The following is a 72,089-nucleotide window of genomic DNA, read 5'->3' as shown; positions in this document are numbered from 1 at the left end:
TGTCTATATGTAAACCCCTGCAATATCCAGTTATTATGAATAGAATAACTATATATGTATGTCTGATTTTAGCTTGGCTTATACCTGCTTTTGAAGCCTTGATGTTAGGTGTGTTGTATTCTAATGTCAAACTCTGTAGCTTTACTCTGACAGGAATTTTTTGTAATAATTCAGTTCACAAGCTTCAGTGTGTGCCGTCAGTAGCAATATCTATATATGGTGTGGTCATGTTGATAAACATTGCCCTTCTACCTTTGCTTTTCATACTTTTTTCATACATCAAGATTCTTAAAATATCTTACCAAAGGTGTAGAGAAGTGAGAAAAAAAGCTGTAAAGACATGTTTACCCCACTTGCTGGTTTTAATTCACTTTTCTTGTTTTATTTCCTTTGATATAATTATAGTTCGACTGGAAACAGACTTATCAAAAACTCTCCGTTTGATATTGACCTTTGAGTTGATTTTATTTCATCCTCTTTTAAATCCAATTATATATGGACTCAAAATGAATGAAATTTCTAAACATCTCAAGATATTATTGTGTCTAGTTAAATAACACTGAAATCACTGCACTATTATTTATGGCATTTATGTAAGTGTTCAAGTCTATTCTCTTAGTGCTGACATATGTAATGGTCATAAAGCAAAGATATTTAACTTTTTAGACTGATGCTGGTAATATTTAAAGTCTAAACATGCTTGGATTTCAGGTTTTTCCTTCATTTCCCTTTATCACAGATTATTAATCGCTGTTATGAAAATGATTTAGTAAAAAGAGTCAAATTCTGCTGGCCTTTTGTGTGTGTTTGTGTGTGTGTACTGGTTTTTACTTTGTGGGGACCAAAATCTGTAATTTACTACAGCAAATCAATATATCTATCACATGCCAATTACATCTATACATATATATGTATACATACAGACACACACACACACACACACACCCACACACACACAAAATCTGGACTTCCCGGGTACCACTAGAGGGAGCCCAAGTACCACCACTGGTACACTTACCACAGTTTGCGAATCACTGGGTTAGGGTAAGTTGCGAAAGAAAGCAATATGTCAATGAGATGTCTCCACGAGGACAGCAAACCGGACTGTTGGGTGTGAGTGTATAAAGGAAATGACTTTCTTGATATACAACAGGTTCATTCTCTGATTTAATGTAAATGTGAGTGATAGAAAAAAGTCGAAATTGGATAAAATGACAAGTTATTGTACAATGTATAGTAATCTTTTGTTCATTTATATGTGTGTAAAACATATGGTGAGCAAGAACTGGATAACTAGGGTGAATGAACAGAAACTGGGATACATTTTAACAGTTCATATTGGTTTCAATTCAATGTTTTTTATACAAATCCCAACGACCGTTGCCTGAGTGTGAAGACAGAAACCCAACAATCATATGAGCCGCTATAAGCGAGCACTTTGGCAACAGTGGGAAGGAAAAACTCCCTTTTAACATGAAGAAACCTCCAGCAAAACTAGGCTCAGAGAGGTGCGGCCACCTGTTGCAACCAGTGGGGGTGAGATGAGGAAGATAGGTCAAAAGCCATGCTGAAGAGAGCCAGAGATTAATAAGACGTAATGATTCAATGCAGAGAGATCTATCTATCTACACACAGTGAGTGAAAAAAATGACTGAACAAGAAATACTCAATGCATCATCCTCCAGCTGCCTACACCTATTCCAGCATAACCAAGGGACAATTCAGGGTCACCTGATCCATCCCCAACTATATGCTTTAGCAAAAAGAAAAGTTTTAAGACTAATCTTAAAAGTTGGGATAATGTCTGTCCCCAAAATCCAAACTGGAAGCTGGTTCCATAGAAGAGGAGCCTGAAAACAGAAGGCTCTGCCTCCCATTCTACTTTATAATACTCTGGGAAAAAGAAGCCTGCAGTGCAAGAGCAAAGTGCTCTAATGGGGTGATATGGTACTATAAAGTCATTAAAACATGATGGGAACTGATTATTCAAGACCTTGTATATGAGGAGTAGGATTTTGAATTCAATTCTGGAATTAACGGGAAGCCAGTGAAGGGAAGGCAGTATAAGGGTGCGTTCACACCGAACGCGATAGACACGACTAAAAAGCGCCAGAAGCCCCAAGCTGGTCACGTTCACATTCGCACCTCGAAGCGCGTCCAACGCAAACTGGTCGCACTTAAAAATATGCAATTTTCACACGCGTGAAGCGGAAATTATTCTTATTACGGAGACGTGGCTTCACCCGCTGATTCCCGACGCTGCAGTCGAGTTAGCGGGCCGCACGCTACACCGGCATGACAGAAACAGCAACTCAGGTAAAAGCAGAGGAGGGGGGCTATGTGTTTACGTGCATAACGAGTGGTGTTGTAACAGCAGGATCATTCACACACACTGTTCTCCTGATTTGGAGGTTCTGGCAGTCTCGTGCAGACCTTTTTACATCCCGAGGGAGTTTACAGTAGTTATTGTGATAGCTGTTTATATACCGCCGGATGCTAACGTTAGCACGGCTCTCAGCCTCTTGCTCAACACCATAAACAAACAACAGCTTGCCCACCCCGATTGGGTTTTTATTGTCGCCGGCGACTTTAACAAAGCGTGCCTAAAGACTGTGCTTCCTAAATTTGTCCAGTTCGTGGACTTTGCTACGAGAGGAGAACACACTTTGGACCATGTCTATTCAAACATCAGGCATGCTTTCAGAGCGACACCCCTCCCCCACCTGGCTGGATCTGACCACCTCTGCATGTCCCTCACCCCCACCTACACCCCCCTGCTGAGAAAAACAAAGCCCCAGACAAAGACAATAAAAACCTGGCCTGAAGGAGCCCTTTCTCAACTGCAGGACTGCTTCTCAACAACTGTATGGGATTTATTCTCCAGCCACAACCTCCAGGAGTACACGGACACTGTACTCTCGTACATCAGGAACTGTGTTGACAATGTCACCGTCAACAAAAGGGTCAGGGTGTTTCCAAATCAAAAACCCTGGATGAATAGCGAAGTGCAATCCCTCCTAAAAAGCCGCAACACTGCCTTCAAGTCAGGGGACAGGGCTGCGTATAGGGCGGCCAGGGCAGACCTGAGTAGAGGCATCAGGAAAGCTAAGGCTGCCTATAGGAGGAGGATTGAAGATCACTTTGCTGACAACGACCCCAGAAAAATGTGGCAGGGGATCAATCACATTACCAACTACAGAAGCAATAACCAGGCAACATCTAGGACTGATGCCTCACTGGCTGAGGATCTAAACCGTTTCTTCGCCCGCTTTGAGACGACCAAGCCCTCAGCTGCCACACCACTTCCACCCGCCCCCAGCACTGGCACACTAACACTTAGGGAGCACCAAGTGAGGTGTGTTCTAAGGTCAGTGAATCCCAGGAAGGCGGCAGGTCCTGATGGAATACATGGAAAGGTTCTCAGAGCATGTGCTGACGAACTGACTGGAGTCTTCACTAAAATCTTCAACCTTTCCTTGTCATCAAACACCGTCCCGCCCTGCCTCAAAACCTCCACCATCATCCCCATCGCCAAGAAGACAGCTGTGGCCAGCCCAAATGACTACAGGCCTGTTGCACTTACGCCTGTAGTGATGAAGTGCTTTGAGAGACTGGTCTGTCAGCACATCAGGGCCGGTCTGCCTCCCACTCTGGACCCCCACCAATTTGCCTACAGGACAAATCGTTCCACCGAGGACGCAATCACCATAGCGCTCCACACTGCGCTGAGTCACCTGGAGCACCGAGGAAGCTATGTGAGAATGCTCTTTCTGGACTTCAGCTCAGCATTCAATCACATCATCCCGGAGATCCTGGTCCAGAAACTGTCTCACCTGGGACTCTCCACCCCCATCTGCCTCTGGATCAAGGACTTCCTGACAAATAGACCACAGTCTGTCAGACTCGGCCCCCACCGGTCCAGCACCATCACACTCAGCACCGGGTCTCCACAAGGATGTGTTTTGAGTCCCCTCCTGTTTACGCTCTACACATCCGACTGCTCCCCTACCCATCTCTCAAACACCATCATAAAGTTCGCGGATGACACCACAGTGGTTGGACTCATCTCAAGGGGGGATGAGTCGGACTACAGAGATGAGGTCAACAGACTGACTGAGTGGTGTTCAGTTAACAACCTCCAACTGAACACCACGAAAACTAAAGAACTTATCTTGGACTTCAGGAAGGGCAGAGCAGACCCGGCCCCACTTTACATTCACGGGAGCTGTGTGGAGAGGGTACACTCCATGAGGTTTCTGGGCGTGCAGATATCTGATGACCTCTCCTGGACTGCAAATACTACAGCGGTGGTTAAAAAGGCCCAGCAGCGTCTCCACTTTCTGAGAGTGCTCAGGAGGAACAACCTGGAGGAGAGGCTGCTGGTGACATTTTACAGAGCCACCATAGAGAGCATCCTAACGTACGGCATAACAACATGGTATGCAGGGTGCTCAGCTGCAGACAGGAAAGTACTGCAGAGGGTCATCAACACAGCCCAGAAGATCACTGGCTGCTCTCTGCCCAGCCTGGAGGTCACTGCAAACTCTCGGTACCTCAGCAGAGCTGGCAATATCATCAAGGACCACTCTCACCCCAGCAACCAACTGTTTGAACTATTACCGTCAGGCCGACGGTACAGGTCACATAAAACCAGGACAAACAGATTCAGGGATAGCTTCTTTCCCAGAGCTATCACCGTAGTAAATAAGCACAAAAACAATTGAACCTATTCCATACCGTCACTGTCATTATATTATGCTGCTATTCATACTGTCATTATATTAATGCTGCTATCCTGTATATATTGTACATACTATTGTTTGAGTACTTACGATTGTTTTTTTTGTACTTTTTATATTTTACATTTATATTTATTATTGAAACTTGCACCAAGGGAGTGGCACTCCAATTTCGTTGTACTCTGTACAATGACAATAAAGGCTATTCTATTCTATTCTATTCTAAATGTGGGAGGAAGTAGTGCCAGATGGTATATTTGCAAGATGGCAGCTGTTGATCTAGTGTTTGAAGAGAGAGTCTCCCTTCTCTATTAACTGTAGAGAGCAGAGCAGCGGCGTAAAGGACGTCCTCGCCGTACCTGGGACCATCAGGTCCTCCAGAAGCGTGAGCAGTTTGGTGAGTTTCACCATTTGCTTCAGGAGCTCTGTCTGGATGATGGCCGCTTTCAGCGGTACCACTGTCTTACCCTTGCCCAATTTGAGGAGCTGCTGTCCCGCGTCAGTCCAAGCATCACCCGCCTGGACACCAACTACAGGTGCTCAATCCCACCTGCAGAGTGCCTGTCCATATGCCTGGTAAAAGTGTTTAATACAGTAGTCCTTTATTGATACCTATGCTAATATATGTTAAACTATCAGTTTATACACTGATAACATGGATATGGTGTGCTATCTGTGAATGTCGTCGGTGTTTACTGTTAGCAAACTGTGGTATGGAGATGACTGTTTATAATATTTCTAGTGATACTCGAAAGGTCCTGATGGTGAGGGAGAAGTTCATGGCCCACTTCTCGGCATAGGGAGCAGTGTCTTGGCAGCCAAAAGAATATCCTATTTGACGTCCCAGTGACTTCCCCAGAACGGCTCTTTTAAGAGCAACCCACAAACCTCTAAAGTGCATTCCTGCCTTTTTAAAATTTACTTAATAAATGGAGCTTGCCTCCAAAATAAACTAACCTCTCTTTATTGTCTTAAATAATTGGTCTTCACTATGTTCCTATATAGTTGTATATTTTTTCATTAGTATACTATGAAAAAAATGTGTCAAGTTGTGTGTTAATATTTTGCTGTGTAGTAGAACTGATACAATAGTTATTAAAAAAGAATTATTTGAAATAATATTAGAATAGAATAGAATTCAACTTTATTGTCATTGCACATGTTACAGGTACAAGGCAACGAAATGCAGTTTGCATCCATCCAGAAGTGCTTTAGCCATGATATAGATATATTACAAATATATATTAGCAAAAATATAGATATGTAAGTATATTACAGAAATGGGTCTATTATGGTATGTTATAATGTACACGGTATGAAGGTATGTTATGAATATGCTATAACTATAAGTATGTACAGGCTGTAGTGAGTACAAGTAGAGCAGGGTGATATGAAAGACATTCATTCATTCATTCATTCATTCATTCATTCATATGGCCAAAAAAATATATCACGATATATATTTGAAAATTTGCGATATTGATATAACTGACAATATAATTTCTGCGAGACAAAATACAACTCCACAACTTTACTAGCACAAAAAAAAAACCCATCCATTTATTTTCAGTTAAATAAGCAGCTGTTTTTTATGTGCATTAAAACCATATAAACATTTAACAGTGCAAATTTCTTGCTGAAAGTTTAACCAAAAGGCATTTCCAGTAGAAATGGGCTGACATATCCTCAGCATAACCATGTATGTAATATCCACTGAAGTTCAAAAGAGGCGCTTTGCAACCTTAAACTGCAGTGTGCCAAATAAAAAAGTCAAATACATATTTTTCGGACCATAAGGTACACGGGATTATAAGGCACATTAGGCGAAACAAAGCAGTCAGATAAATCAAACTTTATTCAACTCATTCTTCTTGCTTCCTCCACTTCTGTACCATTGATTCATTAATGTTGTATTCTATCACAGCTGCTCCATTCCCATGTTGTTGCAGTATATTAATGACTAACCTCGTACTGTGGATGGATTATCTCAGTTGTTCTCCTGACTGAAGTTGGTCCGTTTACAGCATCCTGCCATGCAATTGCATGTGTCTCTAACCGTCAGGAAGCTTCATGTTAACTTTTATCGAGTGGAAAAATGTTAGCGTTCATCCTCCAGCTTCGCTGTTTATATTATGCTAACATAGCTGTGTCGCTAGCGATACGTAGCACATCATTATATACCAGTTAGCCCAACTTCAGTAACCATACAAACGTCTGCTGCTGTTTATTTTCCTGTCTTCATTTATGTTGGAAGTGATAGGAAAGCTAATGTTTGAATTTTTTCAGAATTCTCTCAGTCAGAACATGGTATATCATGCTTAGGTAACTGGCGAAACTAACGAGCTACCTTCCGCTAATTTCCTGCTAGCTTCTAACTCCGTTAAATGTAATAAATTCTGTTTTCATGGATGCCTGTATGTTAAACTTCATAGTTACACCTGGTAAAGCAGCAATGCTGATCGAAAGAATTTAGACAGTTTTTAACTGTCAGTGATGCTGCAGTGATCGTTTAACTTTGGGACCTGAAAGGACGGGGTTTAGAACCCCGATTACACCCAGATTAACGAGCACCTTAGTCCGACAAATACGGCAATAACGATGCATGTTCTACAAAAAAATTTACTTTTCTGTGTATCTGACGGACAAACACCACACAAGTGAAGTTGCACCATTTTTAAAAAATAGTTCTGGTTCATCTGTTTCACTCAAAAATCCACTTTCCCCCTTCTCATTCTCCGTTGCCTCTTTTGGCTTTTTCGGCCATGTGCATATGAAAACTAAGGGACTGCGCATGCGCGTTTTTGTCATGGCTGGGTCTGTGACCCAGCATTTTGAGTTCATTATATATTGTGTATTGTCATTTATTATTTGGGTTAAGCTCATCCACCTCTCTTAAACCCCTAAGTTGTTCAGCCTTAGTTCTGTTTAGTGGATCTCCTCATTTCCCCTTCCCCTGGATCTTAGTCTCATTTGCCCTTTGTGTTCCACGTCTCGTGTTGTCAAGCCCATGTTGTCTGGTCTGTCTCATCATGTTTCCTGTTTTATTTTGAAAGAGTCCTCTGTTCTTTGTTCATTGCATTTAGTTTTCACTTCCCCTGTCCTGTCATTAGGTTATGTGTGTCAGCTGTGTCCTCATATGTCTCCACTTCCTCTGATCACCTCATTTAGTCCTCAGTCTTGCTGTGTTCAGTGTCGCGTCGTCTGTGTTATCTCCCCTACCCCTTGTCACAGTTTCCCAATGATAGTAAGTCATAGTTTTTATGTTGTTTAGTCATAGTCTAAATCTCAGTAGAGTCATAGTTTCCCAGTTTATGTTCAGGTTTTCCCTCAGTTACTTTGTTGTTGTTGTTTTTTCCATGAGTTTTCGGCCCTAAATAAAGGCTCGCTTTTTGTCAAGTCCAGTTTTGTGTCCTCGCCTCTGTCTCCTCTTGGGTCCTCTACTCACTCCACATGGTCTACCCCGGCAGTCCGTGAAAGTTTTACCCATATCCTATCGCGATATTTCATTTTCTTATTGTTGCCTAACATTGTATCGGTATTACCGTGAACGGTATAATATGGCCTAGCCCTAAGTACAAGCTAAGTACAGGCTATGAACAGGATATAAATATGAAAAAACTATACACAAATATGAAATTTAAAAAAAAACTATACAGAAATATGAGATATACAGCTATACAGAAATGTGAACTGTGCAAGTTATAAGCAGTTGTAGAATTAAAAATTATCGTATTATACAGAATGATTATTTATACAGAATTATACAGTAGTGCAGTTAAGATGAGTGAGATATGTGGATAATTTCTACAAAGGCTATATAAAGTGCTAGTGGTTGAGAGTGGTGGTTCAGTCCATGTTATTATTGTGTGTATGAGGGTACAGTTGTCCATTGTGTGTGTAGGTGGTTGTGGGTGTGTGTATGTCCAGTCCATGTGTTTAATGTGGGCCTGATGTCAGGAGGCAGAGTTCAGGAGTCTGACAGCTGTGGGGAAGAAGCTGTTTCGGTACCTGGTGGTCTTAGTCCGGAGGCTCCTGTAGCGCCTCCCAGAGGGCAGGAGGGTGAAGAGTCCTTGTGATGGGTGACTGGGGTCTCTGATGATTTTCCCAGCCCTTTTCAGACACCACTTCCTGTAGATGTCCTTTATGGCAGGAAGTGGTGCTCTGGCGATGCGCTGGGCAGTTTTCACTACCCTCTGCAACGCCTTCCGGTCCGAGGCAGAGCAGTTCCCGTACCAGACTGTTATACAGTTGGTCAGGATGCTTTCGATGGTGCAGCGATAGAAGTTCTCCAGGATGTCTGAGGACAGGTGGTTCTTCCTCAGAGTCCTCAAGAAGAAGAGGCGCTGGTGAGCCTTCTTGACCAGCTTGGAGCAGTTAGTCGTCCAGATGAGATCCTCGGTGATGTGGACTCCCAGGAACTTGAAGCTGCTCACACGCTCCACAGCCATCCCCTTAATGTAGATGGGTGGATGTGGGTCAGCATTCCTCCTGTAGTCCACGATGAGCTCCTTGGTCTTCTCAGTGTTAAGCAGCAGGTTGCTTGTGTCGCATCATTCAGCCAGATGATCCACCTCCTCCCTGTAGGCGGCCTCATCGTTGTCACTGATGAGGCCAATCACCGTGGTGTCATCTGCAAACTTAATGATGGTGTTAGAACCATCGGCAGGTCTCCAGTCATGGGTGAAGAGGGAGTAGAGGAAAAGGCTCATCACACAGCCTTGTGGTACACCGGTGTTCATTGTGATTGTAGATGAGCAGTGGTTATCCAGCTGGACATGTTGGGGGTGGTTGGTCAGGAAGTCCAGTAACCATTTGCACATGAGGAAACTGATGCCCATATATGTTAACAATAACATATATTCCTATATGACAACATGCATAAATTAACTGCCAACATTAATTCATTGTAAACATACCTTCTGACTGGGACTCCCCTGCTGCCAGAAACCCCATGACCACAAAGAACTTCCATCTCATCCCGATCCTGCTGCAGACCCGCTCCTCTTCTTCTTCTCCATCCTCTTCTACTTGGAGTATGTGTCCCTGAGGCTCTTCCACTTTCTCCTGCAGATGTCCTCTGAATAAGTACATAATCTCGTTAGCAGAAAGGTATTTGTACATCAGTAGGAAAATAGCAGGACAGTAGGCGGCTTGCTAGCTTTTGTGCAGCTTCCACGGGTCAGTTAAAAATTTCAAAAGAGAAATGAATGAACTTACCAGGTTGCCCGATCTCTTCACACATCTTCCTCCAAGCTAGGCCTTTTTTATTCCTGTCTCGGTAGAGAAAACAGCTGGTGTCGTACAGCTCCGGGTGGTTTGCTACGGCGTTGATGAGCCTTTCCTCCATATTGAATGAAGAATAAGTGGCTTTGGCTGGACCTGCCCCTTTGAACTACGGTCAGAGCATCATGTCACCAGGCTCCTAATTGGTTGTCGTGGCACGGCTTGAAGCTGGATACGCGCAAATGCACAAAATGCAGCACACAAACTGCCGCATGTATTTTTATTCGTGCTTCAAACGTGTCAGTCACGCTACTCGCGCGACTCATGCGTTTTCACGATGCAAATCTGATTCTGAATTTTCGCGGGACCCCCAGTCACGCTTCATGGCGTTCCTCCATTGACTTTACATGTAAACCTGATGCTCTGGTCGCGTCTATTGCGTTCGGTGTGAACACACCGTAAGAGAAATATGCACTCTATTTCTAGTCCATGTCAGTACTCAGATTGGATAAGTGTAGTCGGATTATAACAACAGGAGGGAAGGTAGTCAGAACTGAGGGGATCGAACTACCAAAAGCCAACATTGCAAGCATCAAGGACAGCCACAAGTACCTGGGGATCACGCAGACAAATGGGAACCACAAAGAGGTCACTCGGAAAGCTGCAACCACTAAGTACCTGCAGAGGTTCAGGCACATCCTGAGAAGTCATATGAATGATAAGAACAAGATCTGGGCTATAAACACCTACACCCTGCCTGTGATCAGGTATCCTGCTGGCATAAAAGGCTGGCAAAAGCCAGTGACATCAAGACAAGAAGGCTCCTGACCATGCATTATCATAGTCCAGGATGAGACAACATACATTCACGAATACATCAGGGAAATGCCCCGACAGACTGTGTGCTTAGTGAATACCTCAGGCAGCAGAAACCCAAGTGTTAGAATGAAGTTACCTGAAGTGCCTAAATTCTATGCTTTATATTAACTAAAGTGTTATATAGTCATATAACTTGATAAAATGTAGAGGGTCACGGCAACAGTGGTTTCTATGTTAATCGGGGCACTCGGGGAAATGATCTGATACCAATACAACATCCGAGATCTCTGTCCGGAAACCCAGAGAGATATGTCCATTCACATATGGAAAACAGAAAAAGAAAATGTTTCCTTTTCAAGAGGTTTCTTTAGCCTTTTTTCATACACTCGAACTTTTTGCGTATATAGTAAGCCTATACTAGTTCAATGATTTAAAAACAATGCATGGGCAAATTCAATGAATTGCACAGTGATATAAACATCAGATCAGATGTTTATAGGTCAGATTTCCTGAAGTTGTTTACATGTTAGTGGAGAACCTAATGAGTCCCATAGAGGATGGAAGATTTCTAATAAAACAAAGCCATATAGTCAGTCACTTACCTTCTTAGTGTAGTGCTGAAAATATATTATTCCAATACAGTAACAGTTGCATTTTCATTTGTTATTCTTGAATACCATTTATGTAATATAGTTCCATACTCAGTAACGTTTTTGTTTTTGTCAATGGATGTTGAATTAAATCTAACATTGGTAACTTTTGGTGGGTTTGCAGAATTGCACAAATACAGGTATCTTTATTTTGTAGTTATATCCACGTTATATATTCTGATTCTCTGCTTTAATTCCACTATAGTTTTCCTTATTTGGACTCACAAAAACCTTCATGAGCCAATGTATATTTTTATTGCAGCTTTGTTAATCAACTCTGTTCTTTACAGCATGATTATCTATCCAAAGCTCTTATCTGATGTTTTGTCTGAAAAACAGACTATATCATATCCACTCTGTCTTTTCCAAGGATTTTTATATTACACCTCAGGTGGGTCAGAGTTTTTACTGTTGGCAGCAATGGCATATGACAGGTATGTGTCTATATGTAAACCCCTGCAATATCCAGTTATTATGAATAGAATAACTATTTATGTATGTCTGATTTTAGCTTGGCTTATACCTGCTTTTGAAACCTCAGTGCTGGGTGTGTTGTATTCGAATGTCAAACTCTGTAGCTTTACCCTGACAGGAATTTTTTGTAACAATTCACTTTACAAGCTTCAGTGTGTGCCCTCGGTCGCAATATCTATATATGGTATGGTCACGTTGATAAACATTGCCCTTCTACCTTTGCTTTTCATACTTTTTACATACATCAGGATTATTAGAATATCATATCATTGTTGTAGAGAAGTGAGGAAAAAGGCTGTAAAGACATGTTTACCCCACCTGCTGGTGTTAATCAACTTTTCCTGTTTTATTTTCCTTGATATAATTATAGTTCGACTGGATTCTGATCTATCAAAAACTATTCGTTTGACATTGACGTTTCAGTCAATTTTATTCCATCCTCTTTTAAATCCAATCATATATGGACTCAAAATGAATGAAATTTTCAAACATATCAAAATATTGTTGTCAAGTTTAATAACACTGGTATTACTGCCCTATTATCAAATGTATGGCATATAATTTTAAATTGTAATGCAAACTAGATAATGGAGTACCTTTTCTCTGATTTTACATACTAGACAGAGGAAAAGAGATCAAATTTATAGAAATGTCATGACATTTATGTAAATGTTCATTTCTGTTCTTCTATTAATGACAACAAAATGGTCATAAAAAACAAGACGAACAATTTCTTAAACTGTTTCTGGTAATGTTTAAATTCTAAACATCTCATATGCCTGCATTTCACATTTTCCCTTCTTTATTGTCATAGATTAGTATTTACTATTGTATATTCACATAAAAATAATTTAGTAGAATGAATCAATTAGTAGAAGTCTCTCTTTGATGCTGACAAGCATATGAATATTCATCACAGTGTCTTCTGTTTTAATAATAATAATAATGGATTGGATTTATATAGCGCTTTTCAAGGCACCCAAAGCGTATTACAATTCCACTATTCATTCACTCTCACATTCACACACTGGTGGAGGCAGCTACAGTTGTAGCCACAGCTGCCCTGGGGCAGACTGACAGAAGCGAGGCTGCCATATCGCGCCACCGGCCCCTCTGGCCAACACCAGTAGGGTAAAGTGTCTTGCCCAAGGACACAACGACCAGGACAGAGAGCCCAGGGATCGAACCGGCAACCTATCCTTACAGTTGCGCTTCCCAACCCCCTGAGCCACGGTCGCCCTTAAATATTTTTTACTGTTTTCTCAGTTATATATATTTAAGGGCGACCATATATATATTATATACACTCAACAAAAATATAAACGCAACACCTTTGTTACTGCTCCCATTCCCCATGGGATGGACGTAGAGACCTAAAATTCATTCCAGATACACAATATAACCATCCCTCCCAAACAGTTGTCACAAATCAGTCCAAATGTGTGGTAGTGGGCACATCTGCTATATTGAGATAATCCATCCCACCTCACAGGTGTGCCACATCAGGATGCTGATCTGACATCATGAGTAGTGCACAGGTGTACCTCAGACTGCCCACAACAAAAGGCCACCCTGGAATGTGCAGTTTTGTCTCACAGCAAAATGCCACAGATGCCACAAGCAATGAGGGAGCGTGCAATTGGCATGCTGACAGCAGGAATGTCAACCAGATCTGTCGCCCGTGCATTGAATGTTCATTTCTCAACCATAAGCCGTCTCCACAGGCGTTTCAGAGAATATGGCAGCACATCCAACCGGCCTCACAACCGCAGACCTCGTGTAACCACACCAGCCATATAACTGTTTTCTCAGTTATATATATTTATGCAGCTAAATAAGGTAATTAAAATTAGCATGACCAATTGTAAAATCACCTCCATCAACTACATGAAGTTTACAATACTTAAAAAAAATAGGTTTTTTTAAATGAAAATTCTTTTGAACTTTCCATAACTCATTATTTATAAATGTAATATAGTTAAAAACCTTAACAAAGCATAAATGGACTAGTACTTTTATAGCACCCTTCTATGCAGTCAAAGCACTTTCCACAAGAAGTCTTATTCACAAAATAACATATTGTGAATATATAACATATTCATACAGCACTTTTACCATGACGAAGTGCTTTTTAAAAAATTTCTTATGGTTAAAATCTATTGTCAACAAGCATGTTACTGCTAGGAATTTTTTACCCATACCTTAAAAAAATTTCACTTGATGACTGCAAATCTGCAAAACCATTTTCATCTGAGCATGTCCTGTTTTTTGATTGTGATGTTCAAATTATTGGACAAGTATGACTGGACAGAAATTGTCATGCATTTTCAGCAATTAAGAAATTAAGTTTGTGACGTGACCCTTCGCCAGCATAGTTTCTAGCTCTGCTCACATAGTCACAGTTTTTCACGCATCCTGTCATACAAGTTAGTTATTTTGAGGCCTATCCTACTATGGACACTTCATTAACCAGAGACTCATGGAAAAAGGAGATTGTTCATTCTCCCTTAAAGAAGTTTAAAGAATCCTCCGTTACTAAGGATGACCTCAACAAGGTTATTGCTAATGGCTTAAAGCTAGCACTTCAATAACAACAAAAGTCCCTCAATGCAATAGTTGCCTCGGCAGTCAGAGAAGCTATGGACTCTGTCTCAGTCCCTGCTTTACACGACTTATGCACAGAGCTTCAAAAGACCAATGAAGTGGTAAATGATGTTAGCGGCAAACTCGAGAGAGTGGCTACAGTGGCTAAGTGTACTCAAGACCGAGTGGATTCAGTGCAAGCAGCTGCACGAGAGGACAGACGATTGACTATCAATCTAAAGAAACAACTTGACCAACTCGCTACAAAGCTCACAGATCTGGAGCACAGGGGTCGCAGGAATAACGTCGGACTTGTTGGCTTACCAGAAATGACAGAGGGCTGTTGGCTACATCAAGGCTAATCTCCCTAAAGCTGGGCATACACTGTGCGATTTTTGGCTCATTTTGAGACGATTTTTCAGTCGTGCAACCATTTTGGTGATCGGCCCGAGTTTCGCCTTCATCATGTGTTGTGCATCGTATAGTATACGTGGGGTAACGAGAAGCGATTAACACCTCACGACCAGCTCCCGATCATCAGTCGTTTGGTCGTAAGAAAATCAAACCTGTTTGAAATCCTGTTGGCCGTTGTGAGGGTGTCAACGCAGCCTCTCACACTGCGCACGTGCAAACACAGTAATGAAAGTGAAAAGATGGGGCAGCACAGCAGTGCAGCGTGTGAGCTGGACACAAGTGATGGAGGCACAACTTGTAGAACTTTGGCAAGCTCATCCGAGCCTTTTCAGTGTGGCCTCACAATATCATCATGACCACAACAACTGTGAATATAGTTGGATGGACATTGCTACTCAATCACAGCTGCCTGATCAACGTTTTTCATTAGCAATTTAGCAAAGTTGATGGTGGTGGTGTGCGTGTCTATTGAGTGAAAGACAGAGAGGGAGGGACAGCACAAGAGCCAAAACAGTTCAGGGGGCCGGCCGTGCGGACAGCAACGTCGGCGACGGGCAAACAGTTCTTGGGGCCGACCGTGCACACGGCAATGGGGGCGGCGCAGACAAAACAAATCAGGAAGCCGGCCACGCGGAAGGCAGTGGTGGAAACAGAGCAGGTCCGGAGGTCAGCTGCGATGCCAGCGGCGGCAACGAACTGTCTCAGGAGGCTGGCCACGATACCAGTGACGGCAACAAACTGTCTCAGGAGGCTGGCCTCGACGGCCATGACGCTCAGCTAGAGACCAGGAAAGCGGCCGGCAGAGGTGAAGCGGAACAGGACGAGCTGGAACTGATGACGGTGTGGCATCCGCAGGACCAGACGAGGCAGGACCAGACGCTGAAGCTGGATCAGGCAAAGGCGAGGCTGTAGCTGGACCAGGCAAAGGTGAGGCTGAAGCTGGACCAGGCGAAGGCGAGGCTGAAGCTGGACCAGGAAAGGCGAGGCTGGATGAAGACACAGAGGCTGGACCTGACGGCAGCGGGACGACGGCTGCGGAACCTGACGGCAGCGGGATGGCTGCGGAATCTGACGATGGTGATGCTGCAGACGGTGATGCTGCACTTGACGGTAATGTTGCAGTTGACGGTGATGCTGCAGTTGACGGTGATGCTGCAGGCGGAGATGTGGATGCTGCCGGTGACGGTGTAGAAGTCGCAGGGGATGATTCAGCAGGTGACGGCTGAACAAACTTCCCCGGACCCTCCAGCTGACGCAAGGATGTGCTTGCTGGGTCCTCCAGGACCCCCAGCAGACAAGGCATGAGGCTGGACGGGCTTCTCGGGTCCTCCAGCAGACGTGGCATGAGGCTAGACAGACTCCTCGGGCCCTCCAGCAGACGACACTTGAGGCTGGACGGGCTCCTCTGGCCCCCCAGCAGACAAGGCATGAAGCTGGACGGGCTTCTCGGGCCCTCCAGCAGACGACACTTGAGGCTGGAAGGGCTTCTCAGGCCCTCCAGTGGAGACAGACACTGACTGCTGACTGAACTGAGGGCAGCTGGGCTGCATACTGAACTGAGGGCAGCTGGGCTGCTGACTGAACTAATAACTGTACTGCTAACTGTGTTACAGACCCCACATTGAATTGTGGTGAAGGTGTGGATGGGGGGATATGGTCAGGAAAAACTGTTTCAGGGAAGTTTATTGCTTTACCGTAAGGAACCGATGCAGACGAAAAGGCTCCCCTAACATAGTCATTCCCTAAACTCGTAGTGCTAAACTCAGTAACTCCAGGTTTAGAAACAATAGCGTGAACACAGTCATTAACCCTGAATGCGGGCTCAGCAAAGGCAGTCTTTGGAACAGTGGCGATGGGTGCGACGGAAAAATCATTGTTATCTTCAGAAGACACACAAAAAATAGCTCCAGAAAACACAGTCACAGAACCTGACGCAGCAAAAAAAGTGTCCCTTTCACTCACCACAGCCGGCTGCTTATATGTCCCATGTAACGCGGTTAAAGGACCAGGGCACCTGACTGCAGCTTCATAGACAATGAGCTATCAGAATTAGTTTCGACTATGGAGCCTGAGTGTGTGAATAAAGCACAGGAAACCAAAGTAGAGCTCAAAATATATATATTTTTGAGAAATGTATAGACAGATGTACAAAAAGCTAAAAAAATATGCATATATATCACAAACAAAAATAATGTTGACAATACAAAACAGCTTATTAGGTTCCAAAAGGAGGTGGGATGAGGTGTGATCCAGTATGAGATTTAGTTTAGTTCCATGGACCTGTGATAGGTCATGTGTCAACAGTTTAATTCAGTCCATAGGTTTACGATTCCTACTGCAACGTAGCGGTGGTCGGGTGGCTCGCCATCCCGCGCTGATCAGGGCTGATCGCGGGAGAAAAAAAAAACCTGACCTAAACAAGGTCAAAAACATAAATTATCACAGAAGAAAATGAAACAGCATTCCACTGCCGTGACAAAATACATAAATCCATAAATAACAAAGACAAGTAATTAATGCCATGTTTCATACAACAATCAATAAACAATCATCTCTTATAATGAATTTCATTCAAAATACTATTATAGAAAAACATTCTCATGGGTCCCATCAAAGTATATCAGCAATAAAGCTAATAAACATTATCCAAAGTTAATCAAATATATTTACAAAACTCATTTAATCACAGGTGTTGCGCAACAGATTCAATAATCTCAGTGGAATTTAACTCAATGCAAAATCTCATAGGCCGTTTTGGCATTTCATCAGAAAAGTAACAAAAAACATCCAAAACGGACAAAACTACAAAATTCAAATCACTCGTTCAACTCTAGATACGTTAAGTCAACATTCGGCCATAATGGAATAAACAAAAGCAACAATATTCAATAAATAAAACTAGTAATTGCACATCCTTTTCAACACACGTGGAAACCGGCTACTCGACCACTGTTACACCTCTTTCCGGGATGCGTACAAAGCCCTCCCCCGCGCCCCATTCGGCCAATCAGATCACTGCTCCATCCTGCTCCTGCCCGCCTACAGGCAGAAGCTGAAACAGGAAGCTCCAACCCGGAGGGCGGTGCACTGTTGGACGGACCAATCGGAGTCTGCGCTGCGGGACTGTTTTGATCACGCGGACTGGGAAATGTTTCACGTGGCCGCCAGAGACATTGATGAATACACAGACTCAGTCTGTGGATTTATCAGGAAATGCGTGGAAGATGTCGTCCCATCCAGAACAGTCAAATCCTTCCCAAATCAAAAACCCTGGATTAACGGAGATGTTCGCGCGGCACGGAACACCGCCTTTGCCTCCGCGAACACATCGGACTACAAACACGCACATTACCAACTCCGGAAGACGATCAAAGCAGCCAAACGTGAGTACAGGGACAGGGTGGAGCAACAGTTTGACAGCCCTCGGAGTATGTGGCAGGGACTAAACACGATCACAGACTTTAGAGGGAAAACCAGCACACCGCAGACCACGGCCTCTCTATGTGAGGATCTAAACGTATTCTACGCTAGATTCGACACAGCGAACACCATGAGACCGGACAGTGTGCGCACCGCGGATGACGTCAGTGCGCACACTGTGTCTGAGGAGGATGTGTGGAAGTGCTTCAGGAAGGTGAACGCACGCAAAGCTACTGGTCCGGACGGGATTCCCGGCCGCGTCCTCAGGTCATGCGCGGCTCAGCTGGCTGGAGTGTTCACACACATCTTCAACCTTTCCCTCTCTCTGTCTGTAGTCCCAGCCTGCTTCAAAATGGCCACCATCGTCCCTGTACCCAAATCCTCCACCATCTCCTCATTGAACGACTGGCGACCTGTAGCCCTGACCCCCATCGTAAGCAAATGCTTCGAGAAGCTGGTCAGGGACTTCATCTGCTCTGCACTACCCGACTCACTGGACCCTCTACAGTTTGCATACCGCCACAACAGGTCCACTGATGATGCCATAGCCCTGACACTACACACTGCCCTGTCACACCTGGAGAAGAGAGACACGTATGTGAGGATGCTGTTTGTAGATTACAGCTCAGCATTCAATACCATCGTTCCCTCGAAGCTGGACAGAAAACTGCAGGATCTAGGACTGAGCAGCTCCCTCTGCAGCTGGATCCTTAGCTTCCTGTCTGACAGACGCCAAGTGGTCAGACTGGGCAGCATCACCTCATCCCCCATCACACTGAACACTGGTGCTCCACAGGGGTGTGTACTGAGCCCTCTCCTGTACTCACTCTACACCTACGACTGCACAGCCACTAACAGCTCCAACATCATTGTGAAGTTTGCGGACGACACTACAGTGGTGGGTCTTATCACCAACAGTGATGAGACAGCTTACAGGGAGGAGGTCAGCGCCCTGACCCACTGGTGTCAAGACAACCATCTCACCCTCAACGTCGCAAAGACAAAGGAGTTGATAGTGGACTTCCGGAGGTGCAGAGAAGTACACACCCCCATCACCATCAACGGCGCTGCTGTGGAGAGAGTGAGCAGCTTCCGGTTCCTTGGAGTACATCTGGCTGAGGATCTTACGTGGTCAGTACACACAAACAAAACAGTGAAGAAGGCGCAGCAGCGCCTCTTCTTTCTCAGGAGACTGAAAAGATTCGGCATGAGCCCCCGCACCCTCAGGACCTTCTATCACTGTGCCATTGAGAGCATCCTCACTGGATGCATCACCACCTGGTATGGCAACAGCACCGCCTACAACCGCAAAGCTCTCCAGCGAGTAGTGCGGTGCTCTGAACGGATAATTGGAGGTGAGCTTCCCTCCCTCCAAGACATCTACAGGAAGCGGTGCCTGAGGAAAGCGGGGAGGATCATCAAGGACTCCAGTCACCCCAGCCATAAACTGTTCAGACTACTTCCATCAGGAAGGAGGTTCTGCAGCATCCGGTCCCGTACCAGCAGACTGAGAGACAGCTTTTTCCATCAGGCCATCAGACTGCTGAACACGTCATAGACACCTCAGCTTCACTACTGGAACTTTAACATTATGCACTCCACACTGTATATAAATGCCACTTGTTTTGCACATATTCAACTCTGTATATTTTATTATTATTATTATTATTATTATTATTATTATTATTATTATTATTATTATTATTTATTTATTTATTTTTTTAATTTTTTTTAACTATTTAATTTGTAAAAATGTGCATACACACACACACACACCACACACACACACACACGTAGGAAAATATTTAGTATACACATCCAGAAATGCATACACTATTATATATTGTACATATATTTATTAGTTTCAGGTTGGCCATTCTTGTATTTTGCTCGTTTGTGTTGTTGTGTTTGCACATCTCTGTTGCTTGTGGGGCTCACACACAAGAATTTCACTCGCATGTGCTGTGCCAGTGTGCCTGCACATGTGATGTGACAATAAAAGTGATTTGATTTGATTTGATTTGATTTACTGTCGCTAGCCTAGCATTAGCTTACCGGCGTTTTAGGATGTGCGATCGCGGCTCTGCATTTTCATTAATTGTGACAAAACAAAACAAACAAATAACTCACCGTTGAGTCGATTGTGAGGTAGTGTAAAGATGAATGAATCGGCCGGGTTATTGCACGCTGTCAACTGGTCTGTAGTGTAAAATTTGTCGATATCTGACAAGTACGCCAACCACAGGGACAACAGCAGCTAGAAGAGCAGGGAACATGCAGCTGATTTACCCGGAACTTATACAGGGTTTATTCCCGCCACAATAAAGGGACTGGCAGAAGTGGGGTCAGAAGTTACCGTGGTTACACTCTCCCCCCCTAATCTCATGGACATCCTCGTACATGGACTAGGCTGGCAGCGAATGACTGGTTGCTGAGGTGTGAAGGCATCGTCTCCTCTTCTTCATCGTCTTGAAGAGCGAGGAGAAGACAGAACTTAACCCATGCAGAAAGGTCTGAACGCTCTTTAACAGAGGCTTACCAGGCTTGATGTACTGCAGCCGATCAGGAGGATTCCTGGGGCGGGTTGAATGCCTCAAGGGTGGTTCTGCCTCAGGAATCAGAGGCTCTGATTCAGTAGGTGAGTGTTGTGACAAGTTATTTCTGGATGCTTCTGAATCAGAAGACAGACTTTCTTCATCATGAGAAGTTTCTGCAAGATCAACTGGCTCAAAGCCAGCTTCCAAAGTTCCGTTAGCAATAACTTGTTCCTCTTCAACAGGTACAGGTTCCTCTGAGAGAATAGCGTTCTCTACCTCTGTAGCCAATACTACAGGGACATCGGGCTGGTTGATAAGTGGAACAGGTTGCAGAGTATTGGGTAAGTCAATGGTTGTTGTGAAGGTGACAGGTTCAGCAGAGAAAGGAACAGGTAGGTATGAGATGAGTTCCTCTTCATCATTGCCATTAGCATCAGCACGTACAGGAGACAGGGGTAAGACAGGCATTTTTCTCTTCTGCTTAGTAACCATTTCCTTTTCAGAAGGTGGTAAATACCCACAGGGCAGTAGGAGGTCTCGATGTAAAGTTCTCAGGGGCTTGTCTTGGCCTTCGGGTCGAACTGTATACACAGGAAGAGTGCCGGCTTTCTTCACTACAATGTACACAGATGACTCCCATTTATCTGCAAGCTTGTGTTTGCCTCTTAGCCGCACTTTCCTCACAAGAACTCTGTCTCCAACATTCAGCTGTGACGCAGTGACATTTTTATCAAATCTGTTTTTGTTACGTTTCATCACCTTTTCTGAGTTTTCGATGGCCAGCTTGTAACTTTCTTCTAGGTGGGACTTTAGTTTTTCCGCATATTGTGTGTGGGATGTTGATCCTTCTTTGGCAAGGGGTAGTCCAAAGGCCAAGTCCACCGGTAAGCGAGGTTGGCGGCCAAACATAAGCTCATATGGTGAGAAACCTGTAACATCATTTCTTGTGCAATTGCATGCATGCACCAGGGGTTTTACGAAATCTTTCCAAAGAGATTTCTGTTGAGCTGTGAGTGTTCCTATCATATCCAGTAATGTTCGGTTAAACCGTTCAACAGGATTGCTTCTTGGATGGTATGGAGTGGTTCTTATTTTGTGGATCCCAGCCATTTCACAAAGCTCTCGGATGATTCTGGATTCAAAGTCAGGGCCTTGGTCACTGTGCAAGCGTTCTGGGATACCATAATGCACAAGAAAATTGTCCCATAAACATTTGGCAACAGTCCTGGCTTTCTGGTTTGGTGTTGGCACAGCAATGGCATATTTTGTGAAATGTTCAGTTATGACAAGTATGTCTTTGACTCCACGATCTGGTTCCACAGAGAGAAAATCCATACACACCAGTTCCATGGGTTGAGAGGTTCTGATATTGACCAGAGGTGCGGCTCGTTCAGATGGAGATTTGCGTCTCACGCATCTTTTGCAGTGTCTTATTTTATGGACCACATCACTCGTCATCTTAGGCCAATAAAACCGGGAATGGACCAAGTCTAGTGTTCTGTCAATTCCCATGTGACCCATTTGATCATGTAGGTGGTGTAGTACAACTGGTCGATATTCCTCGGGTAGCACTAGCTGGTATGTGAAGTCACTTCCCACTTGTCTATTCCTGACGAGAAGGGTGTTATAGAGCTCCAGTTTATTTACTTCTCGCAGTAATAGAGGTAAATCGGGAAGTTCTTCCCTCAGGAATGGCGGTGGTGACTCTCCTCGCTCAACCTGAGCTATGACATGCCGAATGACAGGGTTGAGGCGTTGTTTGGCTGCAAGGTCAGCTGTTGAGATTCGGGGGAGTACCATGGAGGTGAACTGGATGTCGTCCGTGAAACTGTCAGGCAGACTGTTGACATTGACAGACATGGATAACACCAGAGCAAGATCAGGATCAGTGCTTGAACTGTACACCAGATGACGGTCACAAACTGCTTTGACGGTATGGTGGTCAATAGAGACATAATCTGGTTCATTGAGATGTTGCCATGCAAATCTCCAGATTCGCTCACGTTCTTTCTGTGACAGAGGATCATCAGACAGTTCACCATGAGGTCGGCGAGACAAACCATCAGCATCCAAGTTCTGCTTTCCTGCTCTGTAGATTAATTTGAAGGTGAAAGTGGACAAAGCTGAAAGCCACCTGTAACCGGTAGCGTCAAGTTTTGCTGATGATAAGAGGTATGTTAATGGGTTGCTGTCTGTCACAACTGTAAACTGAGCACCATAAAGATAGTCATGGAATTTTTCAGTCACCGCCCATTTCAAAGCAAGAAACTCCAATTTGTGGGCGGGATACTTTGACTCACTCCGGGAAAGACCTCTGCTGGCATATGCTACAACTCTGTTTTTTCCATCCTGCTCTTGATACAGCACCGCACCAAGACCTGTGGCACTGGCATCAGTGTGGAGTGTGTATGGTTTTCTGGGATCAGCAAATGCCAGAACTGGGGCAGAAGTAAGTTTGTCAATAATGGACTCAAAAGCTTGTTGACACATTTGCGTCCATTGTCTTCCAAATGGCTCTTTGGGGTTGAGGTAATTCTCTGGCTTTACAGTTCGTCTCAGTTTCCTCTGGGAAGGTGAATAACCAGCAGTGAGATCATGCAACGGCTTGACAATGGCTGAATATCCCTGGACAAAACGTCTGTATTACCCAGCAAAACCATCTGGCCGTGGAGTGCCGCGCCGGCGGCGCAAACGTCGCTTCCTCCTTGGAGACGGCTCCGACGGGCCGGGAAACTCCTTGTCCGGCGGGTCGGACGGCACGTCCTCCATCGAAGCGAGTGGGCGAGCGGTAGCGGCGGGAGGGTGAAGGTGAAGCTTGTGAAGAACAAAATTCTGTACGATCGGGTGCAGTGAGCCCAATAACCAGGGGTAACCGGAAATAAGTTGTTGCAGCTTGTCTTCCACAGCATAGAGAAACGCTCCTTCCTCATGCTCTACCCACAGATTGATTAACCTTGAAGCGGAGTCGATAACGGCCTCCTGAAGCTCGCTGGGTGGGTTGAATGCCGCTGGATCCATATCTGGCTGGTCCGTACTGTCACGGCGAGTTGAGTGAGCCGTGTGGAAGAAAGAAAAGGAGGATCCAAACGCAGGCACTAAAGGTGTGAAGGTGGTTTATTAAACACAAAATAAAAATGGGCAAACGGCAAAAGGAACAGAAGGCTATCTAAACTGAGAACAACTAAACTAGTGAACACAAACCAGGACATGATCATTGTGGCGGAGGCGTGGCCCCGGGCGCAGCTGCAGGGGAGGAGTGGAGCGGAAGGCTCAACGGGGCGGCGCCGCGAGGCCGGTAAGAACAGCTGATATTGTTTATGGACTGATGATGGTCTCCTCCGCTGTGTTTATAGTGAGACGAGGAGGAGCGGCCAGGGGAGATCAGCTGGGCTCGAGCTGTCAGACGGTGCGACTGAGTCAGCTGTCAAAATACAAATATATCAATAAACGTGGAAGTTGGCTATACCTGCCTGTGTGTGCGTGTGTCTGTGCTGGGTGTACTCTACAATCATGAAGGAGGATGATCAGTGGAGAATGACGACGGATGACAGCAGGGAGAACACACAGATGAAGCATGGTGGATACACAAACGGACCAGCAACTATTTTTTTAACAACACAGAATTACAACAGGTTTTAACAGATCTTCAAAAATAAAAAATTCCCCCAAAGTAGCAAAAAAATAGAATAAAATAAAATTGTGCACAAGTAAAGAATTAGTCTTTTTTAAGTCCAAATGGTAACGGTGGGGCCCATGACAAACGGGTGTATTGCAATAGAGTCCATCCGATGAGGAGTGTGTGTGTGTGATTGTTTGTCCTACCGTACTACTTGTACAGTAGAGGATTGTAGTCGATCAATGTGCAAATGATTGTGCGTGTGTATGTATATCGTCTCCTAGGATCTTGGGTTGTCTCGCCGTCCAGTGAACACCGGAACACTCTGGGTTCTGGAATCGCTGACCTGGTCTTTGGATTTGTCCCATATAAAAACCTGACCTATAAACAATGGTCCAATATATGTCACGAACAATTTAGGAATAACTCTTACAAATTAAACTAAAGTAGTGTCACACTGCAGTAACTACTATTCCGATCAGCTATCATCAATTCAATCATTATCAGTTCAGTCATGTTGAACAACATTAAGATATCAAGTTTCAAAGTTGAAAGTATCAGTCTTCAAAATTTAGTTGTAACCTGCAGCAATGTTAAAGATTATCTACAAGGCTTCAAACATTCAGGAATTATAGTCACCATATAATTCACTTTTCATGGTAAACATTCATTAGATCCATCAGATATAAAGTCATTGTTGGAGCAATACACAAACGCTTATCAGAAACCGAACAAAGTGCAAATAATTTCAATAACATGTAAACACAAGGACTCAGTCCACGAATTGGAGTATTAGAATAGATGTGCTTAATCCCGCTTGTATCATAGGCCTACTAGTACAAGAGGAAATACACTAAAAATTACCTCCAAGTATTCAATACTGAGTACAGTTGAACCCCGACTTACGAAATTAGTCGAAGCACCCATCGCGCTTTTTGAGTGAACGATAGGCTATAGGCTAATTGCTAACTGCTAACTGCTAACTGCAACAACAATACGTCGTTCAAGTGGAACAGCGAAGCGCAAGTACGAAAGCCAAGGGGGTTGTCACATGATTTGGAAGGCATTGTGGGCATTGTAGGCATTCTAGGATCAGCCAATCAGAGCCAGCGGTTTTCGTTACACGGGCATTTTGCTGTTAAGTGCCGTCGTAACTTGAATTTTCCGTTAAATGGGGTATTCGTAAGTCCAGGTTCCACTGTATTGTAAAACAACTGATTGACATCAAAAAATTAAGCAGGAAGCAGCATAAAGTCTGATGGTATTTTAACTCGTTAGAGATTAATTTCTTCAGCTTACCGATAACAAAGTTTTAGCCCACCTGCTATGTTCGGCTGTAGAAGCAAGAGACTGTGAGTCCGCACCTTGACCACCTGGTCAGCTTGACTGGGACAAAAAATCGGTCTGGGCATTTTGACTAGAGAGTGGCCACAAGGTATTATAGGAAAAACCATAAAGCCTTTGGATGAAAACAAACGCTTTTGTGACAGTGATGTACACTGTCTTGTTGGTATATATGTATGAGTTCTAAACAGTTTACATCAGATGACCACTGAGGACATCTCTTGATTTCACCTTCGTGTTTCCCTCTCACCAGATATCCAAACCCATATCATGACAAGCAGCTTTTACAGCTGTGGCTCCAGTAAACATCAGCTGATACTAGAAAGTAATATTAAATTAATTCTAACAACAGCTGCTTAAATGTGCTGCTGTTGTTTAGCGCGACATCCGCTGGTTTCCTCTTTCTGGTGCAAAGTGGGCGATAAACAAACAAAAGAAAAAAGCTGATCAGCTGATCATTGACTAGTTTCATGATTGAAGTAGCAACAGGAGTAGGAGGGGGGAGAATGAAAGAAGAAGAGGCAGCTGTGCAGCGTAAAGACACAGAATAACTCCAGCTTTTCTGTTTTTCATTCTAGCAGAAGTACAGGACAAATTGCGTTCCTTTTCATCTCAATACGGATGTATTGTAATTGGTCCAGCCCAGAGTCCATCATGACCAATTGGCAAATCCACCACCTTTCATTGTTTATACCATTACAAAAACAAACAAACAAACAAACATAAAAACATAAAATTACCATTGGCCCAACGGGCAAATTCCCAGTATGCCCGATTCCAGTCCAGCTTTGGGGTCAGCTGGTGGGTAGCAGGCATCTCCGAAAAAGTTAGAGCACTCTGGCAAATATGTGATGTCTTGATAAACTGAGCAGATATTTGAAGTTTATACGGCAACATCAGTTTATTTCATGATCCAGAAAGACTAATATTTTAAACTCCGCCATTCTGCATTCCTCTGCCACTGCCTCATTTGAGTTTTGGACAAAATGCTGTTATTGTGTGTAATGACAATCGCAAACACTAAAATATATTTCTTGTACACAGAAATGAATTTTGTTTGGCAAAATAATTTTCTCCTCAACATGCAACATTTGCGCTTGCAATTTTTTTTTAGGTGCGCTCAGAATAGAGGCACTAAAATAATGCCATAGAAATATTGAGATGAAATCAAAAGTAGTGAAAAGTGGCCAATTATACCCTGGACCCCAGAGGGTTAATGTCATGGTCCTGGGTCTTTTGATCCAGTTTTTTTTAGTTTTCATATATTTTTGATCATTCTGTATTATTTGGTTCCTAGGTTATTCTGTTCACTATGGTTTTGTCATGGTCCTGTGTCCTTTTGACCCAGCGTTCTTAGTTTTTTTGTGTTTTTGTATTCTGTTCTTTATTTATTCTGTGATTCCTAGGTTGTTCAGTTTTGTTTATGAGATTTCCCCTCGTGACCTTACTCCATGTGTGTCCACGCATCTGTGAGTCCCGATGCCTTGTTTCTCCTCCTTATGTTTTATCCCATGTTTTCCCCAGCCCGTTATGTCTGTGCTCTCTCCGTGTTCTCTCCTGCCCCCCTGTCTGCACCCCTGTGTACTTCCTGTTTTACTTTGACAGTCTCCCGTCAGCACGAGTCAGTGTTGTGTTACTCCTGCCATGTCTTGCTATGATTATCAGTGTCAGCTGTGTTCCCCATGTGCTACTACTTTCCTCGTTGACCCTCTGTGTATTTATGTCCGCGTCTCCCTCAGTTCTGTGTTGCGTTCTCCCTCATAGCTGTGTGATTCTCCCTGTATCTCCTGGTGCACATTATAATTAGTTTTTCCCAGTTTAGTTTAGTTTTGTATTGTTGGTATGATCTGTTTTCCCAGCAATAAAGCTGTGCTTTTGAGTTTAAGTTCTGTCCCCCTGAGTTTGCGTTTGGGTCCATTCCTGCCTGCCACACAGCCAAATCATGACAGGTTTATTAGATTTCCCCTTGTGTCTTTGCCCTCTGTCTCCCCTTGTGCATCTGTGTTTATTTAGTTGTGTGAGTCCTTGTGCCTTGTTTCCCATCCTTGTGTTTTAATCCATCATGTTTCCAGAGCCCGCCATGTCTGTGCTCTCCCTCGTTTTCCCGTGCTCCATCTAGCCTGCTTCTCCTCCACTTACACATCATGTTTCCTTTTTTATTGTAAAGGTCCCATGTTTTCATGTTCATTCCGTTTAGTCTAGCTTCCCCTGTCTCGTTATGGTTATTCGTATTGGCAGTGCGTGTCCTCACGTCCCTGTCATCCCTCTGTGTATTTAGGTCAACGTCTCTCTCAGTTTGGTCCTCCCTCATGGCTGCGTGTCTCTCCCCGTGTTTCCCTGAGTAATTAGATTAGATTAGCATTAGAATTTCCCAGTTTAGTTTAGCATTGTCTTGTATCGCCTTTTCCCCCATTCAGTAATAAAGCTGTATTTTGAGTTAAGTCCCGTTTTCCATGAGTTTGTGTTTGGGTCCTCTCCTGCCAGCACACAGACGTTTCATGACAGTCAAATGAGAAGCTTGGCTCCTAGTGGTCTGCAACACTGCAAAGTAAATACAGGTTCAGCATTACTGATACTGAGTACTGATTTTGATACTTTTAACTTATATGGCAGAGAGCCGTGTGTCTTGATTTATCAAATAAATCATCATCAATTTGAACATTCTGAGCACATTTTAATGACAACTAAATCACTTCCACAAGAAATAGTTAACACAATAAAACAGACAAGTCAGCTTGCCATATATTTAGGAACTGGGTTTCTTTAAGACTTGGAATGTAAATGTAAGTGTTCTTTTTTCTTTTGGTCAACTTCTGTTAATTATTGTGCTATATAAATAAAGTAAACTTGACAGTCAACAAAAAAAGGTTATTATATTCAGATATTCTTCAGCAGGACCCCTCGGAGCCAAGATGCTGGTGGTGGAGATTGCTTGAATGGAAAAGTGGGAGTGATAAAACTTAGATTTAGCTGGCAGCACCTGGGAATGCACAGATATGAATATTCACCTATATCTTGTCGTGGAAGTTTTTTAAAAATAAAATACAAACACTTGATGAGTGTCTTTGAAGTGAGTTTTATTCACTTTGCAGCAAGAGAGAGAGTCCAGTCAGCCAAAGTCAAGCCAGCGTCTCTAAAGCGGAAGCAGAGCTGGGCTTCCCTTATACAGTCAGGTACACAGACACACAACTCTCATAACTTGTAGCACAACTTATCATTTCCATATAAAGTGTTGATGGTTTATACCTCGGTTCTTCCTTGGAACATGTCACGGCGGGGCGCGCCGGTGTGAAGAATGAGGTAGACCCAAGAGCAGACACGGTGGAGACAGAACTAGGTTTCCAAAATAAGGCAAGCCTTTATTGTGGCTGAAGGCATAACAAAAACACTAGGTAACACTGAAACACTGTGTAAACTAAAAAGGCTAAGACACTCTGTGAAGGAACTATGGAAAAAACTATAAACACAGAGTAACTAAGCAGGCTATGAAACACAGTGTCACAATAAGGGAAACTACGAAAATACGAGGTGAGGATAACAGACGATCTGACACTGACACAAAGACACACTGGGCTTAAATACACTGAGGCAGTCATCAAGGAATTAGAGACAGAAGGGGAACACAGCTGGGAGGAATAAGACCTAATGAGACAGGAGGAACAAAGCTAGAAACACTGACATAAGACGGGAACATGAACCTTCAGAGTAAAACAGGAAACAAAACACCACTAAACAAACACGCAGACACGACACAGAGAGACAGACTAGACACTGAACTAAACCTGCAATAAACATGAGAACACAAAAACCTACGAACTAATCCCTAAACAAGAATAACCGAAACATAGAGTCATAATCATCATTATCATCATAATAAGAAAAGAATCCAAAATGCAAAAACACACCAAAAACATAACAACTCAAAATACTGGGTCAAACTGACCCAGAACCGTGACAGAACATACACAGCATCTACTCCTTGAAAGCAGTAAAGCAATAACAGTCATACCCAAAGAGGGATATGTTTTGCAGATTATTATGTTCTAGGGTGGTCTTGCTGTGATGAGTGTCTGTCCCACTATGGTTCAAATAAGCCTGTTATATATGTGTTATTGTCAGAACAGGTGATCAATACACTAAGGAAAAATAAATTTTCATTATCTCTCTCTACACATTAAAATATCATATGAATCTCTAAGATAATTACGGTAAGGTAATCGGTCTGATAAAATAACAGCTATGATGACTAATTGGGTTGTTATAATACTACAATTTCAAACTTGATACATATTAACCAGGGAAATTCTTGATACCATATTTGATATTATGGGGAAGATTCTGAACCCACCCATGTTCCACTAGCATATCGTAAATAAGAATTAGCAATAATGTAAAAATGAAGAAATATAAAAGTTTAAAGACATTAATTTGAAAATTGATTTAATTACCTATCATTTTACCTATGGCAGAATGAATATGTTTATGTTAAAACAACTGCATACATTTTTCATTAAATGAGTAAAAATGACATTTTTATGTTTTACTTTTTGATTATGTTGAATGAAAAACGTTTTGAGTAACTTCAGCAAACTGATTACATAACAATTAAGGCACATTAGCATTAATACACGTAATGATTGTGGCATGACAAAATAATCTTTTTAACTGTTTAGAAATTTCCTTCATTTTGAGCCCATAAATGAATGGATTAAACAATGGATGATAGAGCAATAATTGTAATGTCATTAGTAATCGAGCAACTTTTGGAAAATCTGATTCCACTCGAGCTATGCCTACATCATAGATACTTAAACAGGAAATACTGATTAAAACTAACAGATGGGGTAAACAGGTCTCTGCAGCTTTCTTCCTAATTTCTTTACAACTTTGATAAGAAACAATAAATATTGTTGTGTATGTGAAAACTATGAAGATCATAGGAAGTATTACAAGATCTAGTAATGCAACCACACCAAAGACGGTAATTAATCTTGATCTTTGACAGTGAAGAGTGTAAACTGCATTGTTACAAAATATTCCCTTTAAATTAAAGTTACACAATGTTGCTTCAGCACTCGCTATTGCTTGGATTGCAATATGAACAGCAGGTATAAGCCAAGATACGACCAGGAAAATGATCACAGTGGTTTTGTTCATGATAGTTGGATATTCAAGAGGTTTACAAATAGCCACATATCTGTCATAAGCCATGGCTGCCAAGAGAAAGAACTCTGAACTGCCTAAAGTGTAAAACATAAAAAACTGAAAGAGACAGGCTGAATATGTTATGACTTGTTTTTCAGATAAAAAGTCAATCAGAAGTTTTGGATAAATATTTGTGCTGTAAAGGAGACAGTTAAGTAGCAAAGCTGCAATGAAAATGTACATAGGCTCATGAAGGTTTTTATGAATCCAGATCACATACACGATGGTAGAATTACTGCATATTATTATAATGTATAATGTAAAGATAATACAAAAATAAACATATCTGTACTTGTTAACTTCAATGTATCCATCTAGAGTTACATATGTGGTATTTAACTCCTCATCCATGAATTAAAAAAATAAAAATACTACAAAACAAATATAGCAGCATAACCAGTTTATATGACGACATAAAATCAAAATTGCACTAAAATGCAACCTGTGTTAGGTATTATTCTTTTAAAGATATCAGAACTTCAAATACAAGTACACTCATCAATCAAATGTATATAGTGAATCATATGTATGTGGACTGAAGAAGAGTTTTATTGGTTTGCTTCAACCTTGAGGGAGCTGAACTGTGAAAGTCAGTTACATCATTGTTCAGCCTCTTTTACTTGAGGATTTAGTAGTTAGAGCTAATGGATCATAAGTTGCAGCTAACAATGACAATGATCAGCCAACTTCTATTAATCTAGTATAGAATTTTAATAAGGTAGCAAGATTTTATTGTTAAATGTATCCTGGCTTTTTTGCACTCGGGTTCATATCTTATTTCATCAGGAGTTTTTATTTGGTTTCCATTTTAGGTGGTGTGGTTTTATGCCTTGTGTACATTTTCAGTGTAAAATAAAACTTGGATAACTACCATACTAAATAATAATAATAATCATCATAAAATAATAATAATTAAAAAAACTTTAAAAAAACAAGGACAAGCTTATGCATTACAAATGCATTACAAATGTCCAACTTTTCATACATTGTTTTATTTATAGCCTATAAATAAAGCATATATATATATATATATATATATATATATATATATATATATACACACACTGTTACCTTCACCCTCCACATCTTCTCCAGCTCTACTCTGAGCCCTTAGTAATTCTCAAGTTCCTTGTGTTCCTTCTTCATGATGTTGCCGTCATTTGGAACTGCTACATCGATCACTATGGCCGTTTTCTTCTACTTGTCTACCACTGATAGGTTTGTAGCATAAACCTATTTGCTGGAATGTTCAGATGATTCTACTACACGGTAAAGCAAGACACAAGCAGGGAAAGTCCTTTATGTTTCTCGTATACGAGGAAGACCAACTGGACAAACGCTGTTCCTTCGCTTGACCCCAGTTGCTCTTTTCTGCTCCCTCGTAACACTGCTCTTTTATTAAGGTTACGTGAATATGCATAGGCTCATTAACATAGGTTCACATGTGAACAAAGAGTACCGTCTGTGTGTGTGTGTGTGTGTGTGTAGGTATGTATGTGTGTGTGCGTGGGGGGGGGGGGGAGAATGTGACCCCATAAACGACTTCCCTAAACTTGCTGGTCTATAAGTCCAGCAGTCCAGCTAAACAAAAGACACTTATACTAAAACAGATATAAATGAGTTTGCTATACCATATATCAGCAAGAGAAGAGACGACCTCTTCCCATGACCCTAAGATGTGAGTGTGCATGCCAGAACACTCTGGAATGCACACAAAGTCTTTGCAGACTACTAAGGATCACACATCCTATCACTACACAATCCCCTCACCTCTAAGCATATATGGTTAAATATTTCTAAGCATAAATGACAATCAACAATATAAACCTGACAACTACCACTATGTCCGGCTGGTTAGCCACCACCATTTTGTCCGTCTGTATGTTGAAGTCCCACAGGAACTTAGCTCGGTCGTTCTCCACCACCCCAGGGGGCATCTCCCATTTTGACCTTGGGACTTCAAGGCCATATTCGGCACAGATGTTTCTGTATACCATGCCAACCACTTGGTTATGGTGTTCCACGTATGCCCTGCCTGCTAGCATCGTACACATTGCTGTTATGTGCTGGATTGCTTAGGGGCATCTTTACACAGCCTGCACATGGGGTCTTTCCCGGTGTGATAGACCCCAGCCTCTATCAGTCTTGTGCTCAGAGCTTGTTCCTGTGCTGCTATGATTAGTGCCTCTGTGCTGTCTTTTAGTCCAGCTTTGTCCAGCCACTGGTTGGATTTCTGGATGTCAGCCACTTCCTCTATCCTATTGTCCCTCTATGATGGTGCCTCCTCTTTCTCAGGTTTCTGCTGCCCGAGGTATTCACTGAGCATGTGGTTGGTTGGGGCCATCTTCCTGATGTATTCTTCAATGTTTGCTGCCTCATCCTGGACTGTTGTGCTGACACACCAGTCCCCAACCTCCTTCCTTTCGCTTAGCGTACAGCCTCAGGATGCTGGATTTGGGGTGAAACCCTCCATGCATGGTCAGAGTCTCCTGGTCATGATGTCACTGGCTTCTATCTCCACCTTTGGCCAACTTATTATGCCAGCAGGGTACCTGATCAAGGGCAGGGCGTAGGTGTTGATAGCCCAGATCTTGTTCTTACCATTCAACTGACTCCTCAGGACTTGCCTGACCCTCTGCATGTACTTGGTGGTTGCAGCTTTTCTAGCAGCCTCTTCATGGTTCCCATTTGCCTGTGGGATCTCCAGGTACTTGTAGCTGTCTTCAGTGTTTGCAATGTTGCCTTCTGGTAGTTCCATCCCCTCAGTTCTGACTACGTTCCCTCGCTTCATTATCATCCAACTACACTTATCCAGTCCGAACAAAATTCCGATGTCATTGCTGTATATCCTTGTGGTGACAACTGAAGGCTGGAAGAATGTATTTTGGACTGAGTAATCAAAATTTTAAATCTTCTGTTCATTATGCAAGGTCTTTGTATGCCATTGGGTCAGTGAAAGGATGGTTCCAGAGTGTGTACCATCAACTGCCAAACATAGAGGAGGAAGTGTGATGATTTGGAGCTGTTTTGTTCGTGGTTGGTGACTTATAGAGAGTGAAAGGCACCCTGAACCAAAACGGCTACCACAGCATTCTGCAGCACAATGCAATCCCCTCTGGTATGCACCAAGTTGGTCAGGGATTCATCCTATAGCAAGATAATGACCCGAAACAGTCCAAGTCCAAGCTATGCCAGAACTACCTCAAAAAAAAAAAGCACAAGAGTGTAAGCTTGAAAACATGGAGTGTGTTACGACGAAAAGGCCAGGCTTTGTGTGTGAACTCAAGTGCAGACACAGACGGAGGAAAGATTGACGTGGATACATTTATTTACAGTGACTAATTTGATAACAATGAATAGTAATTTTGCAAGAAATTCTGAAGGCTATGAACTATGAACTGTGAGGTTGAGAACTATGAACTATGAGACAAAACTATGAAACGTGAAACCTAAACTATGAACTTTGGCTAGATTCAAAAAGTCCATGAACGGATCCTGGGTGGAAATCCAGTGAATCACGGCCAGTTGGTTAAACGATGTTGTAATGGCTTACGAGTTGCAGGTGAAGACGTTATGGGAGGAGGGAGTCCAAGGGGTCTGGGTGAGCAGTGATCCAGAGAGAGTCCAGAATGTACGTGATCCAACAGGCTGGCTGGGAGGCAGGCAGGTGGAGCGCCACAATGAAGGGAGTCTGACCTGATAGCAGAAAACCAGCGTCCAAACAGAGGTGAGTATTGTTCAGTATTGTTGTGAGTATAGCTGTAAAGCATGATGACCAAGTGGGTAACTACGGCAGAGAGAAAATACTATGAAATCAAAAATCAAATTCAAATTTTATTTGTCACATAAAAAGTACAACATGTAGTAAAATATTTGTGTCTGAGCTGCAGACGTAGCCGTGCCATTCCAGGGCTTGGTTTTAGCATGGGAGGTCTAGCCAGGACCCTTATACTGGGTGGAAATCGAACATGCGATTCCCTTTCCGAAGGTGTGTAACCTTACCACTACACTATCCAACTGCATGAGCAAAACCACAAAACATTAAAGGATTTAACGAGAGCTTGACGGCCTAGCACTAAAATGAGTTAGGTATAGATCTGGCAGAGGTCTGTTGTGAATGCTGGACTTAAATACCGGTGACTTGATTGCAGTCAGGTGTGAAGGCTGATTGGAGTCTCTGCCGAAGGGGAATCCCAGCATTGTGTAAAAACCCAGCACTCACCTGGACCATGATAATTTGTTTTTTAATAGACCAGTAACTAAATTAATCTAGAATGCATGATGAAAATGTTCACAAATGGGTAAAAATGTCCTCTCTTTCACAGTGAAAACATCTATCCTAGCTGCATCCTGAGTTGGACATTTCAGACAATGCAGGATGGTTCCTCAATTGAACCTAGAGGTGAAACCAAACTGAAGTTAGCTGCTTCAGGTTTGGCTAATACTTCACTGTCTAAGTCTGGCCTGTTGCAGTGGTATGCTTCTAACTAACAAACAGTATGGTCCTGACAAGATGCTAACTTGTTGAAATTCTGCTCGGCAGCACAGTGTTTTAGACGCTTGATTATCTATGCATTCCTGGCTTGGCCACCCAGCCAATGTCCACTTTGTTCAAGACAGTCCAATGAAATCTAAAAACCATTGCATTCTTCAGTTATAAATATTGATTTATATCTCTTTGTACTTAACAATTTTACTTTTACTTATTTATTTAACAATCTCTCACTTTGTGTGAGAATCAACATTTTATTGATGTGATGAACTCCTCTTTTATAAATTGGTGAGGACTTCTACACTAACAGTCACATTTATAGCTACATGTTGACAGACTTTTCAAAATCATCTGCAATAGAAAAAAGTAAAGACAAAAAGAAAATTAATTAAGAAAGCAGCTCTTCAAGTGGGCACTGATAGGAAAAGAAACATAGCTGTTGATAATAATGCAGATTTGGGTCCTGCTGTTAAATGAAACCTTCCCCTTGTATATGTAAGTATTCTTTTGCCATGTTATCAGACTGTAGAGTGACAAATTAGTCAAACATAATGAAAAATATAAGAGTAGCACATGCAGCTGGCTGCCGGCAGAGCTCACGGGCACGTCACTGCAATCCCCCCTGGCCTCTGCTCCGCGGATACTGAGTGACCCCTCATCCGGGACTCTCCTCAGCTCTTTCTGGGACAGTGGCGCGGCTGCCCCTCTGTTGGTCTTCCTTGGTCTCTTGTGTTCTGGGGGCCTCTGGATGTCTGGAGTCTTGATCTCCTCCATACCTGCTTCATGCCCTGGAGGACGGGGCTGTGGCCCCCCCACACCCTCTAGCAGATCATTACATGAAGGAACCTTTAAAAAAAAAAAAAACAAGCGCGTCCATGCTCACAGGTGTACACACGGGTGATCACACCCACAAACTACACCCTTTTTGGCTCCTACCTCAAAGCACACTGTGTTCTGTTGATCTTATGTGCTGCACAATAATGTTTAATATTTAGTATTTACTGTCATATTCCCATATATCATTGTGATGCTGTTTATTCTATTACTCTTGTTCTCTTCTGCTTGTTTTCTTTTTTCTTTCTCAACAGGTGATCGATATATGCATTTTCTTTTTTTTCTTTTTCTGCCCGTTCTGTTGGTTTATGTTTTTTGCCCTTCTCCCCCGTCCCTCTTCTCAGCTGTTTCTCTTTCCCTCTTTCTTTCTCCCCTTCTTTCCCCCAGTCAAGTCTGTCCCGTATTCAGCAAGTGAAAATAAAATAAACAATAAAAGGTGAATCAAATGGACCATTACGGCAAGGCTGGGATGGTCAATTTGGTAAAGTAAATCCGTTGGGCATCTTTCTTTGCCTTTAGACAATAATTCTGATGGCAAAAGAGCCAAACGGGACAGGCAAAAAACCAACAAAAAAACAAAAAACAAATTAACAGCTTCATCCTGTGCAACAAATAAACCCAAGGATGTTTGTATCTTGCTGAAGAGGAAATTCAACTTCCCCATCAGGTATAGCACAAATAATAAAAATGGCTGGCTGGCCCTTATCACTGGCAGTATTGTAAATCACAAACTAGCATTTGTATCTGTATACTTTCCAAATGAGCCAGACAGAGACTTTTTATCTATATTGCCAAGACACTATTAGACATAGCTGGACTGGCCATCAGCCCGCCGATAGTGATTTTTCATTTTTATGGGCAGAGGCCAATTTTTTATTTTTTTTTGGTAACGGTATGAACAATTAAAGGTGGTGGATTGGCCAGATGCTGGCCGATGTGTAAAAATAACTCAGTTGTTTGATGGTGGCTATGGCGGAGCTTCCATAAAGGCCAGCAGGTGGATGAGGGAAAGCGGAGGCAGGAGGAGAGACCCAAGGCAGCCGCTGGTCCGACTGTCAGGTGAACTGAACTTCAGGTAAGAAGTTATGACCTGCATTCTATCTGGGTCAGATATAAACCAAGTTTAGGTGTAGTTTATTTTCATTGTGCTGACTTTTTACCGTCAGTTACTATAACTCATACTCAGTGTTGGGGAGTAACGGAATACATGTACCGCCGTTACGTATTTAAAATACAAAATATGAGTAACTGTATTCCGTTACAGTTACCATTTAAAAAGGTGGTATTCAGAATACAGTTACTTTGTTGAAATAAATGGATTACACGGCGGTATTTTCCTGTTTCATATTGTCGCGGGTCAGGACTGTTTGGGTTTTGTTTGACAGCTACGTTCTGTTGTTCCAGGCGGCAGCGTTACGGTTGCCATGGTTACAGGGCGACGCTCTCTCTCTCTCTCACTATGACTGTGTGTTTCCTGGGTGAGAGAGCGCCTTTTCGTTGTTGTTGTTGTTGTGCTAAGTTAACAGGCAGAATGCTACAAGCATAGCTCTAAAGAATGTAGCATCACGGGCAGTGTAGTCCGTATTGCAGGGAGAATGGACTGCCATACACGTTATGGGTCTGTGAGCGCGAGGAGGGAGAAAAAGGGGAGTGGAAAACTCCGAGTTGTCATCGAGCAGAAACGGGAGCTGGAAGCATGTAAATATAATAATAACCACTGCAGCCAAGAAGAGTGCCTGACGTGCCCAGTTGTAAGTAAGCAATTAAGACTCGACTGTACACCGTGTTCGTGTTTTCCTCCGAAACAATAAGTTCCGTTGGAGCAGCCTTTCAACACCTCTCTCTGTCTCTCGCAAGAAAAGTTGACCCAGACAACAAAGTAAAGCTAGTTTTCGGCTATGAACCGACAGGGACCCCGCCGTATTAGTCAGAGGTCCCTTTACTACAGTTCGGAGTCGCAGACCTTCAGTAATAGTAATAAATCACACAGCAATAGTACATTCACGTTGTTGTAAAAAGCATGATAATATATTAAGTAATCCAAAGTATTCAGAATACGTTACTGTCATTGAGTAACGTAACGGAATACATTACAGAATACATTTTGGGGCATGTATTCTGTATTCTGTAATGGAATGCATTTTAAAAGTAACCTTCCCAACACTGCTCATACTGCATACTAGCTAGCATGACGGAGTTTCTATACAGCTGGGTGGGTGCTATGATGTTAATGATAGTGAACTTTATTTTATTCATAAGGTTTGTTAGTAGAGTTGCCAACCGTCCCGTAAAAAACGGAATTGTCCCGTATTCAGAGAAAATATTACGTTTTTCGTATTGAGCTGAAAAGGAACACAGTTTGTCCCGTACTTCAGCTAGAATGGAAAAAAGACACAACGTTGGAGTTATTCTGCGTCTTTACGCTGTCAGCTGCCTCTTCTTCTCTCTTGTTTGTTTATCGCCCACTTTGCTCCAGAAAGAGGAAACCAGCGGATGTTGCGCTAAACAACAGCAGCACATTTAAGCGTGATAAGCTGTTGTTAGAAATTATTTAATATTAATTTCTAGTAACAGTTGATGTTTGCTACTGCCACAGTTGTAAAAGCTGCTGGTCATGATATATGGTGAGAGGGAAACATGAAGATAAAACCAGGAGATGTCTTTACTGAATCATCAGAGCTGAACATGTGATGGAGAAACAGGTTTATCTTTTAGGTGACATGGATGAGTTGAAGGGAAGTTATGAACAAATAACACCATAAATAATTATCTGAATCTTACAACCAAAGTTTTTAGTATGACGTAAAATGTATAGAAATCATACATATACCAAAAAGACAGTGTACATCACTGTCACAACAGCGTTTCTTTTCATCCAAAGGCTTTATAGTTTTTCCTATAATACGTGGTGGGCCGGTCTCTAGTCAAAATACCCAGGCCGATTTTTTGTCCCAGTACAGCCCTGTTATTAGAACACAATGATCATTCTTACTGTTGGGAGGTGACTGCAATGCCGCCATCAACCCTGTTATTGATAAATCTAATCCAGATGCAGCATCTAATCTCTCATCGTCTCTAGAGCTGGGCGATATAAGATTTTTTCATATCACGATATGTTTTTTTCATTTCAGGCGATAACGATATATATCACGATATAAGCCAAATAACTATATTTGTAAGATTTAAATGTGCCGTTGCTCACAAGTAAAATGTGAAATAATCAGCAGCTTGTTTTTATTTAAATATTTATTTCCCATAATAAGTTCATCCATTAAGCGGACGCGAATGGATGGATGAAGTTCAACAGGGTAGATGTACCTAAGGAACATGAGACTTTTTCAGATAAATAAAGGCAAATATTGCAAACTACACAAAAGGCAGCCGCTAAAGCGTTTAAGTTTCAAAATAGAACAAACTAAACATACTAGTAAATTGTCAATCCCACTTAGAAACAAAATATTAATTCTAAAAATAAATCTTAGTTTGTTTTACAGAAGAACAGACAAAACTGACTAACTTTTGTCAATATCAAATAAACTGAGAACTAAAAGGAAATTCTCAATCTCTCCTTGTTGTATAGCTTAGCTTTTCAAACAGTTTTAACAGTTACTTTAGTCTGACAAAAGCCGAATGACGAATTAGCGCTTCCAGTCAGAGACTGAGGCTACGTCCACACGTACACGGGTATTTTTGAAAACGGAGATTTTCCGTTTTCGTTTTATTTTTTTATTTTTTTTATTTTTTTATTTTTATTTTTTTCTAAATGACATCAGAAACAGCAGTATGCGACATTACGTGATGGCAGAGCTTCAGTTCATCCTTTGTCATTTTTTTTTTTTTTTTTTTTTAATAAATAGGACAGGGGGAATGAATGAGAGAGAGAGGGGGAGAGAAAGAAAGAAAACCAAAGGGGAGAAGAGACGGTGAGAAGGGGGGGAAGAGAGACAAAAAAAAAAACAAAACTCCTGGGTCACCTGTATGGAGAAAAAAAACAAACAAACAAACAAAAACAAACAGAGGAGACAGCAAACAACAAAGAGCAACATAATAATAGAGAAAACAAAGCACCATCACAATAAACTAGCTAGTCATAGATATCAGTATTTACTAAGTAATAAACGATATTGTGCAGCACGCAAGATAGACAGCGCACAGTGTGCTTTGAGGCAGCAGCCAAGAAAGCTTTAGTCCGCGTCTGTGAATACCCATGTGTGCATACCTGTGTGGATCAGCATGCTTGCATTCCAAAGGTTTCTCCATGTAATGATCTGCTAGGGAGTGTGGGGGGGCCACAGCCCCGTCCTCCAGGGTGTGAAGCGGGTATGGAGGAGATCAAAACTCCAGACATCCAGAGGCCCCCAGAACACAAGAGACCATGGAAGACCAACAGAGGGGCAGCCGCGCCACTGTCCCAGTAAGAGCTGAGGAGAGTCCCAGATGAGGGCTCGCCCAGCAGCCGCGGAGCAGAAGTCAGGGGGAGTTGCAGTGACGCGCCCGTGAGCTCCGCCGGCCCCCAGCTGCGCCTGAGTGACCGAGCCCTAGGCCGAGAGGCCGGGGGCACCCCACCTCCAAAGGGGCCCAAGCGAGCCCCAGGCCCCAGGCCCCGACAAGCGGCCGCCAAGGAGTGAGCCGGTGTGTACCCGGACGCCCACCCCCCGTTTTTAAAACCCCGTTTTCGTTTTAAAAAATAATCCCGTCCACACATAAAGGCAGAAATGAAGGAAAACGCTGCTATGAACATGCCAAAGCAGCAGGTGGAGCTAGAGTCCTAACCGTGCAGAAATGTTGGCCAATCAGAAGTCTAGAAGCCTCGGTGGGAAAAAGTAAACAAAGCTGGGGCATAGAAGCAGAACCGAGTCGTAAGTGTGGAGGGACAGTAACTGTGTGTATATGTAAGCATTTAAACACTGCAGAGAGTAGAATTAACAGTAACAGTATTGTAGAAATTCATTTCACCGAAACAATAACGTGGCGCACAGTGTGACGCATGCACCAGTTTATTGTATTTCCAGACTTGCTTTCGGCACAATTTACAGTGAACGCTACTCTGTTTTTTGTCAGACTTGAAATAGCCGAAATACCTTCACACTACGGAACTTCTATGGCTCTTCCGTTCGACAATCTCTCCGGCATTGGAACCATCATCTGTTTTCTCTTCGGTAACCTTCGGTCACGCTCGGTTGATTTTTCTAGTCGGCACACTCATTTCCTCCATTACCCGGGAGGTACGGTGGCTGGCTGCTTCCCAAACAAATACACATGTGCGGCTTGGCACTTGTGCTGTACGTAACAAGTCACGCGACGTGACGCTGCGGCTGTGATTGGTTCGGCTCTGCGCTACTTAATTTGGATTGGCTGACCTCTATTCAGCCAATCTTGACATCTGCTCACTCAGCTATATTATGCAGCGTTGACCTGCCTAACACTAAGACTATGGCCTCAGCACAGTCAAAATGAACATACTGTTATGTCTTAATTTCCTTTTATTCATGTTGCCACTCCTCCCTCCTCTGACTTACTTTAAGGATATACACTCTGTGGTGTCTAAATTTATTTTGAATGGGAAAAGGCCTAGGATACGTTTGTCAACATTGCAGCAGGCCAAATTACTTGGTGGTTTGGCAGTACTTCGAGTTTTACTACTGGTCATTCAAAATCAGGGTGCTTAGGGGGTTGTTCACAAGGCTTCTACTGCATGGAAAATGATTGAATCCGCTAAGGCAGTACCACAATATACACACCAAAAAGCTCAGCAATGACAACAAATTTGGGCCTATTATTGCAAACTCTATAAAGGCTGTAGTTTCTTTGTGGCAGAATAGACTGACAAAACCAAAGTGTTCCATTATTTAGAGCTCACACTTTTTTACTACCTTTTCCAAGTGTTTTGCTCTCTATAATAAATTCCTATAAGCAATAGAATTTTCTTAAAATACATTTACTTATGAGAATCGCATGGTTTGTTGTGTTTAGTGCACCTAACGCTGAATTTTTTTTTTCAAAGTGCAAAGTGTGGTTCGGAAGATAAAAAAAGAATGTGCACCCATGTAGGTAAGGTCTAACAGCTAACACTCTCTTAAAGTGGTCAACATAGTAGCAAGTCCATGTGGACGGTTTAATGAGATCCATAGAGACTGAAGTTTCATTATATATTTGATGTAACTTGAGTTGTTCACTTTTAAAAAATGAACACACACCAAGTTTAGGTAGCTATCAATAAGACAATCTACATAAAACAAATATTTTATATACACTGTTTGTTACTCGTTCTACCTGTTTTACATTTTAGTTCAGTTTCTGATCTTCACAAATGCTGAAATGAATCTAACATATATAACCTTCGGTGGTCACGTGGAAGTGGAGAAATACCGTTATCTTTATTTTGTGATCATGTTTATGGTGTATATTCTAATAATTTGCAGCAATTCCACTATTGTGTGGCTTATCGTAGTTCAAAAAAGCCTTCATGAGCCTATGTATATTTTCATTGCTGCTTTGTTAGTGAATTCTGTTGTTTTGAGCACTGTCATCTACCCAAAGCTTTTGATTGACTTCTTATCTGAAAAACAGATTATTTTGTATCAAGCCTGTCTCTTTCAAGTATTCCTGTTTTATGCCTTAAGTTGCTCAGAATTCTTACTGCTGTCAGCTATGGCTTATGACAGATATGTGTCTATATGTAAACCTTTGCAATATCCTTCTATAATGAGAAGAACAAGAGTCAATATTTTCCTGCTTTTGTGCTGGTTTTTACCTGCTATTCAGGTTGCAGTGCCAATAGCAGGAAATGCAAATACACCACTCTGTAACTTTACTCTGAAAGGTATTTTTTGTAACAATTCGTCAAACCATCTTTATTGTGTCAATTCAAGAGAATTATCTATATATGGTATGGTTGTTCTATTTAATGTTGCACTTTCTCCTATGTTTTTTATACTTTTTACATACATAAAGATAATTATAGTTGCCTATCAGAGTTGTGGAAATGTCAGAAAAAAAGCTGCACAAACCTGTTTGCCTCATGTGCTAGTTCTAATTAACTATTCTTGTTTGCTTACGTATGATATGGTTATAGTTAGACTGGAATCAGAGTTTCCTAAAACTGCACGTTTTATAATGACATTACAGTTTGTAACATATAACCCTCTTTGTAATCCAATAATATATGGACTAAAGATGAAAGAAATTTCTAAACACCTCAAAATACTGTTCAGTTAATTGCAAGCAAACCAATTTATTAATTTATAGTCTTTTTTTATTACTCATTTTTTATGAATTTTATGAAAACTGGCTTAATGTTTTCCTCCTACAACTGAGAATTGATCAATATTTAAAAACCAAAATGAAACATAAACAAATATTAAAATGAATGTTTGATATCACTCTCCTCATTAATAATACATTTGTTAATAGTTTCATCTAATGTGATTGCCCCTATTGATTTTCACAATGAAATTAAACGTGAATATCCTTCTTAATGGATACTAACACAACATCAAGAGAAATGAAAAAGGGATGAAGTAGAGTAACATAAGGTCGAGTACTTAAAAAATGAGACAGTTATCATGCCAGTCACTTTTTATCTTGTGGCTCTGTGTAAATGAAATTCCATTACAATCTTGTGTTACATACAGTTCAGACACCTCAAAATACGTTTTATTTTACAGTTGAAAACTATATATCTGGATTTTCTTTCCAGTTTGTTTTCTTTTGGAGTGCAAGAAAATGTAGTTTAGCTAGTAGTTCACTTTCATTTTCTGGAAAGGATCCTTTATTTGGTCAGTTTTACTATTTTTGTTCTGTAAGGCATGGGTGTAACCTGAAGTCTCTGTTGAGATGATTTCAATCTATAGAGGCCTTCAGGACCAGCCAGGCTTCTACGCAGAGTATTAACCAATTGAAGAAATAGTACAGGCCCTTCACTGACACAGAATGCAGTATCAAAACACAAAACAAAAACAAACAAACAAACAAAAACCTCAGGCATGAACAACCATACCTGTTGATTATAATAGACTGATATACAATACAGCTGGACTTGAACCCTCAAGTGACGTTTTTGGTATTTTGGCCTTAATAACTAATAGGACAGTTTTTGCAAGGCGTAGGGAATCTCTTGTCTCATCCAGTTTTTTAAATGTTGTTCATCTACAAACTACAGTTTCTTTGCTACCTCCATTCACCTTGCTAAGTTTAGTCTTTTTAATGTTAGAGCCCTTGATAGTTTTATATTTTTAACAGAAATGTGAATAAACTCTGGAGAGGACTGCCTAGTTGGTGAACTATGCCCTCCCTTTATGATTGTTTTAATTGTCCCAGAGAAAGTGGCCAGGGTGAAGTTTTGGCTGTGGCATTTATCAAATGTTCACTTTTTAAGATTGATGAAGTATGTATCTCTGAGGTTCTGGTTTTTGAACTAAAATGTGAAAAAGCTACTGTGTGTACAGTTGTGTACCAATCTATGTCAAAATCTGTTATCCATGGGATAATAAAGGTTTATTCTATTCTATTCTATTCTACTATATTGGATATTTTTTATCAGGAAGGCCCAGATGGGTTGCCCACTGCCAAAGGGTGAGTCCCAGAGGACCAGAGACAACAGGCAATCAACACTGCTGGAGACTGGCTTTCCTAGCAGTTTCTTCATGGTTATTTGTTTGTGGGATTCCCAGGTACATCCAACTACATTTTTCCAGTACAAATTACATTCCGATGTTATTACAGTCAATGACTCAGGGGTTTCAGGCATATGTAGAACACGAGTGGGGACAGCGCATCTCCTTGATAAATCCCGCACTTGATGGCGACTTGTGCTATAGGCTTGAAGTTCGCCACATCCCCATCAAATTTCTGATTCAGGCTCTTAGTGTCCTTTTTATCTTGTACAAATCTATGCGTTCCAAGATCTGTGTGTGGGGCATCGAGTCATAGGCTTTCTTGCCAATCCAGGTGATGCATAAGTTGCTGAGCCTGGTCTTGCAGTATTGGGTACCTTGTACCAGTAGCTGGTGTGTTGTTTCTCTGGAATTCCTGCTTATTCCCTTCTGTGTATTGAGCCATATGTCTGTTCATCTTAGCAGGATCATGTGGTGTGGCGACCTCTCCCTCATGGTGGTGACCTGTTCATTTGTGCTGCCAGACGATCATGGACTCTAGTTAGCTTCTTTAGCGTTTTAAGCACTATTTTCCTAAATCCAGCAACACACACTGTGTCAGTTTGTGAGAGCTGGGCTCCATCATGTAAATTAGCCTCTATAAATGAAGTGTTTCATGTCCACTTTAAAGGCCTGTGGTATGCCCATATTTAAGACTGAGGTATACTTTAAGGTAGGACCTCTCTGAGCAGTACTGTTGGAATGGGGTCTATTAGCTGTAGTGATAGATGTACTGTGGTGTTACCAAGTGATAGCAACACTAGGAAGAAGGAACATGAGAAGCTTTAGAAGTACCAAGGGCTGAGAGAGGAACGTGAGAAGATGTGGAGGGTGAAAGAAACAGTGTTCCACATAGTAATTTTAGGACTTGGGGTAGTGAAGGACATCCCAGATCTCTGTCCAGAAAAGTGCAGTCCAAATAACAGCAAGGATGCTGCACAGGACCCTTAAGCTCCTCAAGCTTTTATTAGTAAATATATTCGACACCAGAAAACTTTTCTGGTCTTTTAAGGACACAAAGGTTCAACCATCTCTCCAAGAGCTTAAAATATCTTAACATTAACATAATTTCTTTGCCATAAGGAACTCTTGGGTTGCTTTTGCACTTTGCTGTAGGTGATGTGTGAAGTTTTAAGGTAACACTAATTACTTCTAGAACAAATTGATTTAATACCAAAATAAAGCCAATTTCAGGAAAAAACAATGGTGAAAACACACTGTATTACAAGCTTGTTGTTAGCTAGCAATTCTACACCCATGTGCTACTCTTATTATGTTTGACTAATTTGTCACTCTACAGTCTGATAACATGGCAAAAGAATACTTACATATACAAGGGGAAGGTTTCATTTAACAGCAGGACCCAAATCTGCATTATTATCAACAGCTATGTTTCTTTTCCTATCAGTGCCCACTTGAAGAGCTGCTTTCTTAATTAATTTTCTTTTTGTCTTTACTTTTTTCTATTGCAGATGATTTTGAAAAGTCTGTCAACATGTAGCTATAAATGTGACTGTTAGTGTAGAAGTCCTCACCAATTTGTAACAGAAGAGTTCATCACATGAACAAAATGTTGATTCTCACACAAAGTGAGAGATTGTTAAATAAATAGATAAAAGAAAAATTGTTAAGTACAAAGAGAGATAAATCAATATTTATATAGGAGATGTATCAATATAAAGAATATCTGATGAAATAAACAATAAATCTGTTTCAGGGATCAAAATCAAACATCTCACTATACTTTTTTCTTAGCAGAACAATCTCTTTAGGTGTTTAGAAATGTATTTCATTTTTAGTCCATATATGATTGGATTAAACAGTGGATGATATAAAACCACTTGCAAAGTCATTATTAAACGTACAGTCTGTGAAATATCAGATTCCAGTCGAAGTATAATAACTTCACATGTACAGAAGAATGAATAGTTGAATAAAACCAGCAGGTGAGGTAAGCAGGTCTGTGTAGCTTTTTTCCTGACTTCTCTACAGCTTTGATAAGATATTATAAGTATCTTTGTGTAAGTGAAAACTATGTAGAGCATGGGAAAAAATACAATATTGAGCAAAACATTCACACCATAAATAGCCAAAACTCTTGAACTCACACAATGAAGTTTGTAAATTGACTTATTACAAAATATCCCTTGCAGAGTAAAGTTACACACTTTTCTAGTAGCACTTAGTGATGTTGTTGTCACGGTTCTGGGTCCGTTGGACCCAGTATTTCGAGTTTATTATGTTTTGGTTCACTTTTGCATCATGGATTATTCTTTGTTTCTCTGGTACTTTGTGTTTCAGTTATCTTGGTGTTTTGGATTGTTTTTCATTCTCTTGTTGTGATGTTTATTATTATTATTATTATTATTAGAGTTTCATGTTTCTATTATCCATGTTTTAGGAATGGTGGTTTCATGTATAGTTCAGTTCCATGTTTCATTTTCTGTCTTTGTGTTGAGTCCATGTCTCTGAGTTGTGATTCATGTTTCCTGTTTTATTGTGAAAGTCTTTGTCTTATGTTAGTGTGTGCAGCTTTGTTCCCCATGTCTCGTTAGCCCTGATCTCTCCCAGCTGTGTCTCCCTTCTGTGGCCCATTTCCTCATTACTACCCTGTGTATTTAAGCCCTGTGTTTTCCCATGCCCAGTGTTGCGTCGTACCCTCAGATTATGCCTGTGTGTCCTTGGTCTCAGTGTTCCATCCTCACTTCATGTTTGTTTTCCTGCCAGCAATAAAGCTGAGGTTTTGTGAGTTACAATTCTATGTTCGAGTCCTGCATTTGGATCCTCATCTCTGCCTGCCCGCACACAGAGCCCTGACAGTTGTTCCTGCAACCTGACAAGCAGGCACAAGCCACGCTAAGACCAAGAAAACAGAGATGGTAGTTTTTTTCATGATTACGGAATATTGCAAAGGTTTGCATATAGACACATATCTGTCATAGGCCATGGCTGCCAACACTAAAAATTCTGAAGCTCCTGAAGTGTAAAGTACAAAATACTGAAAGTGACGCATTGTGTGTGATATAATCTGTTTTTCAGATAAAACATCAAGCAAAAACTTTGGGTAGATGGTTGTGCAAAAAAAAGTAGAGTTAATCAGCAAAACTGCAATAAAAATATACATGGGCTCATGAAGGCTTTGATGAAACACAATAAGACGAATAATGGTGGAATTAGAGAAAATTACTGCAGCATATATTGTAAAAATAATCAGAAAATAGACATATCTGTACTTTTCCACCTCTACATACCCATTAAGTGTTATGTAAGTTAAATTTAGTTTATTGTCCATTGAGTTACCTGGCTGGGAATTGTATTTACAAGATCCTATCCACAGTTCTAATGCGTCCTGCTCTGACCATGCAGTATGTTTTTAATCACTCTACTTCACCCTCCACGGATTTCAGCAAACCCTCCACCATAACATGCATTCATGTGACCTTTTTTAAACTGTGAAGAGTTGTTTTGACTTTAAGGCAGCTTTGCAGTCCAGAAGTTCAGTGTCTAATAAACAGTGGCAAAGATACCCCAAGTCAGCATGCAAGTAGTGTGGCTAAATTGTAATTCTGTTTCTGCACATTAAGTAATAGAATCAAAATTTACTTCAAAGCTCGAAATTATTATACCATCTACTTAAGGTGCTTTGACAATTGATCTCTTAGGGTAGTAATCAGAATCAGAAGATTTTATTCATCCCCAAGGGGCAATTAACAGACAACCGAGCAGCATAACGTTGAAGATAAGGACAGTAAGAACAGGGTATAACAGTGAGATAATAAATGCACAGAATATACAGTATATACAGTTTTAAAATTAAAGTGACTGAAAAAACTTTTCAGCTGACTGGCCGGTGGACCGCACGAGTAGCGACCCGGAACCAGTATCCAGAAAAAGAAAAGAAAGTAAAGAAAAAAGAACAACCAAAACTTGATTAACCTATTCAGTCTTTCATGAGAAAAAACTAGGAGGCTTAGGTCCACTAAAGTGAAACTCAGTCTACTCAGATAAAAGTTATTAAAGTTCTGTAGTATCACATCAACGTTCAGTGAGAGACTGAAATTACCAAAAACCACTGAACGACACAGGAAATCATTCCTGCCTGTGGCCATCTCCCTGTAGAACTCCTCCGTCTAATACACTGTAAACACTGCAAAAGTTACATCCTTTTGCACACACTCTTTTCTTACTCTGTAATGTTGCCGTCTATTTTCTTGATATTTATTTGCAATCACATCTGGATATTTATTATTTGGTGATTTGTATATATTGTGCTATTCCTTAGATCTTAAGATATTCTATTGTTAATAGTCTAGTCTGTTTTTGTTTTTGTTATTGTTTTTTCTAATGTCACTGTACTGGAGCAACCCGTAACCCACATAATTTCACAAGGGATTAATAAAGTATGCTGATTCTGATACTGATTTAAAGGGAGCGTCTTTGTTAAAGTCTTCTCATGGATTTTCCAACACAGAGCTCCTGGGTGGTAATACTCTATCAGTCCCAGAACTGGATTCAGTTGGGCAGCGTGGGGTGAGAACTGAATAACTGAAGAATGCAATGGTTTTTAGATTTCATTGGACTGTCTTGAACAAAGTGGATGATAACAAAGAGAGGGAAGGTAGTCAGAACTGAGGGGATGGAACTACCAGAAGGCAACATTGCAAACATTGAAGACAGCTACAAGTACCTGGAGATCTCAGAGGCAAATGGGAACCATGAAGAGGCTGCTAGGAGAGCTGCAACCACCAAGTACCTGCAGAGGGTCAGGCAAGTCCTGAGGAGTCAGCTGAATGGTAAGAACAAGATCTGGGCTATCAACACCTACGCCCTGCCCTTGATCAGGTACCCTGCTGGCATAATAAGTTGGCCAAAGGTGGAGATAGAAGCCAGTGACATCATGATCAGGAGACTCTGACCATGCATGGAGGGTTTCACCCCAAATCCAGCACCCTGAGGCTGTATGCTAAGCAAAAGCAAGGACTGGTGTGTCAGCACAACAGTCCAGGATGAGGCAGCAAACATCCATGAATACATCAGGAAGATGGCCCTAACCAACCACATGCTCAGGGAATACCTCAGGCAGCAGAAACCCGAGAAAGAGGAGGCACCATCATAGAGGGACAATAGGATAGAGGAAGTGGCTGACATCCAGAAATCCAACCAGTTGCTGGACAAAGCTGGACTAAAAGACAGCACAGAGGCACTAATCATGGCAGCACAGGAACAAGCTCTGAGCACAAGACTGATAGAGGCTGGGGTCTATCACACCAGGCAAGACCCCATGTGCAGGCTGTGTAAAGATGCTCCAGAGACAATCCATCACATAACAGCAGGATGCAAGATGCTAGCACGCAGGGTATACATGGAACACCATAACCAAGTGGTTGGCATGGTATACACAAACATCTGTGCCAAATATGGCGTTAAAGTCCTGAGGTCAAAATGGGAGACGCCCACAAGGGTGGTGGAGAATGACCGAGCTAAGTTCCTGTGGGACTTAGATGCAGATGCAGACGGACAAAATGGTGGTGGCTAACCAACCGGACATAGTGGTGGTAGACAAACAGAAGGAGACGGCCATAGTGATAATTCCTAATTTCCTTCGGGATTAATAAAGTATTCTGATTCTGATTCTGATAGAGGTAGCGGTTCCCAATGACAGCAACATCAGAAAGAAGGAACACGAGAAGCTCGAGAAATACCAAGGGCTCAGAGAAGAGCTTGAGAAAATGTGAAGGGTGAAGGTAACAGTGGTCCCAGTGGTAATCGGAGCACTAGGTGCGGTGACTCCCAAACTAGGTGAGTGGGTCCACCAGAACAACATTGGAGATCTCTGTCCAGAAGAGCGCAGTCCTAGGAACAGCTAAGATACTGTGCAGGACCCTCAAACTCCAAAGCCTCTGGTAGAGGACCGGAGCTTGAAGGATAGACCGCCCGCAGGGGTCAGCGGGGGAATTTTTTCCATGTATGCTATATATAGGCTTTATTTATAGGCTATAAATAAAATAATGTATGAAAAGACATTCGTAATGCACAAGCTTGATGTCCTTGTTTTTGTTAAAGTTTTTTTTAATTATTATTTTTATTATTATTATTATTTAGTATGGTAGTTATCCAAGTTTTTTTTTCACTGAAAATGTACACAAGGCATAAAACCACACCACCTAAACTGGAAACCAAATAAAAACTCCTTATGAAATAAGATATGGACCCGAGCGCAAAAAAGCCAGGATACACTCAACAATAAAATCTTGCTACATTATTAAAATTCTATACTAGATTAATAGAAGTTGGCTGATCATTGTCATTGTTAGCTGCAACTTATGATCCATTAGCTCTAACTACTAAAGCCTCAAGTAAAAGAGGCTGAACAATGATGTAACTGACTTTCACAGTTCAGCTCCCTCAAGGTTGAAGCAAACCAATAAAACTCTTCTTCAGTCCACATACATATGATTCACTATAAGCATTTGATTGATGAGTGTACTTGTATTTGAAGTTCTGATATCTTTATGCTGCTATATATTTATTTTGTAGCATTTTTTTTAATTCATGGATGAGGAGTTAAATACCACATATGTAACTCTAGATGGATACATTGAGGTTAACAAGTACAGATATGTTTATTTTTGTATTATCTTTACATTATACATTATAATAATATGCAGTAATTCTACCATCGTGTATGTGATCTGGATTCATAAAAACCTTCATGAGCCTATGTACATTTTCATTGCAGCTTTGCTACTTAACTGTCTCCTTTACAGCACAACTATTTACCCAAAACTTCTGATTGACTTTTTATCTGAAAAACAAGTCATAACATATTCAGCCTGTCTCTTTCAGTTTTTTATATTTTACACTTTAGGCAGTTCAGAGTTCTTTCTCTTGGCAGCCATGGCCTATGACAGATATGTGGCTATTTGTAAACCTCTTGAATATCCAACTATCATGAACAAAACCACTGTGATCATTTTCCTGGTCGTATCTTGGCTTATACCTGCTGTTCATATTGCAATCCAAGCAATAGGGAGTGCTGAAGCAACATTGTGTAACTTTAATTTAAAGGGAATATTTTGTAATAATGCAGTTTACACTCTTCTGTGTGTAAAGTCAAGATTAATTATTGTATTTGGAGTGGTTGCTTTAATAGATCTTATAATACTTCCTGTGCTCTTCATAGTTTTCACTTATACGAACATTTTTATCATCTCATATCAAAGTTGCAAAGAAATTAGGAAGAAAGCTGCAGAGACCTGTTTACCCCATCTGTTAGTTTTAATCAGTATTTCCTGTTTAAGTATCTATGATGTAAGCATAGCTCGAGTGGAATCAGATTTTCCAAAAGCTGCACGATTACTAATGACATTACAAATAGTGCTCTATCATCCATTGTTTAATCCATTCATTTATGGGCTCAAAATGAAGGAAATTTCTAAACAGCTAAAAAGATTCTTTTGTCATGCCAGAATCATCGTGTATTAACTATCAATGCTAATGTGCCTTAATTGTTATGTAATCAGTTTGCTGAAATTACTGAAAACACTTTTTAACATAATCAAAAAGTAAAACATAAAAATGTCATTTTTACTTATTTAATTATTCATAAATTATTGCTATGATTTACTGTTGGTGTATTAAGTCCATACTGATAATAGGACAAACATGTTCTAAGTTTATTTTGTAAATATACTATTCCTCAACAAGTTTTTCTTTAGTTTCTCATAATTACAAGTCTAACAGAGTAATCAATCTTTTTAAAGAAAACGTATATGAGCAAAATAAATGACATTAGTTTTAATTCATTTCACACAATTCTTTTTTAGTTTTTTCAAGTTGTATGTTGCTGTACTCAGTACAATGCTCATCTTAACGTAATACCTACAGTTTCAGAGCTGCAGAGTTTTGGTAAGTTACAACCTAGGAGCTTTTGGGAAGCAATTAATGAAAAATGTATGCAGTTGTCTTAACATAAACATATCCATTCTGCCATAGGTAAAATGATAGGTAATTAAGTCTATTTTCAGATTAATGTTTTTAAACTTTTGTATTTCTTCATTTTTACATTATTGCTAAATATTATTTAGGATATGCTAGTGGAACATAGTGAAACATAGATTCTCCACTAAAGGAATAAGTGGTAACACTTTGTAACTGTTGCCCAAGGACCTGCATCTTCACCACTTGTCACATTTTATTGGTCAGTGTGAGTTATTAACCAAACAGATGTACTGTATGTATGTATGTATGTATGTATGTCATAAACCCACAATATTATTAACAATAGCACATCAAAAACATATCAAATGTTTTGAAATGAAAGTTCAATATTTTACCATTTCATGAAAAATATTAACACCCTTACAACAGATAGGTTCTAAAATCTACCTTCACATTCTGCAATTAAATTATATAAATAATTTGTAAAACAAATGAAACTTCTAAACTCAATCTTAAGTTCTTCTTTTGTCAGATCTAACTAAATATATAATTGGGAAAAGTAGATGAAAATTAAAACTTTTTTTTTTTTTTTTTTAGTGATATGACATCTTTGCCATTACTTTTGTCATTGCAGGGTGGGTTCAGAATCTTCCCCATAATATCAAATATGGTATCAAGTATTTTCCTGGTTAATATGTATCGAGTTCGAAATTCTAGTATCATAACAACCCAATTAGTCATCATAGCTGTTGATATTTTAATGTGTAGAGATTGTAATGGAAATGTATTTTTCCTTAGTGTTTCCTCACCTTTTCTGACAATAACACATATATAACATGTTTATTTGAAGCATAGTGGGACAGACACTCAGACTGGACTCTCTCTCTTGCTGCAACGTGAATAAAACTCACTTCAAAGACACTCATCAAGTGTTTGCATTTTATTTTAAAAAGTTCCACGACAAGATATAGGTGAATATTCATATCTGTGCATTCCCAGGTGCTGCCAGCTAAATCTAAGTTTTATCACTCCCACTTTTCCATTCAAGCTATCTCCACCACCAGCATCTTGGCTCCGGGGGGTCCTGCTGTAATCCCTCTCATAGCTTTGGTTCCATTCCACCAAGATGGGCCATTGAATTGTACTCAGGCAATCTATTCCGTCATTCCCATGTTTACTCCATTTTGAATTATGAAAAATATCTGAATATAATAACCTTTTTGTGTTGACTGTCAAGTTTACTTTATTTATATAGCACAATAATCAACAGAAGTTGACCAAAAGAAGAAAAATGGTAAAAATGGTAAATGGCCTGTATTTGTATAGCGCTTTACTAGTCCCCCCCAGGGACCCCAAAGCGCTTTACACACCCAGTCATCCACCCATTTACACACACATTCACACACTGGTGGAGGCAGCTACAGTTGTAGCCACAGCTGCCCTGGGCACCTGGACACTTACATTTACATTCCAAGTCTTAAAGACACCCAGTTCCTAAATATATGGCAAGCTGACTTGTCTGTTTTATGTCTGTTTTATTGTGTTAACTATTTCTTGTGGAAGGTGATTTAGTTGTCATTAAAATGTGCTCAGAATTTTCAAATTGATGATGATTTATTTGATAAATCAAGACACACGGCTCTCTGCCATATAAGCTGCCTTTATAAGTTAAAAGTATCAAAATCTGTACTCAGCAACAGTAATGCTGAACCTGTGTTTACTTTGCAGTGTTGCAGACCACTAGGAGCCAAGCTTCTCATTTGACTGTCATGAAACGTCTGTGTGCTGGCAGGAGAGGACCCAAACACAAACTCATGGAAAACGGGACTTAACTCAAAATACAGCTTTATTACTGAACGGGGAAAAAAGATACAAGACAATGCTAAACTAAACTGGGAAATTCTAATGCTAATCTAATCTAATTACTTAGGGAAACACGGGGAGAGAGGAGGACCGAACTGAGAGAGACGCTGACCTAAATACACAGAGGGATGACAGGGACATGAGGACACACACAACTGATAGGAATAACCATAACGAGACAGGGGAAGCTAGACTAAACGGAATGAACATGAAAACATGCGCTAAACAACAGCAGCACGTTTAAGCTTGATCAGCTGTTGTTAGAATTCATTTAATATTACTTTCTAGTATCAGCTGATGTTTACTGGAGCCACAGCCGTAAAAGCTGCTTGTCATGATGTCGGTTTGGATATCTGGTGAGAGGGAAACACGAAGGTGAAATCAAGAGATGTCCTTCAGTGGTCATATGATGTAAACTGTTTAGAACTCATACATATATACCAACAAGACAGTGTACATCACTGTCACAACAGCATTTGTTTTCATCCAAAGGCTTTATGGTTTTTCCTATAAAACCTGGTGGGCCTGTCTCTAGTCAAAATGCCCAGACTGACTTTTTGTCCCACTCCAGCTGACCAGGTGGTCAAGGCGCAGACTCAAGGCACATCATTTTCAACCCCCCCAACCCCCCTACGGTCTTTCGCTTCTCGGGTTAAACATGATATATAAGTCACTCTGATAACTTCTAAATGTCAATGTTTGGTTTATTTCAGTGTTTGATTTGTTCCTGAGTAAATCGGTTTTGGCTCAGATTAAAGTTCAACTTCATAACTAGACCGTTTTATTTAATACTGAAGTCTTGCTTGGAGAGCTGTCAGTATATTTTGAATTTCACCAGTTATATTATGAAAATGTTTCCTACTGAATTTAACTATTTTTTAATGTTAGATTTAATTCAAAGTCAGCTGTTTAAATAAGAACTGTGAAATTCAAAAAAAGAATTGTCCGATTTCCTCCATAAGAGAGTAGAACCGCTGCAGTGCAGACCTCCTACTGAGCCATCTTACGTCATTATAATACACAACATCTCCGTATTCTGGATGTTGAGTAGAAGCTGTTGAAACTGGCGGTTGTACAGGGCTTTGGAGCGAATATAATTAATAGCCTTTATCACCAGTTTCATAACATGGTCATATTTTAAATGTTTAGCACAGAGTACTTGTTGGTGAATAATACAGTGGAGTTTTATAGCTTTACATCCTTCTTTGCTGACTTTGTTACAGACTAGGGTTGTTAATTCCTTAGTGAGTACTTCAGGCAGCAGAAACCCAAGAAAGAAGAGGAGCAAGGAGAAGAACCATCATGGAAGGATAGGCCCCTGCATGGGCTGGAGATAGAGGAAGTGGCTAACATTCACCACTTTTGCTGTCTCTCAGCATGAAATGTTGCAGTAGTATTTGTAGTGGATCGATAACACACACTCACATTGTGGCTTGTTTATCAGAATCAGAATACTTTATTAATCCCGAAGGAAATTAGGGTTACAGCAAGCAGCACGCTAATGGCGCAAGCACAAGCATCGAAGGCGTTTGGACAGGGAGGGGGGATCAATGTGTGCATATCAGTGTATGTGTGTGTGTGTGTGTGTCCTGAATTCAGCTGAAACAGTGTCCTTCGCCCCGCCAGGATAAGTAAACAGTCTTCCAGCCAACCCAGGTGGCCTTGCATGGAATGGGGGGAACAGTCTAAACACAGTCGTTATCAGGGTGTTTTGTTCAGCTCCAGCCTTGAGGCCGCAGCTGGCGCCGAAGGGGTCTCCGCATGAAGTGATGATGGTTTTTACTTTAGTGCGATCAACTCATATGAATTTCAAAGCTGTTCTAACAGTCCAACACTGGTCTCTCAATCTGCCGTTGGAGAGCCGTGAGCTTTCTATGATGTTATCCAAACTTACGTTCCGTGATGTTGTCATTCTTTTTGCTCAAAGAGCAGGTTCTGAGAACTCACGACCGCAGTGCACTTCGCCAAGATGTGATCGAATTTGCGCTCAAAGGTGTTATTCGAGCTAGCCCCTCCAGATGTAATCCAGTTTTTCACTCAGATGTCTTGTTCTGAGTATTCACGGCAGCCGTGCGTTCTCCAAGATCTTCTCCGTGCTGCACTCAATGAGCCCATTTTGAGAAACTCATGCCTCGTCCCATCATTTCAATCCCAGTGGGCAGCCTTTTGGGGGTTTGAACAGCTGGTTCCACTTCCTTAATTCTTCGATAAGCCAGGGCCAAGCCAGCTCAGCTAGAACCCTGTTATTATGGTTCCGAATAGGTAGATATCTTCAGCAGTCAGGCTCACCTGAGCCCAGATTCTCGTTGAGAAGGGGTGTCAATTGCATTCAGAGACCAGTTGATCAAATCCATAATTCCTCTTTTAGGTTTTAGAGAACAGACTGTGAGAGAGTGTTCCAGGGAAAAGTAAGAAAAAACACAAGACAAGACAAGGACATAAGAAGCTAAGCAGGGAAGATAAGGGCAGGAGAGCTCAGAAGATAAGAGCTGAGAGCCAAATAAAAAAACATGCACTAGTCTACAGCTGACCACATGACCAATTGCTAGATGACTTCCTTCAGCTACACCAGGCAACCCTGGGCACGTGTGCCACAGCTGACACGCGAAGGGTTAAGTGATGGCGCAGCATGCAGTGAAATAATCTGAGAAGGTGTATTTAAAAATAAATATCTACGGCTGGGCCACCAATGCACATCACAAATTAGTTCACACAGAGCTAATGACAATACAGCTAATGACAGTCTTAATGACAGTATCTAAGCTAACAGCCCCACCTCCTTGTTTTACTTGTAACTGGCTAAAAATTACACAGACGAGAGGGATGTAGCCAGTTCTGTGAATTATATCGAAGCGAGCTAAAAAAGATGATCCCTGGTCTTTTATGCCAATTTGGAGAGAAGACTAGGGTTTTGCGCAACAGAAAGATCGTGCTGTATGTGCCCTTTGCCTCGAGAGTGTTGTTTGCCGGACTTCCAGTGTTAAACGACATTTTGAGACGAAACATCAAAAAACCTTCAAGGATGAGGCAGAGAAAGTTGAATCAATTACACGTCTGTGTCAAGATATGAGAAGCAAGCAAGTACTCTAAAAGTTTTTACAGCTGCAAAACATCATGGAGCTGAAGCAAGTTATCGTATTGCACACTGTATTGCTAAACATGGAAAACCGTTTACAGACGGAGAATTTGTTAAGGAGACTTTTCTCTCAAGCTCAGAAGTGTTATTTAATGGGCTTCCAAACAAAGATGCAATTAAAGCAAGGATACAAGACATACCTGCATCAGCCAGAACTGTGGAACGACGTATCCAGGAAATGGGTGACAATGTCAGAGCCCAACAAACAGCTGGTTTGAGAGAAGCCCAGGTGTTTGGTGTAGCTTTGGACGAAAGCGTTGATATCAATGACATTCCACGTTTGGCTGTTATGGTAAGATACTGTGATGTGGCAGTACAAGAGGAACTCTTCTGTTTAACCCCGATGCCTGAAACAACGCGAGGTGAGGATATTGCCAAAGTTTTTAAGGGGTGTTTTGATGAGCAAGGCATTGACATTACAAAGATTTTTGCTGTGACAACTGATGGTGCGCCAGCTGTGGTTGAGAAACACAGGGGCGCTGTTACCTTAATTGAGGAACAAGTTGGCGATCCCATCATGAAACTACACTGTATAATACACCAAGAAAACCTGTGTTCCAAGATTTCAAATTCAGATCTTCATGACGTCATGCCCACAGTGGCAAAAGTCGTGAACTTTATAGTTAAGCGATCTCCTTTGACTCACCGCCAATTCCAGTCTCTGCTCGAGGAGCTGGATAGCTCATGCAAAGACATCCCGCTCCACTGTGCTGTCAGATGGCTTAGCTGTAGAAAGGATCTGGAATGATTTGTGGATTGTTTTGATGTGGTAAAAAAATTCCTGGCAAAAAAGGGGCAAAGCCATTCCGAACTCCAAGATGAGAAGTGGGTTGAAAATTTTTTCTTTCTCGCTGATATAACGGGACACCTCAACGAGTTTAATGTCAAACTGCAGGGATCCGGACAAACTGTTTTAGATATGCGTGACACGTGGGAAGCTTTCGTTCAAAAACTGGCAGTTTTTTCCAGCAATGTTGAAACTTCCACGTTCTGCTACTTCAAACGCCTCAGGGAGCTGTCCGCTCAGCGCAGCATCAGCACCTCGGAAATACACGGGTACGTCCAAAGACTCAAGAAAGAATTCTGAACGAGTTTTCTGGACTTTCAGGTGTATGGACCGATGTTTTCTTTTCTTATCAAGCCAGAAAGCTTTAATGAGCAGCTGGATTTGTCTCTTTTTAAATGGCTAGACACAGATGACATGGAAATGCAGCTGATTGAACTGAAAAGCTCGACTGTGTGGGTGACAAAGTTCGCAGAACTACGAACACAGCTAGAATCCACAGCTGCGCGTGAACCTGGAGCTTGCATCTTCACTTGCTGGACATCACTACCAGACAAGTTTAACTGTCTTAAGAACATTGCACAGGCCCTATTGACAGTATTTGGCTTTACCTATCTGTGTGAGCCAATTTTCTCTCACATGAAGAGTGTCCTTAGCGCCTCCCGTTGCCGTCTGACTGCCGGACACTCAGAGACCTGTGTGCTCCTTAAAGTTACAAAATGTGACCCCCAGATAACACAACTGGCAAATACAAAGCAGGGACAGGGATCACATTAACATGCATATCCCTGTATAAACAAATGTCATATTAGCCCAGTATTTTTTCTTTCTAAAAGTTCAGATAGAGCACTGGACTCACCAACACGCCTCAGTCACACACAGAGAATCCAGATCATGGGAACTGAAAAAGTCCAGAAGAATAAAAGTTTTGTTTAAAGGGATCTGGCATTTACCAGGCCAATCGCTGCAGGAGCTGGAGCTGCAGCACGGGGTTCAGTAAGTTGAGAAACCAGACGCAGCGATCTCAGGTTTCAATAATGTTCACAGCGGAGGTTTAGCCTGGGAGGGCATGGGCAGTGAGGCTGAGGACCATGATCAAAGCTGACCACAGGCACCAAGCAGGCATCAAGAGGATCCAGGAAATGCCAAGACACAAACAATCTTGGGAATAATCCATGCCCTGGTTGGAAAACAGCAGAACAAATCCTTAGAGAAACCTTTACCTTCACCAGCTGACTGCTTTGTTTACCCCTGTGACGATGACGTTTTCGCCAGGAAGGTAGCGTGGGAACGTGGTACAGGTACCCTGCATTATTTATTAATCTAATTGCCCTGTCTTGTCTGCTTTATAATTATTGTTTGTGTATTACTTTTGCATGTGTTTCACCAGACCGCTACACAATAGCTCATATAAGGTAATAGTAAAGCACAGTATAATATGTGCAGTGTTTTCTGATTCAAGATTTGCTTTATTTTTCCCATGCCAGTTTCCCCCTAACATAAGTAATGTGTGGTTTCCAAGAGACCTGGAAAACTCTTTCTCTTATACCACAAATCCAAATGTCTTTAATTCTTTGAACCTCTCATGATCTTACAGTTTATTTACTTGACCACATCCCCACTAAACTATTTAAACCTATATCTCATTAATTTAATTAAGTTAATTGTACAAGTCACCATCAAATTCAGGATTTACCAAGGAGATTTTTTGTCCCCACTACTGTTCAGCATAAGCCTGAACCCCTCGATAAGCTCATCAACAAGACTAGCTCCATATACTGACAATGGAATGAAGCCATTGTCAACCATCCTCTACTACCTACATGAATGATATCAAGTTATATGCCAGGAGTGAATAAGACATCAGTTCAGTTATCCACACCATTAGGATCTACAGACATGATAGCACAATATCATTCGGACTGGAGAAGTGTAGTTGGATGGTAACTAAGAGTGGGACAGTAGTCAGAACTGAGGGGACTGCACTATAAGAAGGCAACACTGCAGACATCGAGGATAGCTACAAGTACCTGGGAGTCCCACAGGAAAATTGGTTGGCAGTAGCTCAGGAGGTAGAGCAAGTCCTCTACTGATCAGAAGGTTGGTATTTTAATTTGGGTCCCCCAGTCTGCATGCCAAAAATCCCTGAGCAAGATATTAACCCTAAGTTGCTCTATGTTGCATCCAGAGGAAAGTGCTCGTGTGAATGGCTGAATGTGGCATGTTGTATTAAAGCACTTTGAGTGCTCCAGAAAAGTAGAAATGTGCTATATAAGAATCAGCTCATTCACCATTTACCAAATGGAAACCATAAAGAGGCAATTAGGAAAGCTGCAACAACCAAATATTTGCAGAGAGTATGGCAAGTTGTAAGGAGCTGAATGAGAAGAACAATACCTGGGCAATCAACACCTGCAGAAACCTGAGAGAGAAGAGGAGCAAGGAGACGAACAATCATGGAAGGACAGATCCCTGCACAGTATGTACCACCGGCAGATAGAAGACATGGCTGACATCCAGAAATCCTATCAGTGGCTGGACGAGGCTGGACTGAAAGACAAAACATAGAGGTATGAATCATGGCAGCACTGGAACAAGCTCTAAGCAAAAGATCCATAAACACTTAGGTCGTGTCCAAATTCATGGGCTGCATCCTCCTGAGGCCGCATTTGTAGACCAATTATGTCGCAGCGACGTGCCGAAGGCTGTCCAAATTCGTAGACTCCTCCGAATGCAGCCGACAAATGCGTCCTCCTTTTTCCCGAATTTGAAGGATGGGTCGGGTGTGTCCTTCGTGGCCTACCATATCACAACCAAACTCCAATTTCCAACAATGGCGGCCGTTACTAAGTTTTAAAATTACTCTTACTAATCTTTCTGGGTCACAAAATAAACTTTTAACATATTTTCAGGCAAGAAAGTAGCTGTGTAAACATCAAATATCTGCTCGGTTTATCAAGATATCGCATATTTGCAAAAGTGCTTCGCCGTTTTCGGAGACGTCTGCTACCCACCAGCTCGATAGCTAGCCGGGAGCTCGAGGGTTACTGATGCGGCCGAGAACGGCACAACTCCCGGCACATCATTTTCAGATCACCGCAGACTTTCACTACTCAGGTTAAACGTAATATATAAGTCACTTAGACAACCTAAAAATTTTATTGCTGGGCTTTTTTCAGTGTTTTATTTGTTCGTGAGTCAATCGGTTTGGCTGAGATTAAAGGTATTAGATTAGATTAGCTAGAATAAAACTTTATTAATCCCCTGGTGGTTTCCTCCTTGTTTTTTACACAGCTGAATAAACATCAAACAGAAAACTGATTAAACAGAAGTATGAGACAGTCGAGAATTTCCACCAGTGTCCTGTTATATTTTAGATAGCAAGGAGCAGACGGCCGAGTTTATTAAACTCCACCGAGATAGCGGTGACGCTAATCAGAAGCCTAGACTGTCCAATTTCCCCAGCCGTTTACTTCCGGCCTACCCGACCTTCTGAGGACCCGGCCCACGTAGACCGCGAAGGTCCTCAGGAGGATGCAGCCCATGAATTTGGACATGACCTTAGTTCTACCACACCGGGTAAGACCCCTGGCAGACTGGCCTGAAACACTCCAGCACATAAGAGTAGAGTGCAAGATGCTAGCAGGCAGGACAAGTATACCAATTAACATTTGTGCAGCATATGTCCTTGAAGTCCAGAGGTCATCACCCAAGGTAGCTGAAAATGACCAAGCTAAGTGTGGGGATTCCTAATATAGACAGACAAACTGGTGATGGCTATCCAGCCAGAGATAATAGTGGTCGAAAAGCAGAGGGAGATGATTGTAGTGATAGATATAGCTATATCAAGTGTTAACAACACGAGGATGACTGAACGCGATAAGCTTGAGACTTGAGAAAATGTAGTGTGAAGGCAGTAGTGGTTTCCGTGGTTTCCGTGTTTTTTTTTTTTCTTTGCTTTTATACTAATCCTATACTAGTTCCAGGGATTTAAAACAAATGGATGGGCAAACAAAATGAAGTGCATAGGACTAAACGTCAAATCGTCAGATTCCCTGAAGTTGTTTACATGTTAGTAGAGAACTTAATGAGTCCCATAGAGGATGGAAGGTTTTCTGATAAAACAAAGCCACAAAACAGAGTCAATTACTTACCTTCTTAGTTCAGTGCAGGAAATATATTACTACAGTACTTTAAAGCATTGTTTATTTAATGGATGTTGAATTAAATGTAACATTGTTAACTCTTGGTGGGTTTGCAGAATTGCACAAATACAGATATCTTTATTTTGTGGTTATATTCACATTATATATTCTGATACTCTGCTTTAATTCCATTATAGTGTACCTTATTTGGACTTGCAAAAACCTTCATGAGCCAATGTATATTTTTATTGCAGCTTTGTTAATCAACTCTGTTCTTTACAGCATGATTATCTATCCGAAGCTCTTATCTGATGTTTTGTCTGAAAAACAGACTATATCGTATCCACTCTGTCTCTTCCAAGGATTCTCATATTACACCTCAGCTGTGTCAGAGTTTTTACTGTTGGCAGCAATGGCATATGACAGGTATGTGTCTATATGCAAACCCCTGCAATATCCAGTTATTATGAATAGAATAACTATTTATGTATGTGTGATTTTAGCTTGGCTTATACCTGCTTTTGAGATTGCAGTGTCATTTGTGCTGTATTCGAATGTCAAACTCTGTAGCTTTACTCTGACAGCAATTTTTTGTAACAATTCATTTTACAGGCTTCAGTGTGTGCCCTCGGTTGTAATATCTATATATGGTGTGGTCATGTTGATAAATATGACCTTTCTACCAATGCTTTTCATACTTTTTTCATATATCAGAATTCTAAGAATATCTTACAGTTGTTGCAGAGAAACAAGGAGAAAAGCTCTAAAGACATGTTTACCCCACTTGCTGGTGTTAATCAACTTTTCCTGTTTTTTTTTCTTTGATATAATTATAGTTAGACTGGAATCTGATCTATCAAACACTGTACGCTTGACATTGACGTTTCAGTCAATTTTATTCCATCCTCTTTTAAATCCAATCATATATGGACTCAAAGTGAATGAAATTTTTAAACACATCAAGATGTTGTTGTGTCAGGTTTAACAACACTGGTATTACTGCACCATTATCAAATGTATGGGATTTCATTGTAATGTGAGTTAGTTAAAAGAGTTTCTTATCTCTGATTTGACATGCAAGATAGAAGGACAGAGATCAACATTTATATAAACGTTGATCTCTGTCCTTCTACTGACAACAAGACGATAAACATAATGGTCATAAAACAAAGATAAACAATTTCTTAAACTCTTGCTGGTAATGTTTGAAGTCTAAGCAGCTCATATGCCTGCATTTCACATTTTTCCTTCTTTTTTGTCACAGGTTATCTTTTACTATTGTGGGTTGTAAGCGCAAAAAATAATTTAGTTAATTTAGTTAATCAATTGCTACCCCTCTCTCTCTCTCTCTCTCTCTCTCTCTCTCTCTCTCTATATATATATATATATATATATATATATATATATATATATATATATATATATATATAGTACTGTGCAAAAGTTTCAGGCAGGTGAGAAAAAAATGCTGTAAATAAAGAATGCTCTCAAAAATGGAGGTGTTAATTATATATTTTCATCAATCAAGATGGATGATCAACATGATCCATTTTCAGATAAATGTTTTTCAACTTTTTCATATTTTTTCATTTTTACTTTATTACTGATTCTTATTTGCAATATGCTACAAGTGCAACATAGATGGAATAAGTAGTAACACTTTATAACTGTTGCTTAAGGCCCTGCATCTTCATCTCTTGTCACATATTATTGTTCTCTGTGGGTTATAAACCAAACAGATGTATGTAGAAAAACAATCTTGAAAAGTACAATCCCAGTTACAAAAACTGGGGACACTGTGTAAAATGTAAAAAACAAAAAAACAAAACAAAACAGAATTTAATAATTTGCCATTCTCATAAACCCATATTTTACTCACAATAGAACATGAGAAACATATCAAATGTTTGTTTGCTTTAGGGCTAATACCTCATGATTGGCATTGCAAATTTCTGTTTTTTTCCATACTGTATAGAGTGTATTGTAGGTAAGTTTTGGAAGTAGAGTGTTACTCTGATACTATCAGATACAGCACTTCCTCACAAACCCTCACAGGAATGTGGCATTGATCATAAATCTGTTGTTATGGCATGCACTCTACACCCCTTCTTTAACTCTACAGGCCTGACCAGAGCATAAGAGGTGGTTGTCATGGTAACGAGGGTATTGCCTGCAAAAGGGCGTCTCCATATAGCGAGATGCCCAGAGAGCTGCAGAAGAAGAAACATGAGCTGGTATGAGACCTAAGGCCACTCTCAGCTCATTTGACCAATCATGTTAACATTCAGTTTCTTTGATTCATAAAAGTGTATACCGCCCTGGCACAGTGCCTTTGTCTCTGAGCCAGAGAAAGGAGATCCATGGCGCCATGTAAAACAATTAAAAATTCTAAATATTTCGATGATAAATTGTGAAAACTTAAAATTGGAGCATATTGTCTTCTCTCTCATAAAAAAGCCCTCAACAGTTTCTTAGTTTAGCTTTCAATTCAATTCAATTCAATTCAACAAAAGTCGCCTCAAGGCGCTTCATAAATACAGAGAAAAACCCAACAATCATATGACCCCCTATGAGCAAGTACTTTGGCGACAGTGGGAAGGAAAAACTCCCTTTTAACAGGAAGAAACCTCCGGCAGAACCAGGCTCAGGGAGGGTCGGCCATCTGCTGTGACTGGTTGGGGTGGGAGAAGGAAAACAGCATAAAGACATGCTATGGAAGAGAGACAGAGGTTAATAACAGATATGATACAATGCATCTCTAGGCTGGCCTGGGAACGCCTTGGTATTCCCCCGGATAAGCTGGAGGAGGTGGCTGGGGAGAGGGAGGTCTGGGCCTCTTTGCTTAGGCTGCTGCCCCCGCGACCCGGCCCCGGATAAAGCGGATGAAGATGGATGGATGATTCAATGCAGAGAGGTCTATTAACACATAGTGAGTGAGAAAGGTGACTGGAAAGGAAAAACTCAATGCATCATGGGAATCCCCGGCAGCCTACATCTATTGCAGCATAACTAAGGGAGGATTCAGGGTCACCTGGTCCAGCCCTAACTATATGCTTTAGCAAAAAGGAAAGTTTTAAGCCTAATCTTAAAAGTAGAGATAGTGTCTGTCTCCCGAATCCAAACTGGAAGCTGATTCCACAGAAGAGGGGCCTGAAAACTGAAGGCTCTCCCTCCCATTCTACTTTTAAATACTCTAGGAACAACAAGTAGGCCTGCAGAGCGAGAGCGAAGTGCTCTAATAGGGTGATATGGTACTACAAGGTCATTAAGATAAGATGGGGCCTGATTATTTAAGACCTTGTATGTGAGGAGCAGGATTTTGAATTCAATTCTGTATTCAACAGGAAGACAATGAAGGGAAGCCAAAACAGGAGAAATATGCTCTCTCTTTCTAGTCCCTGTCAGCACTCTTGCTGCAGCATTTTGGATTAGCTGAAGGCTTTTCAGTGAGTTTTTTGGACATCCTGATAATAATGAATTACAGTAGTCCAGCCTGGAAGTAATAAATGCATGAACTAGTTTTTCAGCGTCACTCTGAGACAGGATATTTCTAATTTTAGAGATGTTGCGCAAATGGAAGAAAGCAGTCTTACATATTTGTTTAATATGTGCGTTGAAGGACATGTCCTGGTCAAAAATGACTCCAAGGTTCCTCACAGCATTACTGGAGGCCAAGGTAATGCCATCCAGAGTAAGAATCCAGAGTAAGATACCATATTTCTAAGATTTTCAGGGCCGAGTACAATAACTTCAGTTTTATCTGAATTAAGAAGCAGAAAGTTAGCGGCCATCCAGGTCTTTATGTCTTTAAGACATTCCTGCAGTTTTGGTGTGTGTTATCTGGCTTCATGGCTTCATGGGTGTCATCTGCATAGCAGTGAAAATGTATGCTATGTCTCGTAATGATGCTGCCTAAGGGAAGCATGTATAATTTAAACAGAATTGGTCCTAGCACTGAACCCTGTGGAACTCCATAATTGACTTCACTGTGTGAAGAGGACTCTCCATTTACATGAACAAATTGGAGTCTATTAGATAGATATGATACAAACCACTGCAGTGCAGTACCTGTAATACCTACAGTATGTTCTAATCGCTCTAATAGGATATTATGGTCGACAGTATCGAACGCTGCACTGAGGTCTAGCAGGACAAGCACAGAGATGAGTCCACTGTCAGAGGCCACAAGAAGATCATTTGTAACCTTCACTAAAGCTGTTTCTGTGCTGTGATGAGCTCTGAAACCTGACTGAAACTCTTCAAATAAACCATTCCTCTGCAGATGATCTGTTAGCTGTTTGACAACTACTCTTTCAAGGATTTTTGATATGAAAGGAAGGTTGGAGATTGGCCTATAATTAGCTAAGACTGCTGGGTCTAGAGATGGCTTTTTGAGTAAAGGTTTAACTACAGCCAGCTTGAAGGCCTGTGGTACATAGCCGATTATTAGAGATAGGTTGATCATATTTAAGATCAAATAATTAATTAATGGCAGGACTTCTTTGAGCAGTTTTGTAGGAATGGGGTCTAAAAGACACGTTGATGGTTTGGAGGAAGTAATTATGACTTAACTCAGAAAGATCAATTAGAGAAAAAGAGTCTAACCTAACATCAATGGTACTAAGAGTAGCTGTAGATAATATTACATCTGTGGGATGATTTTTGGTAATTTAATCTTTAATCTTTCTTGTTCTTATATTCTTCTGATTATGCAGTTTATCCCTGTTGATTCAGGTTTATTTTAGGGTATTTAGTTTACTTTAGCTTTTCTCAGTCTGTCTTGTCCTCAGTGTCTTGTCTCCATTTTAATGTACCTCCTTGTGTCACTCTCTCGCTCTCTCGCTCTGTCTTGCTCACTTTGCCTCTCTGTGTGACCCTCATTCTCTCTCTCTTTCTCTCTCTCTCTCTCTGTCTATCGCTCTCCCTCTCTCGCGGTCTCTCTCTATTTCTCTCGCTCTAGGTCTTACTCATATCTCTGTGTTTTGTCTCTCTTACCTGTTCCCATGTTCCTCTCTTTTTGTGTTTTGTCCTTGTCTCTCTAGTCTGTCATGTTGCAGTGTTCCCTAATCCCTGTCCTAGTGTGACGTTCATATGTTCGTGCTACTTGCTGTTTTATTTCGATACTCCTTGTCTCTCATTATATCTTATTTGTTTCTGCTGTGTTTCCCAGCTGTCTCCACTCGTCTATTCTTCCCCTTGTGTATAAATTTTCTCAGTGGCCTCTTGACCCTTGTCCGATTCTCTTCTCATCAGTTTTTGTGTCTCTCAGGGTCCATGTCCCTAGTATTTTCCCAGTTTAGGTTATTTGTTTGTTTGTTTGTTTGGTTGGTTGGGGGATTTTTTTGTACCTTAATGTTCAGCCTAAATAAACAGCTCGCTTTTTGCTAAGTAGTTCCTTTTCTCCTGTGTTTGGGTCTTCTCACCACCTCACACATTCTGCAGCCACAGGTCCAGACAAATTAGTTAATCTGTGCTACATAGTAGAAGTGTGCTTAAATTAAAAACAGTAAACAGAAAAAAATTCCAATTAACCAATCACATCTTCATGGATAAACCAGCTGACATATAACAGGTTTGTACTGGTTAATTGGTTAAGTCACGCCCAAGTAAATAGGTCATTAATGGTGAAGACAGAGTGAGGACACATAATCCCCACCTGTCTTAAAATAATACATGCATGACATACATCAGATTACAAAGAAAAGCATTTAATGAAAAAGAAGTCAGTGCAGTCATTAGATTAAAAAGCAAGAGGACATCATCACATGGAAAAACATTTGTGGAAAGGTCCTCATTTATCAATGGAGAACTACGAAGTGTCAGTTTGCTTCCTTGCAGCAATGGTGGGATATTGGTAAAATAGAAATTCAGCAGTTCTGTGTTCAATACACATAAGTGAGATGGTAAAATCTATATAAAAAATTAGAGACTGATGTAGTGGATCTTCAAAATTTGAGTGATTCCACAGGAGATCGAGACCATTTTCAGGCACTCAAAAGTAAAAACGCTGTTTTGGGTGATGTGCTAGGGTTTAGAGCACAGGCCGCCCTGGTCCATTCATGTTTTCAAATGTTGCTGAAATGGATGCTCCCTCAGAATTCTTCTTTAGTTTGGAAAAAAACAATGGACAGAATCGTCGTATTCACTGTATTCAATCTGAGGATGGGAAAGAGCTGACTGAACCCACTGAATTACAGAAAAAGGCTGCTGATTATTTTTCAAAGCTGTATGTCAGCGAGTTTAGAGAAGATTCCGTGGCTAGTGAAGAGTTTCTCAGTAACTTGCCAGAGGTCTCAGAGCAAGACAGTATCGTGTTGGAGCCTGCCTCAACTCTGCAAGAACTGCAGGAAGCTTTGTCGAGTATGGAAAATGGTAAAGCTCCTGGAATAAAGTTAAAAGGTAAAAATCATACGCCTTGGAGAGAACATTTTAAGGTTGGTTTTGATGTGACACCTGTATGGGGGATGCTGTACAAGCCACCATTGACTAAGAACACAGGTGATTTACAGTGGCGAATTTTACATGGTATCAGTGCGGTTAATGCTCTTATAATGATAATAATAATGGATTGCATTTATATAGTGCTTTTCGGGACCCCTCAAAGCGCTTTACAATACCACTATTCATTCACTCTCACATTCATACACTGGTGAAGGCAAGCTACAATTGCCTTCACCAGTTGCCTCTTGTGTCCATCATGGGGTTTCAGATAAATGTCCTTTTTGTTCAATGAGAGAAACTATTTTTCATTGTTTCGTACAGTGTTTCAGGTTAATGGATTCATTTTCAGTACTTAATGGTATTTGGAAATCCTTTGTAGAATTTTTTTTTTCAAAAGAGTGTTTTATTTTTGGCTTTTCATATGACAAAAGGAAGAAGAAAAAGGGACGATGTATCATTTTTTTCTTGGGTCAAGCAAAGTTGATAATTTACTTGAGTAGAAAATATAAGATTTATAATGGACGAAATATTGATTGTGTAGAGCTCTTCAAGAGTATGTTAAGAGCAAGAGTGATGTTAGAGTATAAATATTATTTCAAAATGGATGGCCTGGATGTTTTTCAAAATCTTTGGGACTATAAAGGTAGTCTCTTTACTTTAAATAACTCTGAACTTTTATTTAGCAATGTGTTGGATTGAGCAGAATTTTTGTATGATTCACTATTAAGTGAATAAATGTGTTTTTGAAAATCAATCTCTCCTGCTTGCCTGGGCGCAGCTCATTGTGGGCTCTCCCTCTTGACCCATGCACCTGCGGTGATTGCCTCCATCTGTTGCTGATCTGCTGGAGCTCCGTATGAGTGTTCGGCACGAAGCAGTCTTCGCTGGAACATTGAATCACAGCTTGAGCAAACTCTCTCTGTGTATTTTGCCTGTTGGATCTAATCGTGCTCTCTGTGTACACATTTCCCCGGAGCTGGTGATGTACCCTTCCCTGTGATCCCTGAGTGTGGCAGCATGAGTAGCGGCGGTTATTGTGCTGAAGAGGAGAGCGCGTGTGTGGATTCCCGTTTTGTAAATAAACTGTCACCTTTTGCTTGCCAGAACTCCGGCTGCAGGTGTGTCCATTGGTTAGCCATGACAGCCCATACTTAATGTCAACACAAATAAGTAGAATAGGTTTAAAAATGATGTAGTGAACTGACAGTAGTCTCTTTTTACATAAGGTATAGCCTGTGGCTAAGGGATCAGAGGTAAGATAAAAACACATGAGAAGAAAAGTAAATTTAACAAATCAGTGATCTGTGAATTCATTTTTTTTTGTCTTTAAATTCAATAAAGCTGCTTTACACTTTTCATCTCCCAGCATTCAGCACTTCAGACACTCAACACCCCACCCAGACGACAGCCTTACCATGACCTGATGAGAAGGATGGATGACCAAAGGACAAACTGGAGAGTGGTGCTGTTTTCGAACTATGTAAGTTATCACCTCACATTGACTAAAAACTGTCTTGAACACTAAATTCTTCCAGTAGTTGGTATAAATCATGGTTTGATGTCAGCAGCACTGTAGGTTTAAGTTTATTTATAGTTTTCATGTGTGTATGTTGGATTTAAATTGTGTTTAACAACATACTGCAACTACCAACAATGAAAATCTGTTTTGTGTTCAAATGACAACTTTCTTGTGTTATTGCTTTGCAGGGCAGTGTCTTTAGCAATCCTGGAACAGCTGAGAGTGGACAGAGCTGCACAGAGGACCAAAGATCCACTCTCAGCACTTTATATCTGACCGGCCCCAGCACCACCCCTCTTCACCCAACGTGAGGAGGGTCCTGACCCCGCCTGCACAGCGGGAGTTGTGGACATCCATTTCTATGTCAGTGAGTTTAGGAACCTCCTCACACACACACGGATGTACACCGTCACTAGAAGATGTCTCCATTGCATCAGCAGGATGTAAGCATTTATACAATACTGCAGTTTGTGATATTTCATACATGTTTTTATCTCTTCAGTTAAAACTAGGAGATATAAAATAAACCAATTTTCACAATATTTTCTGTGTATTTCTTTTACAAAAAGTTATTTGGAGCATCATTGCAACCTGTCAGATTTTTATCGAGGATTTAGAAAGTTGTTGGTGGCTTGAGTGTGTACAGTGGGGAGTTGTTTTTGTCACATGGTGAAAGTGACCTGATGGGGAGCAAAAAGGCAAACTGAACAATTTGGTCTTGCTCGAGCTACTGATGAATCTTTATCAATGATTGTTAAGTTTTCCAACCACATTTTATCCCGATGGTCAAAGGCTTACATCTTTATGGTCACCAACGTACTTCTGTAATTAATCAGTAACCAATTTATTACTTTAATTTACACTGGGGGCATTAATGAACATAAATCGGATTTAACCAGATTATGTGTTTAGGTCAAGAGACACAGAGTATCTGTAGAATATAAGAATATTCTACAGAGGCTCTTCTTGAATGTCTAATCACAATGTTTGTGTTTGACTGCAGCATCACTGCAGCAGAGTGGGTATAACACAAGGCCACAGTCATGTGGTACTAAGTGAATAAAATACCCTTAAACAAAGTAAGAGGGATGTGGCTGAGGTTATCAGGATGACTGCTCCATAGATTTCCTGCCTGATGCTCTTTTGCCTTCCAGATATCAGTACAATTTTTAAACCCAAATAGGTCACTTAAAGTATCTTAACCTGTGTGCAAACCTGGTAAAGACCTATAGTAAACGTTTGACCTCTGTTATTGC

General features: G+C 41.1%; 7 protein-coding genes and 1 long non-coding RNA gene across 8 annotated transcripts in view; 6 read left to right on the top strand and 2 right to left on the bottom strand.

Annotated features, from left to right (window-relative positions):
• LOC309691212 (olfactory receptor 6N2-like) overlaps positions 1-557 on the top strand; it is a gene marked incomplete at both ends in the record, with an annotated part of 921 nt that extends 364 nt beyond the window's left edge. Inside the window, one exon of the mRNA XM_082508805.1 lies at positions 1-557. This exon is cut by the window's left edge and continues 364 nt beyond it. Coding sequence (XP_082364931.1) covers positions 1-557 — 557 coding nt within the window.
• A 10,949-nt stretch (positions 558-11,506) lies between these two features.
• LOC309691211 (olfactory receptor 6N2-like) lies at positions 11,507-15,814 on the top strand (the record flags this gene model as incomplete). The annotated part of the gene is made up of 2 exons (XM_082508804.1): positions 11,507-12,430; positions 15,521-15,814. 2 exons carry the CDS (start codon positions 11,507-11,509, stop codon positions 15,812-15,814), a joined length of 1,218 nt encoding a protein of 405 aa, XP_082364930.1.
• A 14,610-nt stretch (positions 15,815-30,424) lies between these two features.
• Positions 30,425-31,375, bottom strand: LOC309691210 (olfactory receptor 13C2-like; the record flags this gene model as incomplete). Its single annotated transcript, XM_082508803.1, has 1 exon — positions 30,425-31,375. The coding sequence occupies one exon, from the start codon at positions 31,373-31,375 to the stop codon at positions 30,425-30,427; it is 951 nt and encodes a 316-aa protein (XP_082364929.1).
• An 11,251-nt stretch (positions 31,376-42,626) lies between these two features.
• LOC309691023 (olfactory receptor 6N2-like) lies at positions 42,627-44,282 on the top strand. Its single transcript, XM_082508550.1, has one exon. It carries the CDS (start codon positions 42,669-42,671, stop codon positions 43,566-43,568), a length of 900 nt encoding a protein of 299 aa, XP_082364676.1. The 5' UTR covers positions 42,627-42,668; the 3' UTR covers positions 43,569-44,282.
• Positions 44,283-47,627: 3,345 nt separating this feature from the next.
• On the bottom strand, positions 47,628-48,625 carry LOC309691028 (olfactory receptor 4B13-like). The gene has a single exon (XM_082508556.1). The coding sequence runs from the start codon at positions 48,294-48,296 to the stop codon at positions 47,790-47,792; it is 507 nt and encodes a 168-aa protein (XP_082364682.1). The 5' UTR covers positions 48,297-48,625; the 3' UTR covers positions 47,628-47,789.
• A 2,931-nt stretch (positions 48,626-51,556) lies between these two features.
• Positions 51,557-52,489, top strand: LOC309690419 (olfactory receptor 13C2-like; the record flags this gene model as incomplete). Its single annotated transcript, XM_082507452.1, has 1 exon — positions 51,557-52,489. One exon carries the CDS (start codon positions 51,557-51,559, stop codon positions 52,487-52,489), a length of 933 nt encoding a protein of 310 aa, XP_082363578.1.
• Positions 52,490-62,940: 10,451 nt separating this feature from the next.
• LOC309691017 (olfactory receptor 6N2-like) lies at positions 62,941-63,941 on the top strand (the record flags this gene model as incomplete). Its single annotated transcript, XM_082508545.1, has 1 exon — positions 62,941-63,941. The coding sequence occupies one exon, from the start codon at positions 62,941-62,943 to the stop codon at positions 63,856-63,858; it is 918 nt and encodes a 305-aa protein (XP_082364671.1). The 3' UTR covers positions 63,859-63,941.
• Positions 63,942-70,023: 6,082 nt separating this feature from the next.
• Positions 70,024-71,108, top strand: LOC309691041. The gene is made up of 4 exons (XR_014271858.1): positions 70,024-70,432; positions 70,541-70,567; positions 70,681-70,794; positions 71,022-71,108. It is a non-coding gene; the product is annotated as an uncharacterized lncRNA (long non-coding RNA).
• Positions 71,109-72,089: the final 981 nt, after the last annotated feature.

The sequence above is a fragment of the Aulonocara stuartgranti genome (genome assembly GCF_965226115.1).
Source record: "Aulonocara stuartgranti genome assembly, chromosome: 16".
Lineage (NCBI taxonomy): Eukaryota > Metazoa > Chordata > Actinopteri > Cichliformes > Cichlidae > Aulonocara > Aulonocara stuartgranti.
This window is presented reverse-complemented; position numbering and strand designations above follow the sequence as displayed.

Coding starts and splice junctions, on each gene's coding strand:
- LOC309691023 (XM_082508550.1), top strand. CDS start 42,669: ATGAATCTAACATATATAACCTTCGGTGGTCACGTGGAAGTGGAGAAA.
- LOC309691028 (XM_082508556.1), bottom strand. CDS start 48,296: ATGGACAATAAACTAAATTTAACTTACATAACACTTAATGGGTATGTA.